The sequence below is a fragment of the Triticum aestivum genome, chromosome 4B (assembly GCF_018294505.1).
Source record: "Triticum aestivum cultivar Chinese Spring chromosome 4B, IWGSC CS RefSeq v2.1, whole genome shotgun sequence".
Taxonomy (NCBI): Eukaryota; Viridiplantae; Streptophyta; class Magnoliopsida; order Poales; family Poaceae; genus Triticum; species Triticum aestivum.
In genome coordinates this window covers 514,125,746-514,195,837 of record NC_057804.1, presented here as the reverse complement: position 1 = coordinate 514,195,837, position 70,092 = coordinate 514,125,746, and the positions used below count along the sequence as shown (strand labels likewise).

General features: G+C 48.9%; 5 protein-coding genes, 1 non-coding gene and 1 pseudogene across 8 annotated transcripts; 5 read left to right on the top strand and 2 right to left on the bottom strand.

Moving 5' to 3' along the window:
- Positions 1-21,692: 21,692 nt before the first annotated feature.
- LOC123092998 (UDP-glucose flavonoid 3-O-glucosyltransferase 7) lies at positions 21,693-23,634 on the top strand. The gene has a single exon (XM_044514873.1). The coding sequence runs from the start codon at positions 21,818-21,820 to the stop codon at positions 23,279-23,281; it is 1,464 nt and encodes a 487-aa protein (XP_044370808.1). The 5' UTR covers positions 21,693-21,817; the 3' UTR covers positions 23,282-23,634.
- Positions 23,635-26,974: 3,340 nt separating this feature from the next.
- On the top strand, positions 26,975-27,583 carry LOC123095072 (trypsin/alpha-amylase inhibitor CMX1/CMX3-like). The gene has a single exon (XM_044516901.1). It carries the CDS (start codon positions 27,022-27,024, stop codon positions 27,454-27,456), a length of 435 nt encoding a protein of 144 aa, XP_044372836.1. The 5' UTR covers positions 26,975-27,021; the 3' UTR covers positions 27,457-27,583.
- A 2,059-nt stretch (positions 27,584-29,642) lies between these two features.
- LOC123092996 (tyrosine-specific transport protein 2) lies at positions 29,643-34,926 on the top strand. 2 transcript variants are annotated; one of them, XM_044514868.1, is made up of 3 exons: positions 29,643-31,123; positions 32,474-32,570; positions 34,589-34,926. In XM_044514868.1, the coding sequence occupies exons 1-2, from the start codon at positions 29,757-29,759 to the stop codon at positions 32,565-32,567; spliced, it is 1,461 nt and encodes a 486-aa protein (XP_044370803.1). In that variant the 5' UTR covers positions 29,643-29,756; the 3' UTR covers positions 32,568-32,570; positions 34,589-34,926. The 2 variants fall into 2 exon arrangements, with proteins under 2 accessions (XP_044370803.1, XP_044370804.1); XM_044514869.1 differs by lacking the exon at positions 34,589-34,926 and adding an exon at positions 33,146-34,577.
- Positions 34,927-35,700: 774 nt separating this feature from the next.
- On the top strand, positions 35,701-40,631 carry LOC123092997 (plant intracellular Ras-group-related LRR protein 7). 2 transcript variants are annotated; one of them, XM_044514872.1, is made up of 9 exons: positions 35,701-36,003; positions 37,575-37,644; positions 38,026-38,072; positions 38,199-38,208; positions 38,527-38,612; positions 38,946-39,036; positions 39,927-40,012; positions 40,149-40,235; positions 40,336-40,631. In XM_044514872.1, the coding sequence occupies exons 1-9, from the start codon at positions 35,905-35,907 to the stop codon at positions 40,447-40,449; spliced, it is 690 nt and encodes a 229-aa protein (XP_044370807.1). In that variant the 5' UTR covers positions 35,701-35,904; the 3' UTR covers positions 40,450-40,631. The 2 variants fall into 2 exon arrangements, with proteins under 2 accessions (XP_044370807.1, XP_044370806.1); XM_044514871.1 differs by having other exon boundaries at positions 35,702-36,003; positions 38,199-38,307.
- Positions 40,632-41,239: 608 nt separating this feature from the next.
- On the top strand, positions 41,240-42,134 carry LOC123090183 (B3 domain-containing protein Os03g0212300-like; annotated as a pseudogene).
- Positions 42,135-46,092: 3,958 nt separating this feature from the next.
- On the bottom strand, positions 46,093-51,366 carry LOC123092995 (uncharacterized). The gene is made up of 2 exons (XM_044514867.1): positions 46,925-51,366; positions 46,093-46,817 (listed from the first exon to the last, which is right to left on the bottom strand). The coding sequence occupies exon 1, from the start codon at positions 51,364-51,366 to the stop codon at positions 50,407-50,409; it is 960 nt and encodes a 319-aa protein (XP_044370802.1). The 3' UTR covers positions 46,093-46,817; positions 46,925-50,406.
- Positions 51,367-54,495: 3,129 nt separating this feature from the next.
- On the bottom strand, positions 54,496-54,569 carry TRNAR-ACG (transfer RNA arginine (anticodon ACG)). Its single transcript has one exon. It is a non-coding gene; the product is annotated as a tRNA-Arg (tRNA).
- Between the last annotated feature and the right edge of the window lie 15,523 nt (positions 54,570-70,092).

Here is a 70,092-nt window from a genome sequence, read left to right as displayed (position 1 = left end):
ATGTGAACTAGATTATTGACTCTAGTAAACCCTTTGGGTGTTGGTTACATGACGATGTGAACTATGGGTGTTAATCATATACAGATATGAATATTAGTGTTAAATCACATGGCGATGTGAACTAGATTATTGACTCTAGTGCAAGTGGGAGACTGAAGGAAATATGCCCTAGAGGCAATAATAAAGTTATTATTTATTTTCTTATATCATGATAAATGTTTATTATTCATGCTAGAATTGTATTAACCGGAAACATAATACTTGTGTGAATACGTAGACAAACATAGTGTCACTAGTATGCCTCTACTTGACTAGCTCGTTGAATCAAAGATGGTTAAGTTTCCTAGCCATGTACAAAAGAGTTGTCATTTGATTAACGGGATCACATCATTAGGAGAATGATGTGATTGACATGACCCATTCCGTTAGCCTAGCACTTGATCGTTTAGTATGTTGCTATTGCTTTCTTCATGACTTATACATGTTCCTGTAACTATGAGATTATGCAACTCCCGTTTACCGGAGGAACACTTTGGGTACTACCAAACGTCACAACGTAACTGGGTGATTGTAAAGGAGTACTACAGGTGTCTCCGAAGGTATATGTTGAGTTGGCGTATTTCGAGATTAGGTTTTGTCACTCCGATTGTCGGAGAGGTATCTCTGGGCCCTCTCGGTAATGCACATCACTATAAGCCTTGCAAGCAATGTGACCAACGAGTTGGTTACGGGATGATGCATTACGTAATGAGTAAAGAGACTTGCCGGTAATGAGATTGAACTAGGTATTGGATACTGACGATCAAATCTCGGGCAAGTAACATACCAATGACAAAGGGAACAACGTATGTTGTTATGCGGTTTGACCGATAAAGATCTTCGTAGAATATGTGGGAGCCAATATGGGCATCCAGGTCCCGCTATTGGTTATTGATCGGAAACGTGTTTCGGTCATGTCTACATAGTTCTCGAACCCGTAGGGTCCGCACGCTTAAGGTTTCGATGACAGTTTTATTATGAGTTTATGAGTTTTGATGTACCGAAGGAGTTCGGAGTCCCGGATGAGATCGGGGACATGAAGAGGAGTCTTGAAATGGTCGAGACGTAAAGATCGATATATTGGACGACTATATTCGGAGTTCGAAAAGGTTCCGAGTGATTCGGGTATTTTTCGGAGTACCGGAGAGTTACGGGAATTCGCCGGCGAGTATATGGGCCTTATTGGGCCATACGGGAATAGAGGAGAGAGGCCGAAAGGAAGGAGGCGCGCAGCCCCCCTCTGGTCCGAATTGGACAAGGGGTGCGCCCTGATGGGGTTATGTACCTAGGGTAGGGTCATGGACCTGATCTAAGTACCTTACCCAAGGACACCCTTAGAAGAAGTCGCCTTCCAGTCGACCAACGAGGGACACACTCGACTGTCTTGAAGGACTCGACCACGAAGACTCACTCGACCACCAGAAGGTCAAGAGGCACTCTGCACTGCAACGGCCTGTAATCAAGTAGACTTTATGATAGTAAAGGCACTTTATGTGGGGCGTTACCAGTAACGCCCCAGACTTAACTCACCTTAAACCCTCTCCTACGTGGGCTGGCTGAGGTCCTGGCGCACTCTATATAAGCCACCCCCCTCCACAGGCAGAAGGGTTCGGCACCTTGTAATTCATATACTCATAATCCACTCGACCGCCTCCGGGCTCCGAGACGTAGGGCTGTTACTTCTTCCGAGAAGGGCCTGAACTCGTACATCCCTTGTGTTTACAACCTCTCCATAGCTAGGACCTTGCCTCTCCATACCTAACCCCCACTCTACTGTCAGGCTTAGAACCACGACAGTTGGCGCTCACCGTGGGGCAGGTGTTTTAGCGATTTTGTGGAGAAGTTGCGATTCTTCCGAGTACTTTCATCATGGTGTCTGCTGGAGTTTTGGTCGGGGGTCAAGAGATCCGTCTCGGCACTCTCACCTTCATCGCCGACGACTCCGCGTGGCTCCATGAGGCTCCACTCAACGTTGATGCGCTCCCCGTCCGCGGTGTGACGCTTTTTCGCGCATGTGTCCGCGGCATTCTGCTGCGGCAACCGTCGACCCAGTATCGGTCGGCTCCTCCATCGTCCACCCTCCCGGTCTCCCGCCAGCGCAAGCGCTCAGGCCGGTCGAGGCTTCAGCGATGGGTGAGGCACGCGGTGGATCGTCAATCGGCCACCACCCAAGTTGCGGCAATCGAGCCCGACGAATCTCTCTACGGCTTGTTCGATCTGTCGACTGGCTCCGTAGAGACTACATCCGAGTGCGGTAGCAGTGATCCAGCGGCGGAAATCTTGATGGTCGACGGGCCCCACAGTCCTCCTGGCTTCGCCCGTGATGGTGGAGCAGGTGACGGCGGCGACCCTGCACGAGGCTACGAAGAGTACCAGCCCGAGCCACTCGACTCTCTGCAAAGAGAGGAACTTCGCCACAGGAACGTGGATCCCCTGCGTACTCCCATCGCAGGAGAAACCCCCGAGGCTCGTGCCTTGGAGGAGGCACGTCTGGCCAATTTGGCCGAACGCACTCGACTGGAGAATCTTCAGCGAGCACTCGACGAGCGCGCGCGGCAACGAGTTCCCGACACCAATCGACGTCAACTCTTCTCGCCGACTCAGGTATATCGAACCCCAATCCAGAATTTAGCAGCTGCGACCCGTATAGCAGAGTCCATCCAGCCTTCGCAGTCGGAAGCTGGCAGAGGTTTGCTGCAGATCAGGGATCTGCTCCGGGCAGCAGGAGATCAGAATTCAGCCGTGTCTCAGTCGCACAACAGAATTCACAGTCGATCCGTCACTGCGAATACGGTTCGGTCGGCTCACAGCCCCAGATCACCTCCGCGGCGTGAAGGGCGCGAGAACCGGCGAGATCAATATGGCGACCGACTCGACCGAGATGATAGGCGTCGAGTGCCCAATTCCCCTCCGAGGGGTGGGTCTTACGCTCCTTGGCAACAAGATGACAGGCGTCAGTACAGTACAGGGCGAAGGGCTCCAGTTGACCCCAGAGAACCAGGCTTCGACGCGCGATCCATTATCGTGCAAGGGTTGGTCGACCGGAACAGAGCCCATCGAGGTGGACTCGACAGAGATGTACCCACAAGCAGTCGAGTGCATGTTTCTGGTCCTGAATGTTTCAGCAGAGCTATCAGAGCCGCAGTTATCCCTCCCAATTTCAGGTTGGCAACAGGAGTCAGCAAGTTCACTGGTGAGTCTAAGCCTGAAACTTGGCTTGAAGACTACCGAGTGGCAGTTCAGATTGGTGGTGGGAACGACGAGGTGGCCATGAAGCATTTGCCCCTCATGCTGGAAGGTTCTGCCAGGGCATGGTTGACTCAATTACCTCCTAGCAGCATTTACACTTGGGAGGATCTGTCCCAAGTGTTCATCAGAACGTTTGAAGGAACTTGCAAGCGACCAGCTGGATTGACAGAGTTGCAAGTCTGCGTGCAGAAAGCTAATGAGACTCTCAGAGAGTATATTCAGAGGTGGATCACTTTGCACCACACTGTGGAGAATGTGTCTGATCATCAGGCAGTCTGCGCCTTCAAAGATGGTGTCAAGAACAGAGAACTGAGTTTGAAGTTTGGTCGAACCGGTGACATGACCTTGAGTCGGATGATGGAGATTGCTACCAAGTACGCCAACGGCGAAGAAGAAGACCGACTCCGAAGCGGCAAGCACAAGCCGAGTCAGTCGGAAAAAGGAAACACCAGTCGGAAACAGAAGCGGAAGGCTGAACCGGCAGCTCCTGGAGAGGCTCTGGCCGTGACTCAAGGAAAGTTTAAGGGGAAACCAAAAGGATCCTGGAACCCCAAGAAGGTAAAGGATAAAGAAGGGAACGACGTAATGGATATGCCATGTCACATCCATACGAAGAAAGACGAAGAGGGGAATATCATCTACCCGAAGCACACCACTCGCCAATGTCGACTCCTGATCCAGCAGTTTCAGGGAAAACAGTCTAAGGACAAGGAGAAGGAGTCGGACAAGGCCGAAGACAAGGAGGACAGTGAGGAAGGATATCCGCATATCAACTCCACTCTGATGATCTTTGCAGATGTGGAAAGCAGGAGTCGACTGAAAGTCATTAACCGAGAGGTGAACATGGTTGCCCCAGCAAAAGCAAATTATCTGAAATGGTCTCAAACACCCATCACATTCGACCAATCTGATCACCCGACTCATATTGCCACCCCTGGGAGGCAAGCTTTGGTGGTCGATCCAGTTGTCGAAGGCACTCGACTGACAAAGGTGCTGATGGATGGTGGAAGCGGACTGAATTTGTTGTATGCAGACACACTGAAAGGAATGGGCATTCCGATGTCCCGACTGAGCACTAGTAACATGAGCTTTCATGGAGTTATACCAGGGAAGAAGGCCGAGTCACTCGGCCAAATAGCTTTGGAGGTGGTGTTTGGTGATTCGAAACATTTTCGCAAAGAAAAGTTGACGTTTGAGGTCGTGGATTTTCAGAGTGCATATCATGCCATTTTGGGGAGACCAGCTTACGCACGGTTCATGGCTCGACCATGCTACGTGTACCTCAAATTGAAGATGCCCGGCCCCAAAGGAGTGATCACTGTCACCGGCGATAGGAAAAAGGCAGAAGAGTGCTTTCAGAAGGGCTCCAAGATTGCCGATTCCCAAGTGACAGCGGTCGAGTTCGAGGAATACAAGCAAAACGCAGATCCGAGTGACTTGCTGCGATCAAAGAAACCCGCCACAGAGTCTGCATTCCAGTCGTCCGGTGAGACGAAGCCTGTTCACATTCACCCGACCGACCCCGATGCAGCTCCGACCCGCATCTCCACAACACTCGACCCAAAATAGGAAGAAGCGCTCATCCAGTTCCTCCGTGAGAACTGGGACATTTTTGCATGGAAGCCCGCTGACATGCCAGGTGTTCCCAGGGGACTGGCTGAGCATCGCCTAAGAGTCGACTCATCTGCAAAACCAGTCAAAGAGCATCTTCGGCGGTCCGCCGTCCAGAAGAGAAAAGCCATTGGTGAAGAAGTGGCTCGACTGTTGGCGGCAGGATTTATCCGAGAGATATACCACTCCGAGTGGCTCGCTAATGTCGTCATGGTTCCTAAGAAGGACAAGTCGCTCCGAATGTGCATTGATTTCAAGCACATCAACCGGGCCTGCCCGAAAGATCATTTTCCTCTCCCTCGCATAGATCAAATTGTTGACTCGACCGCGGGATGCGAGAGGTTATCCTTTTTAGATGCCTACTCCGGGTACCACCAGATCCGTCTGTACGGACCCGACGAGGTAAAAACAGCTTTCATCACTCCATTCGGGTGCTTCTGCTATATCACCATGCCATTCGGCCTCAAGAATGCCGGAGCCACATTTATGCGAATGATTCAGAAGTGTCTACTCACTCAAATCAGTCGGAATGTGGAAGCATATATGGATGATATCGTTGTCAAGTCACGAAAAGGTTCCGACCTGCTCGCTGATCTCGCCGAAACATTTGCCAACCTCAGAAGGTATGATATCAAGCTCAATCCATCAAAGTGCACATTTGGAGTTCCTGGTGGCAAGTTACTCGGTTTTCTCGTTTCCGAACGGGGAATCGACGCTAACCCAGAGAAGATTGGCACTATTCTCCGAATGAAACGCCCTGTGCGAGTGCACGATGTCCAGAAGCTTACTGGATGCTTGGCCGCATTAAGTCGATTCATCTCACGACTCGGTGAAAAGGCATTGCCTCTTTACCGACTGATGAAGAAGACAGACAAGTTCGAGTGGACTCCAGAAGCTGATGCAGCGTTTGCCGAGCTAAAAGCTCTGCTCTCCACCCAGCCGGTGCTTGCTGCTCCAATCAGCAAAGAGCCTCTGTTGCTCTATATCGCAGCCACAGGACAAGTCGTCAGTACTGTGCTTACGGTCGAGCGGGAAGAAGAAGGAAAAGCTCTCAAAGTTCAGCGCCCAGTGTATTATTTGTCTGAAGTCTTGACTCCATCCAAGCAGAGATATCCTCATTATCAGAAGCTTGTGTATGGAATATACATGACCACAAAGAAGGTTGCTCATTATTTCTCTGATCATTCCATCACAGTCGTCAGCGACGCTCCACTATCAGAGATTTTGCACAACAGAGATGCAACTGGTCGAGTGGCCAAATGGGCGATTGAACTTCTTCCCCTTGATATCAAGTTTGAGGCAAAGAAAGCCATTAAGTCCCAGGCAATAGCAGATTTCCTCGCCGAGTGGATTGAACAACAGCAGCCGACTGAAGTTCACTCGGAGCATTGGACCATGTTCTTTGATGGCTCTAAGATGTTGAATGGTTCCGGTGCTGGGGTTGTCCTGGTTTCCCCCAGAGGAGATAAGCTCAGATATGTGCTCCAGATTCACTTTGATTCCTCCAACAATGAGGCAGAATATGAGGCCCTCTTATATGGGTTGCGCATGGCCATTTCACTCGGCGTCCGTCGCCTGATGGTCTATGGCGACTCGGATTTAGTGGTCAATCAGGTGATGAAAGAGTGGGACGTGAGAAGCCCAGCCATGACTGGATACTGCAGTGCAGTGAGGAAGCTGGAAAAGAAGTTCGAGGGGTTGGAGCTCCATCATATACCCCGACTGAAAAATCAAGCAGCTGATGATCTAGCAAAGATAGGTTCCAAGAGAGAAGCCATTCCGAGTGGTGTGTTCTTGGAGCATATACACACTCCGTCAGTCAAAGAAGATCCTTTCACCGAAGAAACTCCACAGCCCAAGAGTGCCACAGATCCGACTGAAGTTGAAGTCCCAGCGGTGGTCGACTTGATCATGGAGGTCTTGGTGGTCATTCCCGACTGGACATTCCGTATGTCGCATATATCCTGAGAAAAGAGCTTCCGGAGGATGAGGAAGAGGCTCGACAGATCGTCCGTCGATCTAAGGCCTTTACCGTAATCAAAGGACAATTATACAGAGAAAGCGCGACTGGAGTTGGTCAGAAGTGCATAACACCAGAAGAAGGTCGACTCATCCTCAATGATATTCACTCGGGGACCTGTGGTCATCATGCGTCCTCTCGGACCATCGTGGCCAAAGCATACCGAGCCGGATTTTACTGGCCAAAGGCGAATGAGATGGCAAAAGAGATAGTGGATAAGTGCGAGGGATGTCAGTTCTACTCGAATATGTCGCACAAGCCTGCGTCGGCTCTGAAGACCATCCCACTCGTCTGGCCTTTCGCAGTATGGGGATTGGACATGGTCGGTCCTTTGAGAACAGGACGAAGTGGCTTCACGCATGTACTGGTGGCAGTCGACAAGTTCACCAAGTGGATCGAGGCTAAACCAATCAAGAGCCTTGACACCGGTACTGCTGTTAGCTTCATCAGGGAACTAATATTCAGATATGGAGTCCCGCACAGCATCATTACGGATAATGGGTCGAACTTTGACTCGGAGGAATTCAGAGATTTCTGCAACTCCCAAGGCACACGGGTCGACTACGCTTCAGTCGCCCATCCGCAGTCGAATGGACAAGCAGAGCGAGCTAATGGACTGATTCTTAAGGGATTGAAGCCTCGACTGATGCGTGATCTCAAACACGCGGCTGGAGCTTGGGTCGACGAACTTCCCTCAGTACTTTGGGGACTGCGGACCACACCTAATCGGTCGACCGGAAGAACTCCATTCTTCTTGGTCTACGGAGCTGAAGCAGTCTTGCCGAGTGATCTTCTCCACAATGCTCCTCGAGTTGAAATCTACAACGAAGCAGAGGCTGAACAAGCGCGGCAGGACGCAGTCGACCTTTTAGAGGAAGAAAGGGAGATGGCTCTGATCCGGTCGACCATCTACCAACAAGATTTGCGTCGTTTCCACGCCAGAAATGTGAGAGGTCGAGCCTTCCAGGAAGGAGATTTGGTTCTCCGAGTGGATCAGCACAAACCACACAAGCTTGCTCCTTCTTGGGAAGGCCCCTTCATCGTCACCAAGGTTCTCCACAACGGGGCGTACCGTCTTTACAACGTCGAGCATAATATCGACGAGCCCCGAGCTTGGAACGCGGAGCTACTCCGCCCATTTTACACTTAAGTTTTATCACTCGGATGAGTTGCAATAAAGTACTTCTGTAGTTCATGGACCTCAAAATAATAGTGTCATAGTTCCTCCATAATTTCTGTCACTTTTTATTTTTGTCCAATAAAATTCCCCCTCAGTGGGTGACTTAGCTGCGAATCCGTTTCGCCTAAGTTTGTAAAAATCCTACCGAGTGGTGAGCCAGACTCCCACTCGGAGGCTTAGCTGCGAATCCGTTTCGCCTAAGTTATCAAAATCCTACCGAGTGGTAAGCCAGACTTTCACTCGGAGGCTTAGCTGCAGTCCAAGCACTCGCCTAAGTTATCAAAAACCCTACCGAGTGGTAAGCCAGACTTCCACTCGGAGGCTTAGCTGCAGCCCTGTGCTCGCCTAAGTTATAAAAATCCTGCCGAGTGAAGAGCAACCCTCTCACTCGGGGGCTTAGCTGCAGTCCAAGCACTCGCCTAAGTTATAAAAATCCTACCGAGTGGTAAGCCAGACTTCCACTCGGAGGCTTAGCTGCAGTCCAAGCACTCGCCTAAGTTATCAAAAACCCTACCGAGTGGTAAGCCAGACTTCCACTCGGAGGCTTAGCTGCAGCCCTGTGCTCGCCTAAGTTATAAAAATCCTGCCGAGTGAAGAGCAAACCTCTCACTCGGGGGGCTTAGCTGCAGTCCAAGCACTCGCCTAAGTTTGTAAAAATCCTACCGAGTGAAGAGCAACCCTCTCACTCGGGGGCTTAGCTGCAGCCCTGTGCTCGCCTAAGTTACAAAAATCCTACCGAGTGAAGAGCAAACCTCTCACTCGGGGGCTTAGCTGCAGTCCAAGCACTCGCCTAAGTTATCAAAATCCTACCGAGTGAAGAACGACCCTCTCACTCGGGGGCTTAGCTGCAGTCGAAGCACTCGCCTAAGTTATCAAAATCCTACCGAGTGATAAGCCAGACTTTCACTCGGAGGCTTAGCTGCAGCCCTATGCTCGCCTAAGTTATAAAAATCCTGCCGAGTGAAGAGTAAACCTCTCACTCGGGGGCTTAGCTGCAGCCCAGTGCTCGCCTAAGTGGACTAAAGAATAAGTCGATTGCAGTAAAGGCGCCTTGCTTTGAACCTGCAAAAGACATTTCGAGCCAAAGGTAATTGTATTCAAGCTCTAAATTCAAGTTCGAATCGATATCTAAAGGAACCGAAAGTGCTCAGGCGTTAAGCCTGTTAAGGTTTATCGGTTACAATTCCACTCGGCATACCGAGGCAAATTTAAAGCGTCGAGCCAGAAGAAGTTTTTTACCCCTCCTGTGGAGGGCTGGAAGGTGCAACGAATTCATCAAGATCAATTCCGTCGGCGATCCGAGTGGCAGCTGCAAGGAAAGTTTCCATAAAGGACCTGAAGTCGTGCTTCTTGGTGTTGGCCACCCGAAGAGCCGCCAGCTTCTCTTCTCGCGCATCTTTACAGTGGACTCGGGCAAGACACAGAGCAACATCTGCACCACACCGAGCCGAGGACTTCTTCCATTCCTGCACTCGACCAGGGATCGTGTTCAACCGGGCCATCAGCGACTCAAGGTCATTCTGAAGTGTCTCCTCAGGCCAGAGCGTCGAGTCGATGCGAGATGTGGCGGCCTTCAGCCTTGCGAGATAGTCCACGACAGCTGCAACACGAGACTCCAGTCGGAAAACATCCATGGCAACTTCGTCGTTCACCGGAGAATTGACGGGGTCGAGGTTTGGCTCCAGCCGGCTAGTTTCTTCTTCAAAGTTTTGACAAAATTCTGCAAGGATGATCACTAAGTCAAGGGGATGGTCGAATGGAAAAACCACAATTGGAAATGTTTGCCAAGCATAGAGGTTTACCTTCAAGCATAAGAAACAGCTTCTTGGCAAGTCCACTCAGGAAGGCCTCCAGATCAGTTTTCTTCCCAGTCAATTTGCTGACTTGGTCGGTCAGGGCAGCTTTATCAGTTTTCAGTCGACTGACCTCCTTGTTGGCGATCCCAAGAGCAGCTTTCAGATTGGTATTGTCTTGTTCAAGCTTGGTGACTGAAGCTAACTTCTCGTCAGCAAGCTTGATCTTCTCAGCTAGTTCGAGGTCTTTCTTCTGTTGGGCCTCCCTTACCTTACCTGCAAGTTACAGCAAGATCAGATTTTGAAACAAGCAAGGGGAAAAGCAGTCGTCAGGGTCTCACCAAACATACCTTCGGTCTCCTCCTTTGCCTTCGTCAGCTTCTCCTGAACCAGCTTCAAGCTCAGCTCGAGTTGAGTGTGCTTGTGTTCCAGCTCAGAGTAGCGAGCCACAAGATCACAAGAGTTCTGCGAAGAACCAATCGACTAAATGTCAAATATAATTCACTTCCGAGTGAAAAAGGAAAAAACACACGTTTCTAAGACTACAGCCGAATACAAGCATTCGACCGTAGTCTCGGGGACTACACCCAGTGGGTGCACTCAGCGTGCCCCCACTAATCCTGTTGAAGACAAAGTCGACCAGTCGACCTCAAAAAAAAAGAGCGAGATGCATTCTCTAAGACTGTGATCAACTGCAAGCAGTCGACCACAGTCTCGGGGACTACACCCAGTGGGTGCACTCAGCGTGCCCCCACCGGTTTGTGAAATCCAGTCGACATAGTCGACTGACAGAAAAATTGACATCATAAAGCCTAAGGCCGACTGCCAGCAGTCGACCTTAGCCTTGGGGACTACACCCAGCGGGTGCACTCAGCGTGCCCCCGCTAACACGGAGTTTATTCGACACACCCAGTGGGTGACTACTATAAATTCCGGAAAGGAAAAGTTTTTGGTAGCATATCCAACAGAACAAACAGTGGTCGACTGACCTGGACATTGCTTTGGAGGGCAGAACTGGCGTCATAAGCTGCCTGGCTCGCATCCCGGATGGTCTTCAACTGCTCCATCATGATTCCCGCCTGGCGTATCGCTTCCTTCGCCGCGCCAGCTTGGTCCTCTGGGACGTGGTGCGTCGTGAAGAGGGAGGGCTGCTGAGCACTCGTCAATGGATCTGCGAAGGACACCGTGTGTCGAGTGGTGTTCTCTTCCTCCGCAATCAGAATCTCAGGCGCCGTCACATCCTGAGGCACCTTACTGGCGGACGCTTTCCTACTCCTCCTGCGCTTCAGTGGTTCTTCATCCTCATCATCATCAGGGAGATTGATAACAGTATTGGGTGGAGCTACGGAGAAGAATCAGGATCAGAGATCGCGAGTCAGTCGACTAAGAACGGCGTTAAGAATACAGTACCTGGGTTCGAAGTTGCTGCGTCCTCCATCTCGTGGTCATCAGCCCGGGCCGAGGTTTCAGAAGTAGCAGCACTGCAACTCCAAAGGATCAGTCGACTAACTTCAGCGTCGACCAGAGACAAAGTTCACACAAAATAAGAAGACTTAAGCAGCACGATTACCCTGATATGGTGGGGATGGACACCTTCATCTTCGGCAGGAGCTTGATCGGCTTCGACGAGGCCGCCCTGGGCTGCTTCGGCGCCTTTTCAGTCGGCACCGGAGAGGTGGTCCGAGGGCGCTTGGTCGACTGAGGCACGGTCGCAACCCCCTTGCCACGTTCAGTCGAAGGGTCGTGGACAAGCTTCGACCGCCTTTCTGAGCGCGGTGGTACGACCTCCTCCTCCTCTTCTTCCTCGTCCTCAACGTCATCTTCATCACCGTCATCATCATCATCGTCGTCATCATCCTCTGCAACGTCCGAGTCCCATTCCTCCTCTTCCTGGCTCTCGCCCCCACTCGCCTCACCCTCCTCAGTCGGAGCTTGGGCCCCATTGGGCATCGAGTACAGCTCGGTGAGAGCCTAGCAGATATCAAGACAAGGATCAGTCGACCAGTCGGCAGGATAAACAGAAATGAATGCGACAAGAACGCAGTGGAGAGCAGAGCAAATGTACCTTGTTTGGATCGCTGTTGTGGTCGAGTGGAGGAATCCTTCTGGCTCCGCGTGGGTTGTCCTTGTTTCCGGTAACGGCTACCATCCATCTTTCCAGAGTGACATCGTCGACTGCTTCTGGATGGACTCGAGTCTCGTCTTCGGTCCCACAGTACAACCACATGCAGTGGCTCCGGAACTGAAGGGGCTGGATGCAACGCCTAAGGAAGACCTCCAGGAGATCCATGCCCGTCACTCCCTCCCGAACCAACTGCACCACGCGCTCCATCAACATCTTCACGTCAGCTTTCTCCTCCGGAATCAACTTCAGAGGGGAGGGCTTGTTCACTCGGTCCATGGTAAACGGAGGGAGTCCACTCGACTGCCCTGGCGTCGACTGGACCTGGCAGTAGAACCAAGTCGACTGCCAGCCTCTGACGGACTCGGGAAAGGTCATGGGCGGGAAGGTGCTCTTATTCCTCACCTGGATCCCCAGACCCCCACACATTTGGACGACTCGGGTTCTCTCATCACCTGGGCTCGCCTTCTTCACGGTCTGAGAGCGACACGTGAATATATGTTTGAACAAACCCCAGTGCGGTCGACAGCCCAAGAAACCCTCACACATGGACACGAACGCGGCAAGATAGGCAATAGAGTTTGGGGTAAAGTGGTGGAGCTGCGCTCCGAAGAAATTCAAGAAGCCACGGAAGAAAACACTCGGCGGCAAGGAAAATCCACGATCAACATGGGTGGCCAAGAGCACACACTCACCCTCTTCTGGCTGGGGCTGCCACTCCTTCCCCGGAAGCCTCGCAGCTCCATGAGGGATCAAGCCCTCGTTGGCCATGTCGAGGAGGTCATTCTCTGTGATGGTCGACTGGATCCAGTCTCCTTGGACCCAGCCCTTCGGCAGGCGGGATCTGGACGAGGACCCTCCGCGGCTGGTGGATCTCCCCTTTGCCTTCTCCGACGCCGACGCCTTCTTCGCACGTTCTAGCGCCGCCGTCTTCTCCTTGGCCATGGTTGCCGGCGAGATGCGCGAAGGGAAGTGGTGCGGGGGCGAGAGCGAGCACGCTGGGCGGGGAAGAAGGAAGCAGAGAGAGAGAGAGAGAAATGACTGAGGCACAGTACAGAAATCCTCGCCGGGCGCATTTATAAGGTCCCTTCCGAGTGGATGACAGGTGGGCCCGGTCGATCTAATCATATCAGGAACAGTTATGCAGACGGGATACATGGCGAAAAAAGCAGCGCGGAGATCGAGGCGTCTATGTCCCGTCCCATCCGAACGCCGCGGTCCGCTCCACTTCGCGCGCGTCCCCAAATTTCGCATCCCGCGGAATCCGCGAACAGCAGATCAGTCTGTCAGACACGGGGTTTCCAGCGATCCGTCGCTCGGAGATCGTCGAAGCCCGAAAGATCACTCGACACAAGAATAGAATGGATCGAGTCGACTGAAGACAAGTTGCTCACTGTCGACGAAGAGATTCTTTGGTCCAGGACAACGCACGACCAGAGCGCAAAGGTTAATCGGAAACGACATCAACTCCTTCCTCACTCGAAGCCTCAATCCATTCAGGGGCTAATGATGGGGTTATGTACCTAGGGTAGGGTCATGGACCTGATCTAAGTACCTTACCCAAGGACACCCTTAGAAGAAGTCGCCTTCCAGTCGACCAACGAGGGACACACTCGACTGTCTTGAAGGACTCGACCACGAAGACTCACTCGACCACCAGAAGGTCAAGAGGCACTCTGCACTGCAACGGCCTGTAATCAAGTAGACTTTATGATAGTAAAGGCACTTTATGTGGGGCGTTACCAGTAACGCCCCAGACTTAACTCACCTTAAACCCTCTCCTACGTGGGCTGGCTGAGGTCCTGGCGCACTCTATATAAGCCACCCCCCTCCACAGGCAGAAGGGTTCGGCACCTTGTAATTCATATACTCATAATCCACTCGACCGCCTCCGGGCTCCGAGACGTAGGGCTGTTACTTCTTCCGAGAAGGGCCTGAACTCGTACATCCCTTGTGTTTACAACCTCTCCATAGCTAGGACATTGCCTCTCCATACCTACCCCCACTCTACTGTCAGGCTTAGAACCACGACACGCCCCCCCTTTCCTTCCTCCTCTCCCCCTCTTTCCCCCCTTCTCCTACTCCAACAAGGAAGGAGGGAGTCCTACTCCCGGTGGGAGTAGGACTCCCCTTGGCGTGCCCCTCCGAGGCCGACCGCCCCCTCCCCCCTTGCTCCTTTATATACGGGGGCAGGGGGGCACCTCTAGGCACGACAACACAAGTTGATCTACGGATCGTTCCTTAGCCGTGTGCGGTGCCCCCTTCCACCATATTCCACCTCGGTCATATCGTCGCAGAGTTTAGGCGAAGCCCTGCGCTGGTAGAGCATTATCATCGTCACCATGCCGTCATGCTGACGGAACTCATCCCCGAAGCTTTGCTGGATCGGAGCCCGGGGATCGTCATCGAGCTGAACGTGTGCTGAACTCGGAGGTGCCGTACGTTCGGTACTTGGATCAGTCGGATCGTGAAGACGTATGACTACATCAACCGCGTAGTCATAACGCTTCCGCTTACGGTCTACGAGGGTACATGGACAACACTCTCCCCTCTCATTGCTATGTCATCACCATGATCTTGCGTGCACGTAGGATTTTTTTTGAAATTACTACGTTCCCCAACATAGACATGACCGGAACACTTTCCGATCAATGATCAACATTGGAGCCGTGGACACCCATATTGACCCCTATACCCACAAGAATGAATATTCGAGTGAACCTCCAGTTGCTGTGTGCTATTCCTGTTGCTTCGCCATATGTTACAAATACCCGAGGTAAGACATATTGGCATTCCCGTGGATCAACAACTTGTCCACTATGCTAGTTACCTCGTTACCGGTATTGTTCTCTTTTCTCGTTACCGTGTTCCGGCATCCCCGTGATCAAATCACAAAGTGTCTGGCCAGACGATGATGGATACCGTAACACCGAGAGGGCCCAGAGATATCTCTCCATCGTCGGAGGAGCAAATCCCAATCTTGGGCTATTAAGTAACTTGACATACTTTTCCATGAACCCATAAGCCACCGTAATAGCCACCCATTTACGGATGACGTTTAACAAACCCCAAAGTTCATGAAGCAAGCATGAAGAAACTCGATACTCTCATGGTCTAAGGAATCATGCAAACGTTAACCATCTCTGTGTTATTTACCATTAACTTGTGACGAATGAATCTCATAGCATAACATCAAACCGGGTCGATTCAACACAAATGTTCTCTTAACATTATGCCCTCAAAGTTGCTGGCGTAGACATGCCCATGATCAGGAAAACGGAACCATCATGCAACACTTGAGCTAGTCTTAGATGCCAAACTAGGAATACTTCTTACCGTTTATTATTCCTCACGTGCATATGAGTCTTCCTCCGAGCCTCGTGGATATTGCAGACTCGAGAATCATTGCAGTTATAGCATGGAACATAAACATAATTATGAACTCGGAGATAAATAATATCATTCATTATTGCCTCTAGGGAATATCTCCTACAATCTTTTGGTAGGTTCAGAATTGTACCTCGCAAGCAAACTGATGGCGAACGCAAAGTCTGGCTGTGTACAGTTTGCGAGATACATGAGTGCTCCCACTGCACTCAGGTAAGGAAATTCTGGTTCCAGAGTTTCCTCCCCCTCTTCCTTTGGCCTGAACGGGTCCTTGTCTGGCTGTAAAGACCTCCCGACCATCGGGGTCTCAGAAGGATATGCCTTATCAAATCCAAATCTTTCCAACACCTTCTGGGTGTAGGCCGACTGGTGCACTAGAATCCCATCAGGGGAATGTTCAAGTTGCAGACCTAGACATAACTTGGTTTTACCCAAATCCTTCATCTCGAATTCCGACATCAGGTAGGAACTCGCTTCCTCAATATCCTCAGGTGTACCGATTATATTTAAATCGTCCACGTACACCGAGATTATACAGAATCCATCTTGGGATCGCCGTATAAAAACACATGGGCAATCTTTATTGCTCGTGTAGCCCTTCTCATGAAGGAAATCGCTTAAGCAATTGTACCACATTCTACCAGATTGTCTGAGTCTGTACAGTGCGTTTTGAAGTTGAACACTGTATAGACCCCTGTTTTCTCTATCATGGTTCGGAACAGGGATACCTTCTGGAACCTTCATGTATATGTTCGAATCCAAGTTACCATACAAGTAAGCAGTGACAACATCCATTAGTTTCATTTTCAAGCCCATGTTTACTGCCATCGAGAACACGTATCTAAAGGTAACTCCATCCATGACCGGGGAATAAGTCTCCTCAAAATCGACACCTGGTCGTTGAGTGAACCCTTGAGCGACGAGCCTTGCTTTGTACCATACTACCTTATTATTTTCATCTCTCTTTCGAACAAAAACCCACCTATGGCCAACAGGGCGAATGTGGGGAGGAGTTCGACAAACTGGTCCGAACACCTTCCTTTTGTTGAGAGATAATAATTCGGCAGTAATTGCCTGCTGCCAATCTTTCCAATCCAACCTTTTCTTGCAATCAGCGAGCGTGTTAGGCTCAGGGTCAAGATCTATGATTGAGGCAATTTTTGTAGCAAAGTTGATGTCGACAATCACCATTGCTCGGTTCAGGGACTCCCCCGTATAAATATAATTTATGGCCATTTCGTCATGGAGCGCATCCGGCACAAACACTTGCTCTACCAAATTCCCATTATGGGAGCAAGGTCCTTTAGATTTCCCGCGCCGATGTGTGCGCTCGCATCTCCGCTGGGTATTTCTCCTATGGGAAAGTTTAAGTCCGGAATTTCGTGCACTGAATTTTCCGTGCTTGTGCCAGGTCTCGACTGGCTCCCCGTTTCAATTTGGGGTACTTTGGCGACATGCTGTGATAAATCTCTCTTATCCTTTTTCGTCAGGCGTCCCCGAGTACTTCGGATTTGAGAAGCCGGATTTCTCGTCCTTTTAGGCCTTTGGACGGGAGTGGGTATACCATCATTTTTCTTCGGTATTTCAACCCTTTCCGGTGCATTGCGCGCGTGCACATGCGATTTTGTCACAGTCTTTAAGTCACTAAAGTGGTTGGGCAGTTGATTTGCTAAAGACTGCAAATCTATTATCTTTTGGACTTCTCTCTTAGTCTCAGCAGTGCGCGGGTCATGAGCGTGGATCCCCGTGGCTTGCCACGTGATTTCTCGACTTTTAGCATCAAGGGGTTGATTCTCTCCCCCTAAAGTCTGGAAAAGATCCTCGTTAAAAATGCAATCAGCAAAACGAGCCGTGTGACAGTCACCTGTCATGGGGTCCAGACACCTGATTATGGACACAGTCTCATAACCAACGTATATCCCCGACTTACGGAGCGGGCCCATCGCCAGTCGCTGAGGGGGTGGTATTGGTACATATACCTGACAACCGAACCTACGAAGGTGGGAAATTTTCGGTGCCGACCCTTGCGCAAGTTGAACAGGAGAGTGGATGTTGTAGGCCGACGGTCGAAAGTTGATGAGATTAGCTGTGTGTAACACCGCGTGGCCCCAACATGTAGTTGGTAAATTACAACCCTGAAGGAGCGGTCGGGCAATGAACTTGATTCTTTTAATCAATGCCTCGGCAAGTCCATTTTGTGTATGAACATGTGGTACCGAGTGCTCAACTTTGATTCCCATTGCCATGCAATAATCATCGAACGCCTTTGAAGTAACTTCTCCGGTGTTGTCCATTCGAATAGACTTTATACGATAATCTGGGAAATTATTCCGCATTTGTATGATCTGAGAGATCAACTTTGCAAAGGCATGGTTCCGTGTTGACAGCAGGCAAACATTGGACCATTTAGAGGAAGCATCAATGAGCACCATGAAGTACCGAAACGGCCCCGTGAGGAGCTGAATTGGACCGCATATGTCCCCTTGGATACGTTCCAAGAACGTGGGGATTTCATCCCTCACCTTGAGGGGCGATGGCCTAATGACTAACTTCCACTTAGCGCATGCGGAGCACACGAAATCATCGGGATTCGGGAAGTTCTTCACGTTAACATTATGGCCATGCGAGTTGTTAATTATATTTCTTATCATCCTAAGTCCGGGGTGGCCTAACCTATCATGCCAGAGGTAGAAGAGTTCAGAGCTTCTAAAGACGGTCTTGAGGGTAGTGTACACGGGCGGTGCTACTATCTTAGTGTAGTATAACCCTGTGTCAAATGAAGGAAGCCTTTCGATAACATGTTTACCACCGACATCCCGCTTTGTGATGAGTAGGCACTCCTTGCCGTTTTCATCATCGGTCTCAGCATGGAAACCATTAGCGCGGATGTCTCTAAAGCTCAAAAGAGTACGAGTCGACTCCGAGTACAACAACGCATCATTAATGATCAAAGTTGTTCCCATGGGGAGTATAATAGTGGCTCGTCCGGAGCCAACTATGTGAGAACCGCAGCCGGCGATTGTCATAATACTTCCCGGAGATTTTTTTAATGGACTCAAAGTACTTAGTTTCTCGTAAAATGGTATGAGTGGTGGCGCTATCGGCAAGGCACGTTTCCTCCATTCGGGCGCCACACGCGTTCTAAAATATGACATCTAATTAATGTAATGAGGAAGAAAATACATTAAAAATAAATGCACACATCTCAGAACATAACATGCTATCATGTATAAATAATGGAATAAATGAATAAATGTCATCCAATCGCCAAAGTAAAGAATAAGTTTATGCTCTCATAGAGCTTACAACCAAATCGAATTTATTCAATTTTATTGTATCAAATCACGGAATCGTGAGAAACAAAGAGGTATGCTAAGTGGACTCGGTGAAGAAGCCATTCACTTCAGCCGCAATCTCCATACTAGTGAGTTGATCCTCCTTAGAAATCATCTTGGAGGCAGCATCAATGTCTAGTGGCGGCGCCGCCGCCGAGGCGACCATGTGGTCAACCTCCATGGAGACGTGGGCGTCGGTAGAGACCGCCAAAGCTGCCGCGATGGGCACCACGGGGGTCGCCTCTATGGGCGCAGCAGGGGGCGTAGCGATCATCACGGGTGCCGCCATGGGTGCCGGTGGTGCTCCCTCCTGAACCAAGGCGAGGTGCGTCTCACGCGCCTTCTGAGCCTTGTATGCTTCAACGACCTCCAGTGGTGCGCGGCACTGGCGGGAGAAATGCTCCACCGAGCCACAACGAAAGCAGTCCTGAGGCCTCTGCCCTCCCTTGCCCAGCTTGTTCTGCTTAGCCGGGGCAGGAGGGGGAGGGCCCTTCTTCTTGCCCTTGTGGCCCCTCTTTTTCTGTTGAGGCTTGCGGACTTTGAGAGCGTTCACCTCCTGGCGAGAACTCCCCCCAAGTGATTGCGCGACAAAGTTCTTTTTGAGAACCTCATCCTGCGCCTCCGCCACCTAGAGGACGTCAATCAACTCTGAATACCTCGTGTAGTTCCCCTGGCGGTAGTTCCGTGAGGACTAGACCGCGTCGGGGTGGAAAGTGGATAGGGTTTTCTCAATCTTTTGGGAGTCGGTAATCTCAGTACCACACAACCGAAGAGTCGTACAAATCTGGTGTAGAGCCGAATTGTACTCCCCAACCATCTTGAAGTCCGCAAACCTCAGACGGATCCACTCTGCCTCTGCACGTGGCTTCACAGTGTACTTCAGCCGCTCAAACCGCTGCTTAAGAGCGGTCCAGAGGCCAGAAGCACTGCGTTCAGCCATATACTCATCTTTCAGAGTAGGTGACAGGTGATGACGGAGAAAGTGCAGAGCCTGCGCATTCTCAGTTTTGAACTTGGGATCAGTGGCGGCCAGCTGGGCCCCCTTACCGATCGCCCTCAGGAGGGTTCTGCCCTGGAGAAAGATCTCGCAGTCCGAGGACCATGACAGGTAGTTCAGCCCTGTCTGGGCCAACTCAGCAAACTCCTTGTGGACAATTCCGGCCATCTGCGATTTATGCAAAAATCATGAGATTACAGCAGGTAATCTTTTGCACAAAGCGATGTTGATAAACTTATTCAATAAAAAGACGTTTCAATATTTAGAACATGCTATTATATGACTTACTAAATGATTAAGAGTGCTAAACAATTAATCTACAGCAGTAAAATCATACAATAATTTCATGTTACAAAAGATAGCATGTTAAGGGCATCTTGTATGTGAAAACTAGGCCAAAAATTGAATTTCCGAGGCATTTTTAAGTCCAAATACGTGTTTTCAGCGAAAACAGACAGTTCCAGGGGCTTCTACGCGAAATATTACAGCAGGAATATAATGCGCGTAAAAATAGAAAACTACAGGGGCTAAAATGCAAAGAACCCCGCGCACGCGTGCAGTCCAGCTCGGTCCGGTTCGGCTACAGGCCAAAAACAATGGGCCGTTGGCCCGTTTAGTGCGCAGTTGCCGGCCCCTTCCTCTCTTTTTTATATGGAGGAACCCCCACGGCCACGGCCCATCCGGCCCAGGAGCCAGCGGGCCGGCCCAGCCGCCAAGCGGCCTGGCGCGTAGCGACGCTAGGGTTTCCCCTAGCGCCCGCATCGGGGTGCGGCGGCGACCAACGGGCTCGTGCGGCGGCGGCCGGGGCTGGCTAGGGCGCGGGGCGGCGCAGCCAGCGGGCTCGCGCGGCGACGGCCAGGGCGCGGGGCGGCGCAGCCAGCGGCGCGACCAGCGAGGCGCGCGGCCACGGCACGGCGCCGCCAACGAGGCGCGCGGCCCGCGAGGACGCGAGGCGTGGCCACGGCGCGACCAGGGCGCGGCGGGGCGTGCGGCCACGGCCACGGCGCGGCCGGCGGGGCTCGCGGCCAGCAGGGCTCGGCGGCGACGACGGCGTCAGCAGGACGCGGTGCTTCGGAAGCGACCAGCGGGATAGTGGACAGCACGGCGTCATCTGGACGCCGGCCTCGGGATGCGTATCTTCGTCGCGTTCATCCAGAAAAACGACGGCACATGGCACATCTGGTGCTTTTGCGGCGGTACCGCGATCATCTGGATCGCGATCTGTACCGACTCTCTATAGTGCAGTCAACAAGTTCCTCTTAGTCCAAGAACATCAACATTGGTCGGCGACGTGTTCGTCCGCTCGGTTCTTGGGAGGAAAATCCGCACCATAGGTAGATCAAATCCGAAAAATAATCTAATCGCAAAAACGGAATCGCAGTAACGAGAGGAATCCATTTTTGCAAAAAGGGGGATCGGATCTTATACCTCCGCGGGATCGACGAAAGCCTGCGTGATGCAGGCTTGACGAAGGCTTGATGGAGAGTTGATGGAGCGAAGCGTGCTGATAACGTGTTCCGCAACTCCGCCGGCGAGTCCGGTCCGAGGTTGCGGAGCAAGAGCGAGCAGCGTCGTAGACGAAGTAGTCGAACGCGAAAGTAAAAGACACTGAAAGATATGGAGGAGACCAGCTTTATTAATCAATGATCAGGTATTACAATGATGGGCTTCTCGTTGCTTTATATAGGGACTAGGGGGTTAAGGAATAAGTACCCACTTAACGTAAAGAGGGGAAGGAGAGGGGCTAGCCGGTGCGTTTTGCACGCGGCCGCCGCCACCCTCCCGGGTCACCCGGTTTCCCAACAGTTTCAACCGAACGACGTTGCTGCAACACAGCAAACGTGCAACCTTTGTACCGGACCAGTAATCTCAGCGCAGCGCAGCTCGCGTGGAATCGAATTTCCCGCGCTCTCCTGTCGGCATCATCTTTGTGTTTCATTCATGGCGCCTATGTATACACTCGCTCCAAAGCACTAGCTTGTCCGTGTGACGGCAGCATCCACCTTGCGTCCTGTTCAAGTGCTCGATCGCGCGTCCACCGTTCTCCGTCATCACCACTCCCCGGCGCCGATCGAGCTTGCGGGATGCGGCAGTCGGCGGCATCACCGGCGGGCGACGCGCCGCCGCGCATGTACTTCATCCCGTTCCCGACGCCGGGCCACGCGCTGCCGATGTCCGACCTGGCCCGCCTCTTCGCATCGCGCGGCGCCGACGCCACCCTCGTCCTCACGCACGCCAACGCCGCCAGGCTCGGCGGCCCCGTGGCCCGCGCGGCCGCCGCGGGTCTCCGCATCCGCGTCCACGCGTTGCCCTTGCCCGCCGAGGCCGCGGGGCTCACGGGCGGGCACGAGAGCGCCGACGACCTCCCCACCCGCGAGGACGCGGGCCCGTTCGCCGTCGCGGTTGACCTCCTCGCGCCTCTCTTCGCCGACCTCCTGCGTTACCACCCCGCCGACGCTGTCGTCTTCGACGGCGTCCTCCCGTGGGCCGCCACCGCCGCCGCCGAGCTCGGCATCCCGCGGTACGCGTTCACCGGCACGGGCTGCTTCGCGCTCTCGGTGCAGCGGTCCCTACTCCTCCACACCCCGCAGGAGACGGTCGCGTCGCCAACGGAGCCGTTCCTCGTGCCGGGCCTCCCGGACGCGGTGCGGCTCACCAGGTCGAGGCTCGCCGAGGCGACGCTCCCCGGCGCGGACTCGCGGGAGTTCTTGAACCGCATGTTCGACATCGAGCGCGCCACGGCCGGCTGGGTCGTCAACTCGTTCGCCGACCTCGAGGCGAGGTACATGGAGCATTACGAGAAGGACACCGGGAAGCCGGTGTTCGCCGTTGGGCCGGTCTGCCTCGTTAACAGGGACGGCGACGACGTCCTGGAGCGCGGCCGCGGCGGGGAGCCGGGTGCCGCCGCGGAGGCCGCACGCGTCCTGAGCTGGCTCGACACGAAGCCCGCGCGGTCGGTGGTGTACGTCTGCTTCGGCAGCCTCACCCGCTTCCCGCGCGAGCAGGTGACGGAGCTCGGCATGGGCCTCGCGGACTCCGGCGCGAACTTCGTGTGGGTCGTCGGGGACAAGAACGCTCCGCCGCTCCGCGACGTGGACGCCGCGGCGGGTGGCCGCGGGCTGGTGGTCAGGGGGTGGGCACCGCAGGTGGCGGTGCTGAGGCACGCGGCTGTTGGCGCGTTCGTGACGCACTGCGGGTGGGGCGCGGTGACCGAGGCGGCGGCGGCTGGTGTCCCGGTGGTGACATGGCCGGTTTTCGCGGAGCAGTTCTACAACGAGGCGCTGGTGGTGGGCATCGCCGGCACGGGCGTCGGCGCCGGCGCGGAGAGGGGGTACGTGTGGGGAGGCGAGGAGCTGGGCGGGGTGGTGGTGGGCAGGGAGAAGGTGGCGGAAAGGGTCCGCGCGGCGATGGCCGACGAGGGACTGCGACGGAAGGCAGGGGAGGTCGGGGAGAGCGCGCGGCGGGCCGTGGCGGTGGGAGGTTCTTCGTACGTGGCCGTTGGGGCGCTGCTGGATGATGTGCGGCGCCGGCGCCGGCACGGGGGTTGACGGCGGGACCCGGGCGAGCAGCTGCACCGCCCTGTTCCATTACCAACTCATTCCTCCTCAGTTCGCGTCGTGTCCGCAGTATATACTTATACAAAACAAAAGGCACAAAAATTTGAAGTACCAGAAATCGTTTGCGGTTTGGTTTTATGAGCTTCCTATAAGGCTTTGTTCGCTTAATCCTCTCCTCAAGAGGATTGGAGGGGATTGGCAAGAATTGGTTCGTATTTTGACTTAGAAGAGGTTTAAATCCCCCTCAAACCCCTTCAATCCACTCGGATTCACACGCAACCGAACAAGGCCTAAGCGGGGCCCCTACATGATTATCAGTTTTATTTATCAGATGGTCAAATTCATTCGGTGTCTCTACAATGTGAGATAATCAGACACTTTGGGTTTTTTGGATTAGAAGCTTGGTCTATGGATATTTTTTTTAGGGGTGGTGTATGGATAGGTGGGGAATGCAGAATGTGGAGGGCCATTTTGGCTCCGGGAAGTATATGCTTATGGATGAACAGTAAATTCAAAATAAATAGTATTTTTTTTTAAAAGATCATTTTTTATGTTCACGTTAGACTAACAAGTGTGCTTGGCAAAACGGGATAGCAGTGCTTCGTCGGTGAAAAAATAAAATAAAATGCAACATTTGGCGTTTAATTTTTTTGTACAGGTCAAATAGCTTAAGTTTTCCAGCTAAAAAATTGCAGGTAACATTTGGCATATACTAAAAACTTGAATGGCTACCGACTTGGATTTTCCTTCCAGAGAAGATCATATTTACTGTTAAGTGTTAACACCTTTACTTGATCAATGTGAAAAGATTTGTATTTATATTTGCTGAAACTCCACACTGTCTTTATGGTGTATCATATATTTGCTGAAACAATTACACCTTATATAAAGGAACGGAGGGAGTATCTATATTAAGGTGCACATTGTCCATATAAGCTGCAATAACCATATGATCACAATAGATGACGTGCTGGTACGGTGGTGATTCTAGGACTGTCATGTACTTGTGCAGTTGCAGCAAAAACACCTGTCCATTTTTATCTCTATTCTCTATTTCGTGTTTTCTTAATTCATGTACAAGACGCTGGTAAAACGTAATAGTGATCAATGGAGATTGAAGCAAAAGCTTCCCTATTTTTGATCTTTATGATCTCGAGAAAATAATGGTTTGTTCATGCGTATGTTGCATCCAAATGCACCATGTTTTATGTTCCCATTAATTTTCTTCTTCTAAAATTGCTATTGCGTTAAAATAATCAGGCAAATGAATTAATTATGTTCCTAATCGTTACAGGTTTTGTATTGGCGACGTATGTACAGATTCCGGTTTGTCCGCAAACTTTCCAGATTTAAGTTTCTATGTAGATCTTATTCATTGTCTTGTAAAGGGTCATAGTATATTTCAGCATGTTAGGTTTAAATTACAAAATACCTGTGTGTAATTTTCATTATACTTCTTGTACAACACTGTTGTTTTCAATGGGCTTGACATGATTTCCACGTCCAGATATTTCTATTACCATGTTCTGAAGTGGAAATTCTACTTTGGTCGAGCCAATTATGTTGTAATGTTAGCATTTTAGAAGTTATTAGGTGTAACAGTCCATTGCATACAAGATTTTTCTCTCTCAAAACTTTGCCACCTACTTGGTCATCTGAAGCCTTAAGAATGGTTAGTGAAGATGATGCAGTGGTGTGCTGAAACGACAGACATAACGTTTGTGCATTATGTATGTAAAGCATAAAGTAAAAACAAATAATGGCAATTTATGTAGATTTTTTTTGGGCAATTACGATATGGAAGATTCTAGAACAAAGGAGAAGTGCTTGTGTTTTGAGGTTTGTGCATCATGCTTAAGTTCAACCATGGAGTCTTCTAGATTGTACATGTGGCAAAATCTAGTGGAATGTAGATGATATCCAACGGCCAGTAGTGCTCGGATTTATCATCTCTGCATCGTCGGATTGACTTCATCCAACGACCATCTTTCAAATTTAATTACACACTATATAGGGGTATATGTGTGAGCCCGAGCTCACATGATCTTGAATGAACAGTAAAACCTGATTTAAAAAAATCTCAAAAAGAAAATCTGATTTTTTTAAAGAAACATTGATGTTTTTTCTACAGCATGCATGCAAAGTTTCATGACGAGATCACATTTGTGGAGTTGTGTGCAAAAATAAAAGCGATGCTCGAAGAAGAGTGTTTTGGAACCATTTTGGAGCATCATATTTTGTTTTTCTGCCCACCCCTCCACAAATGTTATTATGTCTCAAAATTTTGCATGTGTATAGAAAAAATATCAATGTTTCTTGCCAAAACATTTAATTTTTTGATTTTTTTTGGATTTTACTGTTTATTCGAGATCATCTGAGCTCGAGCTCACAATAGCACTTTTGACACTTTGTGTGTTCAGTATAATTATGTACACTAAGCTCCTTGGAAATGCAGTGATGCACGATCGTTGCGGAGTGATGCTTTGGCCCCACACATAAGTTGATGGACTGGTTGGGGAGGCTGTCAGGCCCACACTCAAGGATCATGGCATTGCTATAGTCCAGTGCAGCTTGCGATGCTTATAGAACACCATCACGCCCAAACAACAACACTTGACGAGAGTAAATACAAACGTCATCAAAGACTCCCACGACACCTTGCAACCAAGATTGGAATGTGTAAGACCATGAGAGTTGCACACCGAACAACACCCTTCTCCTCATGCCTTTCTATTTTTTCTAAGATTGCCCCTCATGTTTACATACTGCATTGAATGCAAGCGAATGACGCAACAAATGCAAAGGAAAATAAGAACTCATCCAACCTAACTAAAGCCTAGCTCAGCACAACTAACCCCATAACACAACACCAAAAAACATTACTCCTGGGGAAGTGAAAAATGTGAATGCCACCACAAAAGAACGTCACAGTGAAGTGCGTGTTAGCCTCTAGTTATTTCTGATGTTCTCTAATATGTGGACGGCTTTTAGGATCCATCCCATGAAGATGACTTCTACAATATTGACTTATAAACATTGATTACATCCATATATTGGGTTCCCGTTATGTTAGCTAATCCAGGTGTATAATTTTTTTTCTCACTGATCTCCACACACGAACCAAATGAAAGTTCACACGAAGTGTTAGTGTTGGATCACATAAGAAGTAAATGTAGAAGAAAATAATGCCATATAGACCATAGATACAACTATTGACCACATGTGATAAGATAACTCATGCCTTGCACGCTGAGAAAGTTAGGAACCCAGTGGCAGCAAATCTGGCCATTCTTCCACTCAACCCCCAACCCGCATTTTCCTCCAAATTATGTTGCCATAAGCTCCAAATTCTACTAGGTTTTTCCCCATCTTCTCACATGATTGCTGACTGCAAATAAAAACAACATTTGGTTGGTTTAACAAGCATGATCTCGATCCACACGTAAACGAAATAAAGGTTTACTTGAAGTGCTAGTGTTAGATCACATGAGTCTTTTATCGTACATGAACAAATTCTGTTGTCGAAAAGATTAATTAGTTAGCCTTTTATCGTACATGACATCCAAGTTTCCATTACGCGGGATTCCAACGTAAAAGCAAAAAGGGCAAAAGACACATGAGTACCCACTAAGCAAAGATCATCGATCTTCCTTTCTCCTAGTATATATACATGCAATACATCTAGCCAAGATCCAACAACACCCCATCCATTTGAAAAGGAGGAGTTGAGAATGGCGTTCAAGCACCAGCTCATCCTCTCGACCGCCATCCTGCTCGCCGTACTTGCCGCGGCGTCGGCCAGCTTCAGGGACCGATGCGTCCCAGGGCGGGAGATCCCATACGAGTCGCTTAACGCCTGCCGCGAGTACGCGGTCAGACAAACATGCGGCTACTACCTCTCCGCCGAGAGGCTGAAGAGGCAGTGCTGCGACGAACTGTCCAAGGTCCCGGAGTTGTGCCGGTGCGAGGTGCTGCACATCCTCATGGATGGGAGAGTGACTAAGGAGGGTGTGGTTAAGGGCAGCCTCCTCAAGGACATGTCCGGATGCAAAAAGTTGACGAGGGAGTTCATCGCGGGCATCGTCGGGCGGGAGGAGTGCAACTTAGAGACTGTCTTCGGGCGGTACCATTATTGCCCGACCCAATATCCTGAAGTGGTCGTGTAACTTTATAAATAGCTCGAGCGTGAATAAGCTTGTTGCTCGATCGATGGACTAATCGCATATGTGTATCTATGCGCATGTGCGGAAAATATGGCAACAAAGAGCATCCGAGAGGATGATGTTTATCTTCTGTTAAGATGTGCGGCAGTTATACTAGTGCAGAAAAGCTTATATATGGTGTGTTTGATTGCCGTGCTATTTTTTGTGTTTCCCTGGAGTGTGCCTCGGTGTGTGTATGGGGTGATATAATACAATCTCTAGTCCATGTTGTGCACGAGTCGTTTGGTTGCCCACAAAGTCACGAGTTACATGAGAGAAGAAACACAAGCACCGCGTTTGGTTAATGTTTGTGCTGCCTAGATGCAACATTTGGTTGTTTGGTTATGTGTACACTGATACTCTCACCTCTTGTCCATATGTTGAACTTCTTACTTTACCGAAAAAGATTTTCGCCTCGCTTTCTTTGTAGATAAAGCAACGGCCGAACAGCTTACAAAGATAGCTCACACCCACACCAACCCCATTGGGGATTCTAGGTTTACAATATAAGTACAAAGGGTCCAAGCAGGAAACCTAGTAAACAAAAAGCAAGCAATGTTAAACTAAAGAAAAATAACTAAAGGAGCCCACTTGATCTTGACAATGAGCTCAAATTTTCGAAGAGCTCGGGGCACCGCTCCCAAGGAGAACACGAAGCGACGTTCCAGGTTGTACAAGGAAGTAGTAGTTTAAAGGAGGAGAGGCAGATAAAACGATGTCTCCAAGGAGAAGAACAGTGTCCACAAACATCGTTATCGACAAGAAAAAGATCCAGCTAGGCTTTCGCCGATGCTCCAACCTCCAACGCTGGAGACGATTGTAGACAACCACTGATCACACTTGATGGAACCTGGCAAGTGGGTGATACCTCAGCGACCCATGTGGCATGGCAACGATCCTAGCAAACCCCCAGATCCCGAGATGACCTTCCCAATCAAGAAGCACGCTGTCTAAAAGAAGCAAACCCCCAGATCCCGAGATGGCCTTCCCAACCAAGAAGCACGCTGTCTAAGAGAAGCCAAGAACACAACGAGAAAAACCGGCGTCATCACGAGGGCCCTAGAGTGAACCTTGGCATCGCTGCACGCACAAGGGCACCGCACATGTGGACGTCGAGGGAGGGCTACCATAGCAAAAACGAGGTTGTCGGAAGACTTAGAGATGATGGGCATGAAAGCAACGCCTCTGAGGAGGAGAACGACGTCCACAGACTCGTCGTTCCCTGCAACGACGAATGCATTGCACAATTTTCGTTGAAGTCACACACCTCCGCGTAGAAAGCATGCCACTTCTAGAAAACACCAGTCCCTGCAAGCCCATGGACCAAACCTCGCAAGCGAGGAGCATGCTACGGGAGCACGAAGCTCCTCTCCACCAACCCAACAATCGCGCCCCACTTGCCATTTGCCATTGGAGAGGTTTTAGATCTGCCCCGTCATATTTAAATCGAAGGGAGTCCCAAACATGACGTGCATTGCACGTACAACAGGGAGAGGTTTTTGAGAGAATTGCTCTTATAAAAAAAAAAGAAAATGCTTGGCTTCAGCTGGCGAATTGCACGCAAGCATCCGCCGTCTCTTCCGTGCGACAGGTGTCACTGATCCGCTATAGTGAGTTTCTTTTCTTAGAACACAGTACAGACGCCGACGCTCATATATACGCACATACATTCATCCCTATGAATACACACGCAAGTCCTACACCTATGAGCACCTTCGAGAGACTGAGCCGACATATCATCTTGAGATTAACAAAGTCATTGCAAATGCCTCGTAGTCGACAGAAATATCTTCTCCCACTAAACGCGCATCGCTGAAAATCGTGAAAAAATCCAAGAATAATCCCGATTCTATAGTGAGTTGCTGCAGCAATATCTTTGTTGCAAAAGAGTTGTAACAAGACCTCTGTTACAGAAATAAAAATAAAAAATTACAACGAGATCTCTGTTGTCAAAAAAATTGCAATAAGACCTCTGTTGCAAAAAAATGCAAAATAAATTTTGTTGTAAAAAAGATATATGTTACAGATTTTTTTGCAACACGTCCTGTGTTGCAATTGCAATGGTGACTCTCGGCGGCTCAGTCAATCAGATCCGACCCACGCGTCCCAGCGCCAAATAAAAAATAAAAATCACCTGCCTACCCAATCCCTCTCTGAGGGACTCTCTGAGTGTCTTCAGCAGTCAAAGAAGAACTCCAAGCCACAGTGTTTCACCTTGCAATTGCGGAAAAAACCTACCTTTGACCTGCCAAATTGCAGCAGCCATGTTCCTCTGCTGCCGCCGCCACCTCACCTTCTCACCGCTCACCGCCGTGCCCTCTCCCAGTGGACACCGCCCTCTCAAGCCAAGAACGCTCAGAGCCCCAATCCTAGCATCCAAGAACCCCCCACCACGGCCATGGCCACTGCCAAGGCGGCAATGGCGGTGGCGGTGCAGCAACACCGATGCCGCCCAACCGCCACCCGTCGTCGAGGCCAGTGTGTCCGGCGACGGCGAGAAGAAGAGCTTCTGGGCGGCGGTGAGCCTCATCATCGGCACGGCGGTCGGGCCAGGCATGCTGGCGCTGCCGTCGGCCACCATCCGCTCCGGTACGGTCCCCTCCACCGTGGCCATCCTGCTCTCCTGGGCCTACGTCGTGTCTTCCATCGTCCTCGTCGCCGAGCTCAGCTTCGCGGCCATGGAGAGTGGGGGCGTGGACGAGGTCAGCTTCACAGGACTTGCGTCGAGCACCTTGGGGGCAACCTTTGGCGGTGTCGTTGCCGTCGTCTACGCTGCGCTGAGCTTCTCCCTGATGGTCGCCTGCGTAGCCGGCATCGGCTCGCTGGTCTCCCAGCTCTTCCCCGCGGTGAATCCGGTCTTGGCGAACGCGCTCTTCCCGTGCTTCGCCGGGGTGCTCATCGCGTTCTTCCCGTTCAAGGCTGTCGATGGCGTCAACCGCGTCCTGTGCGGCCTGATGCTCGTCTCGATCACGTCGCTTGTGGTGACAGGCGTCTCCGTCGGCCGGAGCAGCATGCTGAATTCGCTTGGCTACGCGTGCTGGAGCCCTGGTGCCATCTTGCCGGCCATTCCGGTCACCGTGCTCACGCTTGGGTTCCACGTGATCACGCCATTCATCTGCAAGATTGTAGGTGACTCGGTGTATGATGCACGCAGGGCAATTCTCATTGGGGGTGCTGTACCATTGGTCATGGTTTTGTCATGGAATGCTGTCATTCTAGGATTGGCAGGTGCGACCGGCAGTGCAAGGTTCGATGACCCTATTAAGCTTCTTCTCTCGGTGAATCCAGCAGCATTGGCTCCTGTTCGAGGCTTTGCGTTTGCTGCATTGGCGACGAGCTTGATAGGATATGCAGTCAGCTTCCCGAAGCAGTTGGAAGACACTTTGCAGTTGATTGTTAACAGATTTTCTCCGAAGCAAGGAAGTGTGGAGTTGTCCAATGCTGGTGGTGGTCATGGCAGGAACGAGGTGGTTCTTACGTTGGCAGTGCTGATCATTCCCATATTTATTGTATCATTCTTCTCAACAGCGTTTGCCAAGGCATTAGATTTTGCCGGGATTTATGCAAACTGCTTCTTGTTTGGGATCCTGCCTCCTGCAATGGCCTGGATTCATCGGTCACGGAAGAAGAGGTAATGTTCACTAGGCCATATTTCTTTTAAAGAATATACATACTACTGTATATAGTTAGCAGCATTGGTAAAAAATATAAAATCCAAACCAACCACCAATGGTCATATATACATGCTGAAATAATGGGAAAATGAAGTGTAGAGTACTTAAATATGTAATCAGGGGTGCTAATTCATGCTCAATGCCTTGGCTAATATCCGTCGGCATTGCTGAATGGGGACTAAGTAACTTAATTAAGTATTTCTTGAAGTGCTCACAACTGTCTGATGTTCAACAGTTCCGTGTTTGTTTAACTGACTCAAATGGCTCCAATTCTTATCAGTAAATATAAAATGTTGATTGGTGCTAGTCCCCTTTTATACTTCACGTTTTGAGACCTTCTGCTTTGTGCCATCCTTGTTTCCACAGGAAAATCCTGATAACTGATGTGTTCCTTCTGCATTAATTAGATGAGTTTAGCATGTTTTCTAGCAACATTTATGTATAAAGTTCGAAGTGGCTGGTTCTATAACTTGCAAACAAAGTATGAATACTCTGGACCTGTTGAGTTTCCACACAGCTACAGTTACTTCTTTTCATGATATAGCTTTATATGTTCAACTCAACATAGAGTAAATAGGTCTGCAGCTCTTTGAATGTCAAGAAGACCACCAAAATTTATTGTAACGTAGAAACTTTCTGGCTATAGTATCCGAGTTTGCATTCAGTATATGTGATTTGGGAAGATAAAGTTATGGAGATAGTAAAAGTATAAGGCTGTAAATAGGGAAATTGTCTGAATGTCTGTGCCCAGACCCTCCAGCTTGACCAGCAAACAATGTAGTTCAACACTGCTACACTTTTTTTGTCTGAAACCATGCTGCCCCTTTAAAATTTTCTACAGGACATTTAGTACTACTCAGATTAGCCTGACAATAAGACATCTCAGGTTCTTGCATAATGCAATCACACACTTCTCCGGCCCTTTCCTCTACCTCTTTTCTGGATGTGAACATGTCATTCTTCTAAACAGACGCTGTATAGTTTGTGGAACCACTAACGATTTATCAGTTTCAGTTATGCAATCGTTTGTCTTTGTTCGTTCTGTAGTCAAACTGTCGATTTTTTGCCTCCAGCTTTCAGAGCACACGATGGCCTTTTTGTCATTACGTGTGTGAGTAGAATCATGTAATATACTAATTTATGTGATAGCGGTCATTTTATGTGCAAGAAATATTTAATCTTGTGAAGGATGATATAATTTATTATATAAGAACCTCAAAAGAGTAGGTTAGCATCAATATTTTGAGTATCTAAACTGTAAACTTCCATTTTGTTCAACATTTTTGTTTTGCTTCTTCATCCTCCAGGTCACCTGGTTCATGTGAAGATATTTTGCCTGGTGGGAATGCTGCTCTCTTGGTACTTTTCATCGTTGCGGTTATCCTAGCATTCCGGCATTAAAAGGTAAGCATATGAGGTACACATTTTTTTCTTATCATACAGCTCATGAGTGCTGAGCAAGTCACAAATATAATTCTTCAGAGTTTGACCAACTGAAGTTTCTGTTTCATAATTTCCATGGGTGTGCAAATTAAAACCGTGAAGTTATCATTGCAATTGTCTGCAGAACTAACCAGTGTAATCAAAAGACTTCTTCCAGTAAAATTAGATTGGAAAACATGCGCAGTACAAATGAAAAAGTAAATTCAATATTGTTGAGCTTGGATGGTAAAATTCCCACTTACCGAATTATCCACAAGCCAGAGAAACTTTTTTTGACGGATTCTCTTGTGACTCCTTACCGCCAAGGCTACTTCATGCAGTGTTTAGAGCAACATTCGGTCAGACCAATTTTTTAGGAACCCTTGTGTCTGGTGTTCTCTCTTACCATTGTTCTGACAACTTTGATTCATTTAGGACTTCAAGGTCACTAGCTATGTTATTTGTACTGGTGATTACTATATCAGTAAACTGGGTGTCTTTATATATGTCTATTACATCAAGTACATACTCAGTACATCTCTGTAATGTTGATCCAGGCCTGACCATCGTTCCATCAAATGAGCGAAAGAAGTCTGTTTTGGGAGAGCAATTAACCATCTTGTAGTTGATTGGTGCTTGAAAGCTCGACTATATTGTCCTCACCATTAATGGGTTTATTTTTATTATGTACTCCCTTCGTAAACTAATATAAGAGCGTTTAGGTCACCAATTTAGTAATCTAAACGCTCTTATATTAGTTTACAGAGGGAGTAACTATTATTTGAAATAAAAATGATGCTGTATCACCAAACTTTTGTCGATAAACTAACCATTTTGGCCATGTTGATGGACAGTGGCAGAGGACGGTATGAAATTTTGGTAGGGTGAAATCATGATCGTTGTTTTATACATACTAATAAGAGTATTTGATGTTAGATTTATGACAACAAATCCGTGTAGAAACATATTGAAATGAAATTAGCACATGCAAAAATACCTCACCAAGCTTGTACTACATTTTTTGACATTTCATCGATTTTTAACTATATGAAAGCTTCGTTGATGTTTAAGCGTAAAGGAATGTAAGTAAAGCCTAGCCTGATTAACTCTCATGTGCCTTAAATGTGTAAAGCCCAGCTGCTCAGGCCCTGATATTTCGCTCATCGGTCGTCTATCTTGTGTCCTGGTGACTTTTGAGTCAGCAAAGTTGCCATCCTGAGCTCAAGCTGGCCTGTGGCCATGGCATAGAAGCAGAATAGTAGGGAATATTTACTACACCTGTTAGGTCGGGCGGCTGCCCTACCCCGCCCTATGTGTCCCTCCACCACTGCTAATGGGTTTGGATGGCCAGAAAGCTTGGTAGCTACTACCTCTGTATCTAAATATAAAACGTTTTTTTATGCATCGACCCAGGTCTAAACTCATGGTGCAGTAGTTTTTCTTGTGCAACATAAGACTAGCCACAGTGGGAGTAACTTCAGCAGTAACATCGAGTCCAACTCAGCAAATTTGCTTATGTGGCAGTGAGTTAATGAGGAGAGAGGTAGTTATAGTAACTTAGCTAGTTACTGTAACATCACATGCCCCGATGCAATATGAGTCTATAACCTAATAAATGAAGCTTTGCATGTCACCACACTTATGTTACTACCCACTATGAAGGTAGTAACATAGTCTAGGGATATGTGTATGTTACTAGTGTATGTTACTCACCATTGTGACTAGTCTAAGACCATTTTGTGTAGCTAGAAAGGCTATGTCTGCAAATATGCTTGGTAAGGGTCTAATAATTTTTAAATGATTATTTAGTTAATTTTTTCCAGATAAGCTTGTATGCATTTTGACTCCTGGAGAAGTATTGAACAATTCTGAGGTCACATTCTAATTAGCTAGTTTGCTCAAGTGTGCTGTACCCGTAAGCATGAATTAAATGCGCTAGTCCTTTGATATGATTGTTGCCTAACCCAAAATCGCGTGCCTTATCTCATATCTTGTTCTAGGTGACTACCCTGAATGTCCATGTTTCCAACCCTACTGGACCTCGTTCAGCTGCATACGGATGAGTGGTGCAATTTCACTTTGGTCAAGAATGGTGGTGCGCCATTGCTAACGATAGAACATCACCTTCATAACCGGACCGGAGAAGATGGCACTCGTGATTTCTAGCTGCCATGGATGGAGGGAGAAATGGTAGCCGAGCCGATCATCCCCTATCGCAAAAGGCAAGGGTGCCCAAATGAATGGACGTCTTAATTGATTTTTCATATTAGATATTTTCCTTGTACAATGGGCAAGTATTCAAAGATAATTTGACAATTAAGATGACCATACAAAACTACAAGATGATTTTGTTTTACAGTTGGTAATCCTATTGTTAATTCACAAAACACACCCAAGAGTTTTTGTTTAATCAAAACTAGCTGGTTACAATTTTCAAAGCATTCTAGAGACATTTAAAAAATAAAATCAGATGAAACGGTAAGAGCAATGGAGTCAATGAAGATGCCCGCACTGTTTGGCTCATGCCGAAGATGGCATACTCTTTTCAGTTGTTGCCGCGTAAAAGAAGTGTGATCAGCTGGGATTTTCGGACACTCTACAGAGAGCAATTGCAAATGACAGATCAGGATCAGTCACCATGGAGTTTTTAATAAAACTCAGTGATGTTGTTGATGGGCTCCCGATGGCACAACTGGCGGTAGTTGCAACATGGTTCCTCTTGTGGCAGCGCCGTCAGCTGGTAAAAAGGCCTTGTGATCCAAACTCTGGAGAAAACATCGATGCCCTTAAAAGTTTTTGTAAGCCAATTAGGTACCGGATGAATTAGCCAGACAATCCTTTAGCTCGAAATCTTCTGGTTCTTGGGATGTTGTGATCCTTGACTTTATTTGTCATCTTTTGATATACGATATGGCATATATGGGAAATAAAGTCTAGTTACTGTAAAAAAAAACTGGAAGTGTAGAATTGCAAATTTACAAAGAGGCAATCTTGTCTGTTCATAATAATAAAAAATAATCAAAAATTGGTCTGTTGCCTGCCACTGTCAGTCTCATAGATAACCGTTTGACAAGATCGAGATGCCAGGTAAGCAGCACGGGGACCCGCAGCCCTGCGGGGAGAGGCACCCAGCGGTGGTCCCAGCTGACAGCGAGTGGACGAGGTCAAGGCAGATCCCGCCGGCCGCCCCCAACTGCCTCCTCGCCGAAGTCGTCGCCCGCCCCTCCCCCTGAAACAAAATCTCTTCCACAATCGGAGGGGAAAGCATCTGCGAGTTTCGCCCTCGCGCGGGCGACGGGCGGCGGCGGCGGCGGAGATGGGCTGCTGCAGCAGCCGGAGCTCGGACTCGCCGGCCACCCGCGTCACGCGCTGGCGCTCCACCGGGATCGTCGCCCTCCGGGACGCCAAACTGAAGGTTATCCTCGCCCACAGCCCCCCCTCCCCTTTCCTGTAAATTGACATTTTGGGGGCGTCCACCGCATCAGCTCCCCTGAATGTCGGATGATTATACGTTGAGAGTACGAGCGACGATGCTTTTCTGAGTGATGGTACATCGCCCGTTTGATTAACTGGTTGAGTATCCATGGAGGATTCCTAGGTGGAAGGAAAGCGCAATTTTGCCGATATAAAAGTTAAAAGTATGCCATCCTATGTGGTGATGCACTAACTTGGAACTGTGTTGCTTTTCTTTTGGCTGAAATAACCTTTTAGCTGACACGATAAACAGATAAGCATTTAACTTGCCACCTTTAATGGCTGGTTTTAGTCATTATATTATAAGAAATGCAACCTTAGGAAGATTATCATACTTGGCACTCCAAAATTGAGCATTCTGGGAACTCTAGAGTACTGCTAAAGGTATGCCTAAAATGTACCCATGTGTACCGATGTTACTGCTGCAAGCCTGCAACGATGTACTTCTAAGTTAACATTTTTTTAAATCAAAAGGCTATCTGACAGTTTCATTGATAGATGATGAGAAAAATACAAAGTTACAAACTGCAGGTAAGCACCTGTAGCTTGAAAGCGGATGAAAACCAAAATGATGAGTATCCTTGAAAACCAAAATGGTGAGGCTAATGAGGTAAGCACTAGTTGTTTCACCCAGCCACACAGAGGCCCCAATTGTGTTGGCAGGTGTCGTGCCCTGGCCAACAGCCAGGCGTTTGCCTCGTCTTTTTTATTTTTAATTCTCGGAAAACGCATTGATGGAAGCTTCTTTTGTCTGAATCATACGCCTGCTTCTCTGCTCGAAGCTTCCCAAACTACAAGCATTAACAGGACCGAGAGCGCTTACTGCCAGTTGAATGTAGCTCGTCAATTAGGGAGGCAAACCTCCAGTATACCAAGTAATTTTCCCTGAAGGAGTGAAGCCGTCATAGCAGCAGCTTGTCCCATAACTGCCACACGAATTGGTTTCTAGCACATAGGTGGGTGAACAGTTTTCGATGCATAGAGGGCATATATAGGTGCTGGGCTATTGGCTTGCTAGCAGCGGTCTGCTGTCAGTATTCAATTTTCTAACCACACATGAAGACGCCACTCTGCTGTTGATGCCCAGACCTTCGAAATCTCAGCTTCACATTAAGCCTAGGAACTGAATCCTGTATGCCTAAGATGATGAGCAATACCCGCATGTGCGTGAAGTGTGAACTTCCAACAGAAGGTGGTGTCTGTGTTGAGCGCTACCTTCTGTACCGCTGTCCATGGCCTTCTGAAATCCAGCAAGGAGCCAGAAAACACATGGCTCCTCAGGTCAGCAGCACAAGGGCTTGATATCGGTACTGGTTCACTAAATGAAATCCATATGGTGCTTACTCAGTTGTTTTTCCTCGTATAAATATTTCCTATTAGATTGTTCTCATATTTCAAATATTTAGCTTATAAGTGAACTTATTATGTCTACATGAAAAAGGGTGCTTTTCTGCACTTCTTACTGTAACATTGCACTTCTCTTCCAGAGTTGCTTAATATCATTCCATGCAGGTGGTACCACATGAAGTTCTGCAAGTGGGAAATTCCCTTAGAACTCTGGATTTGACAAATAACAAGATAGGTAATCAGAAATTTCAAGTAGTTATCTCCATTCAGGGTGATAGACATTAATGCTTGGTATTGTCTCACTTTCTTGTACTTAGTCAGAAAGAAACTGGTTGGAAGTTATATGCACATTTATTTTTCACTTCACAATGTGAGCAATTGCTTTATTTCAAGCCAACTTGCTACAATTGGACCCTTTATTTTCTTGCATTTCTTTTTCTACCAGTTTGTGGATACAACTTATCCAAAACCCGTGCTGGGCAATTTGCATCTTACTGGCTGAATTCCTGTTCTGAATAAGCTGTCTTGCCTGAAACTGCATAAGCTGTTTTCACATCTTTGATGTTTGTAATTGTATTTTCTTGAGCAACGACAATTCGTTCTTTTGATTTTGCAGTTGAGGTTCCCCAGGAAGTTGGTACCATTGTGAATATGCAAAGGCTGGTAAGCATTCTTAGTAAAAACCGTCCTGGATTTTTTTAGAGATGTGTATTTGCAAGCAACGATTCTTCCATTTGTTTATTCTCAGTAATGGCGGCTTGATAGTGATGTTTTCTCTTGTTCCTGTAGGTTTTGGCTGGTAATTTGATTGAAAACATTCCAGCTAATATTGGATACCTGCGGAACCTTAAAATCCTCACGCTTGACAGAAATAGGATCACTGTCTTGCCTGAAGAATGTTAGTTCATACATCTTATCTATATTATTTGTAAGAATGGAAATGAAACAAGCAAAGTATTACCTAGGTTTATTATTTTATTAGTACATAACAAAGGTGGCCTAGGCTCTAGTCTAAAACCTTGCCCTAACAAGGAGTTAGTACAGAGTTATGACTTTCATACCATTATTCTACTAACTTTTGTTTCCGTTTTCTCACATGATCTTTTTTTCGATTCAGTGGGTTCTCTATCAAATCTTCAGCAGCTTACAGTTTCTCAGAATTCTTTGCTGTGCCTACCTAAAAGTGTTGGAGATTTGTGCAATGTAAGTTTTTTATTTGGTTCAATATGCCAAACTTAGCCTATCTCCGCAAAAGACTTGTTTTCAAGCATGTCTCATTTCCGAAAATCATAAAGATGCAGTCAGTATTGAGTTTTGTTTCACAACAGAAGTATTCTTTGTTTTCTGTCTAGTCAAATAAGTTAATTTTATGAAATGATTCAGTCTGCATTTCATCATTTTGTATCACCATTAAATATTCAAAAGCGTATTTTTTTTGTAATGGTCAATGCCCTAGTGTTATCCTTTTTTGGTATTGTGGATCTATGTCGTGTTGTTGTCAATAGCTTACCATCATTTTGTGTTTGACTGATGCAGATGCTGCTACTCAATGTATCTGATAACAAACTAAATGCCCTTCCCGAATCAATAGGAGGCTGCAAGTCCCTGGAAGAATTGCAGGCTAATGGTAAAACCCGCTTGTTTCTGTAATACTACTAGTCCTATATAATTTGAGTTTCCTGTTCTCCGCTTTTTTGCTTGCACTAGTAATCGTGGCCACTGGCCAGGCAAGGTACGTTCCGACTAATAAATAGCACAAGAAACATGGAAATGGTAGAGCTTCCATAATTTGTCAATACGGGATATAAGAAACATAAAGGTGATACAATTTCGATAATTGTCCATACAAAATCAACAAAGTACATCTGTACCTAGTAATTTCAACACTTCGCAATATATACAAAGAAGAAAAATATAGAACTGGAGAAGGCAAGGCACCAATCACAGCAGAGAAATCAATACTAAATCAACATTTGGCACAGTGATCATCGACATTACCTTGACATTTGGCGCAGAGATCATTGATATTACCTTCTCAGAGCCTGAAAGTGGTATGGATCAGCTCAACTAGCTGTGCTCTGGATGAATGAAGGAACCGGTTAATCAACTTAAGATTTGCTTACTATCATTATTTTCATGTTAATGGATGTATGTTTTTGATGAACTTTTCTTTCATAAAATTAAGAACTTGTACCATTTATATAAATGAGATGTCTAGAAATGTAAATGTTGATTTACTAATGATTACCATGCTGTGAATGTTATCTTGCCTTCTTGCCTACAAATGTTCAGGACGTTAAATGTCGATCTAGTAATGATTACTTTGCTATGAATGTTATCTTGCCTTAGCGTCTACAAATATCCAGAAGTTTAAATGTCGATTAAGTAGTGATTACCATTTGCTAGTCTGCAAATAATTTACGGTTGTCAAATCACTGCCTCTTAGGATAATGCTGTTCGGCTTTATGTGTTGAGCAAAGCTACCTCTGGCTAACCTTCATGCTAAATAATATTCAGGAAATACAATCGAAGATGTGCCCTCATCAATTTGCAACCTTGCTTGCCTCAAATCTGTATCATTGAATGGAAACAAAATTCGTCAGGTATGTGCCAGTGAATTTATTTGGCATCTTTGACTATCTTGTGCACTTTATGTACATATTGTCCATGCCATTATGAAAGAAGAAGCAATTAAGGAGCCATCCATGATCCATCCTCAAACTCCTTTTTTGGCTGCAGCTTCCCCCAAACTTGCTGAAGGATTGCAAGGCTCTTCAGAACTTGTCACTGCACAGCAACCCAATCTCGATGGACCAGTTTCAGCAAGTTAGTGACATGAGGACGCTACAGATTCCTGCAACTGAATCAACACTATTTTAATTTTAATTTTAATTTTAATCCTAATTCCCTTTCTCATCTGTTGCAGATGGATGGATTCGGGGAGTTTGAAGCACGCAGAAGGAAGAAGTTTGACAAGCAGATTGATTCAAATGTGATGATGGGCTCCACAGCCCTGGATGAAGGCATTGATTTACGCTAGTTTTGCGAGTGAACTTATTTTTTCCTCATTAGTCGGAAGTAATTGTAATCTTTGTATATATCAGTCTCCCCACAATCTGATTCGGTAAAGAAGTCAATAAATACAAAACATACAAAAATGAGTAGACTGTCTCTTTCATGTGGATCTACAGTCATTGACTATCAGCATATTATGTACTCTCCTGTCTAAGCCTACACCATCTTATTTCTATTGGCCGAGCACTTTCGGTGGCAGCAAGATTTGTCTGCAATCCTATGATGGTAAAGAAACATTTGTCTTCCTATCGCTGGCCTTTGAAGTTCTGGTATAGTATTCCCTATATGGGCAATGAGACAGTAGGCCTGATTGCACATGAGATTGCTGAGTTTATTTTCAGTTTAAAATCTGTTGGTTTCTTATTCGGGTATGTCCCGCCATGTGACTGCCTGTATTGCGGATGATTATACAAATACGTTATTTCATTTCCTGTATATGGTGGGGTTGAAAGGTGTTTGGTACCGCCTCTGATGTTTGATTATGCCCTTGTTGCTAGGCCAGTTAATTAGGAGCTCACAATACATAGGCAGCCCACCACTGGAGCTCGACACGTAATGGCTGGAGATGTTCCTGAAGTAGCCCCAACAAGCCGTATTGCTGCCGTCTTTCTACACACGTGAATAAAGCAGGAGGAATCTGTTGTTACATCGCTGCTTTTCCTTCCCTATATGATTGCTTCACACTATTGAGAGGAGAGGGCAGAGGCAAGGAGGAGGAGGAAGAAGAAGAAGCAGAGGGTTTTGCTACGACTACGATGGAAGAGGAGAAGGCCTTTCCCATTGACTCGTCAGGTTTCGAGTTCTTCATCATCATGCTCTCCAAGTCCTTGAAGAAACTGGTACGTACGTTTCTGGGTTCTACACCGTGATGCTTGGTCATTGGGCTCTGGGTTTGGTACTTTGGTTTGGTTGGTTCAACACTTGTTCAATTCCAACTGCTGCTTGACCCACGCCACGTCGCAGAGGATGCCAGACAAGTTCGCCAAGGTGCTCGCCGGACGTGAGCCCCGGGAAGTGAAGCTGCGGGAGGCCGGCAGCGGGCGCCGCAGCCTGTGGGACGTGAAGGTGGTGCTGGACGCCGACGGCCACATGTACCTAGGGCGCGGCTGGGAGCAGTTCGCCCGCGCGCACGACCTGCGGCTCGGCTACTTCCTCGTGTTCAGCTTCGACGGCGACGCCGTGCTCACCGTCAAGGTGTTCGACATGAGCATGTGCCGCAGGCACTACCAGCGCGACGACGATGCCAGTACGGGTGGCACCAGTTCCTGGTGGACAACCGCCTCACCGTCGGCGACACCTGCTTCTTCCGCGCGCTCCGCGGGAGCGACGGCGAGGACCACGAGCTCAAGGTGCAGGTCCGCAAGCTGGACGGCTCCTTCGTGGAGTGATCGGTGCGGGCGATCAAGTGTATCAGCCGTACGGCGTTGGCGTGCTCATCACCGGCATGCATGGCACAACGATGAGGAGAATGGAGTTGTTTACTTTTTCCAGTAGTTGTTTGAAGCTTTCGGTTCGTATGTTCTGAATCCTGGATCAGTGCCTTCTGATGCTAGTAGCAGCAGAGTAACTCTATAGAGAATAAACCGCCTGACTATGTGCCCCCTCGTGTGCAAAAATGATGAGATTGTCCGCTTAATTTCTTGTCTGAAATTGTCATCTTTGTACAAGTGTAAGAATTTCAGTTTCACGTTTACACATGCATGGCTTGCTTTGCCTACACAAGGACCTCATGCTCTAAACTGAGGCCATCTTACTCTTACGATATGGGTTTACAAGAGATGGACAATAATCTGAATTTCGTCGTGCAACGAAGAAGAAGAAGAAACCGGCCTCCTCGCTAGCTCACATCCGCGTTCAAATCAGGAATCAGGATCCACTTTTAGTGAAGTGAACTGACGCAAACGGCGACACGACGGCGCCACTTTCAGTAAAGAGGTATGGCTACGGCCAGCTCCTGTAGCTCTCTCGGCCCCTCACGCTTGATCTGATGCCTCAACCTGCATGCAATGCGTTGTCGACCCGTCACCGCCCCTCTCGGGCAGCATGAATCCTTCTCTTTTTCTGTATTGTTATTACAAGCAAATTACTACTGCTCGATCCTTGAATCAGCGGGTGGATTTTTGGTGCTCCCCAGGCTCAAAGGAAATATTCAGATGGCACTGCAGCCGTAAAAACAGCGCTATGACAGGTGTCAGTCAGGTGAGTTTACCCGCAACAAAAGAAAATAGGTGTCAGTGCTAAGGTGATTTAACCACCGTGTAAAAAATGATCTAACATTGTAAAATGGAATCCCCACCTCCAAGTAACATTTTTTTCAGCTCACATAGAACATCACTGCAGTGTTTTTCCGTTGTCTGTAAAAGAGGTGCAAAATACTGCAACATTTTAGACAAACAATGACTCAATGCATGCCACAATTCCTTGTTGGCTCCGTCAGGTCATTGAGATATAACCGCAAAAAAAAAAAAAGATCATTGAGATAAACTCGTCATAAAATATGTAACAATGCAAAAAAAAACCACTCAACTCGATTGGACATATGTCACAATGCTAGTCGCCTCCAACACTGGATGACATCACATTAAGACCCAACAATAGATGCCAACACATAAAGAATACTTTAGGAGACTTGATTACTGTGGCCAAGGCCAGGGGCGAGGGGACCCCAGATCTCTTTAGGAGACGGTTACATCCTCGACTTGCTAATCAATGGGAAGAGGTGAAAAAGATGGTGAATTCCTGGGTGATCTCTGATGAACCTGATCAGGTCGTTTGGAATCTTGGTAAAAACAAACGCTTCACCCCCAAATCCATGTATAAGCACCTGGAAAGCCGCCTTGCTGGATGTAATTATAGGTGGATCTGGAAGGCTAAGCTACCTCTCAAGATCCAAATTTTCCTCTGGCAATTATTTCAAAATGCGGTGCTGACTCGAGATGTCATGAAAAAACGTAATTGGGCTGGCAACCCGAAGTGTTCCTTCTGCCAGAACAGGGAAACTTCCCAACATCTCTTCTTCACCTGTCCGGTTGCGAGGGTGGTTTGGAGAACGGTTGGTTGCGTGTTCGGCACAGATTTGTGCCCTAACAATCTTTGGCAGTATTTCTCTTGGTGCTATGTGTATTGGCCTGATGGGGCTAGGTTTTATACCTTTGGCTTGACTGCGATCTGCTGGGCCATGTGGTTATGTCGTAACAGGGCCACCTTCGAGGGCAAAATTTTGAGAACTCCTTTTGATGTAGTCTTCTCTGCTTGTGGTTACATGAATTACTGGGCAGGTCTTATGGTGGGAGCCGAACGAGAAGCGATGGAGCGCGGTGCCAAGATGCTCAAGACTAATGCAGCTGCCATGATGAGGATTTGTGCAGCTCCAGCGGGATCAGCAATGGACTGATGGGGATGCAGCCGTCACTTCCACCTGCTTTCTCCCTCCTCCCTCTACTATGGCTGTTAGTGTCTTGATACTTGTTTTCTTTTGGTACTCTCGCCCCTGCGTGGGTCTTTGCCTGGTGCTCAAGTGTGAGCCGTTCCTCCTGTGTATGTGGAGACTACTTTCGACCCCCTCGTTTGGCTCTGGTTAGGATAGGTGGTTTTAGATGGCACTGGGTTTTCGCCCCATGATGAGCTGCTCGATGACGAGTGCTTGCAGTGGGTTTCCCAGTGGTGTCTCGAACTCGCTTTCCCCTTTCCGGTCTCCTTATGACGCTGAACTATGTATTTCTGTTATGTCATAGTAATGGAAAGGGGTAATGCCCGGTTTAAAAAAAAACAATAGATGCCAACACATAAAGAATACCACCTTGGTATGCATAATGAAAAGCGCCATATGTGGTAAATGGTTATGTTATGTCAAGTAGGATTCAGTGACGATAGTAAATATGGCGCCGATTATTATAAAATGTTCATGAATTTTACAACATGGAATTTAAATGTTCGTTGTGGCGGTCTTGTACATTATTTTAAAATGTTCATGAATTTAAATAAACTTCACAGGTTAAAAATTGTTCACAACATGGAAATTATATTAATGAATTATAAAAAATGTTTAAGAGTTTTGGAAAAACATGAATTTTAAAAAATGTTTAAAATGGCCGCGGATTAAAAAAATCATGAATATGTTTTTTCATGAATTTTTAAAATATTAACAAAGTAGAACAAATGTTCACAAACTTAAATATGTTCGCAAATTAAAAAAAATCATAAATATGGAAAATGAATAGAGGCCTAGGAGGGCTCCATAGTTTTTTTTTCTTTCAAACTGGACCTCATCTGTAACGGTCTGATGGGGTCATTCGTAGAAGCAAAACCAACACGCCGCGGTCTATGTAGTGCATATTATATTGGTGATTCTTTTCTTGGCCGATTTGTCATCCGACTTTATATTCTGGCCGATTTTTCTATTAAAATGATTCCTATTATTTTAGAAAAATAAAATTGCAAGCAAACGCGCAGGTCCGCACCCCTTATTGCATAGGCGAATCTTTTATCGGTTTGGAGCCAATTTTTCTTGTTTCATCCATTTTTTCTACTGAAATACTTTGATGTTTTCTAAAAAATATTCAGGATTTTTTAAATTTCAAAAAATAATCACCGGTTTTAAGAGACATTCACAAATTGAAATATTCTTTGTTAATGTAAAAATTGATCATGAATATGAAAAATATATTAACGAATTCTGAAGAATGTTCATGAGTATTCAAAATTGGTCAAAAGAATTTAAAAATGTTCATGGATTAAAAGGCATTTGTGATTTTTTTTCATGAATATGAAAATATATTCACAAATTTGAAATTTTTCTTAAAATATAAAAAAATCGTCAATTTGAATATGTTCCATAATTTCAAAAAATATTCAGAAAATTTATAGATGATTTAAAATGTGAAACGAAAAACTCCATAAATATAAAATAATAATTGATGAAGAAAAAAGAAGAAAAGAAAGGAAACTGGTAGAGGAAAAAGAAAAGAAAGAAATAGAATGGAACCTTCGCAAACAAGAAGGATCGTCCTATGACCGGCTCAATAGCGCAAGTGGGGTTCCGTGCTTGCTCGACGGACTGTGCCTATGCACGGAATATGAATTTCTATAATAATTTTTAAAAGAACAAAAAATAATTAATTTCATAAGTAAAAAATGGCGCGGTAAAACATGTGTTGCCCTCTAGTATAAGTTGAAACTAGCAGCGCTGGCCCACGCCCCCTAACCATCTGCTTATGCCTCACAGTGATAAAAAAGGCATTACTTAACAATTCCTATAGGGAGGGTAATGGAAAGCAAATGAGGGCATGTAAGGATGCTTCTTAACTACTCCCTTTGTTTATTTTTATAAGGCCTTGAAGACAATTAAGACAATGTACAAAACAGTTCATTTTTAGCTGTCTAAAATGACTTACAAAAGTGAACGGAGGAAGTAGTAAGTTTCTATTTTTGAAAAACTGGAAGAGATCAGCATAACTAGTCGATTGCAGACTGTAGCCTCCTGACAGCTTGTGTGCATTAACCAATTGCAGAGAAGAAGTACATCACCACAGGCGTGAGGGCAACCCCTATTCATTAGTCAGGATAACATGCATGAGCCTATCTATGCACTATACAATATTAAAGCTAGTTTTATTCCCCTCAAACTACAGTGTGATAAAAAATAAAGTCTTGTTCACATTCAGAAACAGCGTCACAGCAGCTGATAAAAATGTGAGCTCGTGTGCGCACCTTAAACCCTAGACGTGATGCCGCTGACGCAGCTGCCCGGAGCTTCATTGCGAGGCTTGAGCCATGATATGTTGCGAGCGAGGCAGGAAAGGCGTGCAGGCGAGTGCCGCCTCGGCCGGACGTGCTGCTGGTGCTGATACGCTGGTTGTCAGCGCCATCTAGGCATACCCTGTAAGGGTAGTGAGAGTGGTGGAACGATCTATTGACTGTATGCTGTCACTCAGGTTCGATTACAAGTTTGGATACACAAATTTGAGGGAAGGAAGGAGAAGTAGTAGGGAGACTAGGTTTCGTGCCGCCACCAGGTTCGTGATCCACCGGATGCCGATCCACTCGATGCTGCGGCTTAAGTACAGACATGGGCTGGGCTCACTGGGTCCACTCTGGCCCAGTGTTGCGCCAGTTGGGCTTCTTGGTGCGTGACGGCCTTTGGGCAGCCGACGAGCGTAGCGAGTCGCTGCTGACCGGGCCTTGCTTGTCAGTGACGGAAGGTGCGCTGACATCCCCTCCTCCTTGGGACGAGGCTTGCCCCCAAGCCTCAGCTCATGGAAACCGCGCTTGCAGCGCGAGCTTGTCCTCCCAAGTGTCTCCGAGAGCAGCTTGATTCGACCAACGGACTAGGACCTGCTCGATCATTGAGTCATTCTTCTTGCGTCAACGGTGCTGTTGGATGGCCACATGCACGACAGGAATATCAGTAAGGTGTGGAAGGTCAGGCGAAGGGTGCGTACCCGGGCGTAGGCACTAGCGCAGTTGAGACACATGGAAGACTGGATGGATTTGAGAGCCCGCTGGGAGCTCTAGTTTATAAGTTGCTTCGCTGACCTTGGTGATCACTTGAAACGGCCCATAATATTTGAAGGATAGCTTGTGGTTTGCCCTCCTGGCCACTGACGTTTGTACGTAGGGTTGGAGTTTGAGGTAAACTTTGGTCCCCCACCGAGAAGGTTCTTGGCGAGCGACGTTTGTCTGCCCGTGTCTTCATGTGCTGCTGCACCCGATGCAAATGTTGTTGTAGGAGGTCTTGAATCACCGCTCGCTCCTCCAGCCAAGACTGGAGGGCAGGGACTTGACACCCATCAGTAGGCGAGATTCCCCAAATCCGAGGTTCATGACCGAACATAGCTCGGAATGGCGACATGCCGATGCTTGAATGATGCGAGGAGTTGTACCAAAACTGTGCGAGGGGAAGCCAATGACTCCAGCGATTGGGGCATGCGTGGACGAAGCAGCGCAGATAAGTTTCCAGGCACTGACTGACTCTTTCGGTTTGGTCGTCCGTCTGGGGGTGGTTAGCAGAACTCATACGCAGGTCTGTGCCCGCGTACTTGAACAACTCACGCCAGAAGTGGCTTGTGAAAACCGGGTCGCGATCAGAGACAATGGAGCGCGGGAACCCGTGGATCCTGTAGATGCTCGACATGCAGAGGAGTGCCACCTTAGCCGCTGTGTACGGGTGAGCTAGGGGTAGGAAGTGGGCAAATTTTGTGCGCTTGTCCACGATTACCCAGATGCAATTGGCTTTTCCCGACTGAGGCAAACCGTTGATGAAGTCCATGGTGATCATGTCCCATGGCTGTTGAGGAATTGGCAGGGATTCCAACAAGCTCGGAGACGCTGACCTGTCGGGTTTAGCTTGCTGGCAGACAGAGCAGCAGCGCACATACTGCAGAACGTGTGCTTTCATCTTGGGCCACGCAAAAAGACGCCTGATCTGCCTGAAGGTGGCCGGAAACCCACTGTGCCCTCCCATGAGGCTGTCATGCAAAGCAGAGATAATCTTTTGCTGCATCACTGCAGTGCCGCCCAGCCAAATCCTCCTGCAGAATCGCAAAATCCCTTGCTCTAGAGTGAATCTTTGTTTGGGGTCTTCTTTGATGGCTAACTGTTCCAGAAAGTTTCTGAGATTGAGGATTGTTGTGATAGCTGGCAGCCACATCCTCGAGCCAGCTGGGGCAGCATGTGATGATGTCAAACAGGAGATCGGTGATTGCGCACTGGACAAAGCGTCTGCGACTGTGTTTTCCAAGCCTTTTTTGTAGCGGATGACATATCAGAGCCCGAGCAGTTTGGTGAAAGCTCGCTGTTGCCATGGGGTAGTCAACCGTTGCTCTTCAAGGTGGATGAGACTCTTCTGATCCGTATAGATAACGAACTCATTGTGTTGCTGGTAGGGTCGCCACTGGTCCACGGCCACCACAATGGCCAGGTATTCTTTTTCATAGGTAGAAAGCTCGTGGTAACGCGGGCTGAGTCCCTTGCTCATGAATGCAATAGGGTGTCCTTCTTGTTGCAGAACTGCCCCAAAGCCTCGGTCGCAATCATCTGTCTCAATTGCAAATTGCTTACTGAAATCCGGCAACGCTAACACTGGTGTGGACACCAACTGTTGTTTCAGGAGAAGAAAAGCCTGTTTGGTGTTATCGGTCCACACGAACGGCACGCCTTTCTTGAGCAAGTTGAAAAGAGGCCGGGCAATGATGCCGAATCCACGCACAAATCTGCGGTAGTACCCAGCCAATCCCAGAAACCGGCGCACCTTCTTAACACCCCCCGGTGTTTGCCACAATTGGACTGTTTGGATCTTACTAGGGTCAGTGGACACCCCCTGACAGCTGATGACGTGCCCCAGATATGACAGTTGCTACTGTCCGAACTCGCACTTGGATTTCTTAACCTTCCATTGGTCACGAGCAGCAAGGTGAGGACCTGGCGCACGTGGTCCAAGTGTTCTTCCCAAGTTTTACTGAACACAAGTATGTCGTCGAAGAACACCAGCATGCAGAATCGCAGGAGGGGATGCAGGGTGTCTGTCATCGCTCCATTAAAAGTTCCGACCCTCTCGCGAGGCCATACGACATCACTTTAAATTCATAATGGCCTGAGTGAGTTTGGAAAGCTGTTTTGAACTCCTCGCCCTCGGCCAATCTGATTTGGTGGTACCCCACGCGTAGGTCCAATTTGGAGAACCAACGCGCCGTGCAGCTCATCCAGAAGTTCTTCGATGATAGGCGCTGGGAATTTGCTGAATCGAGTCATCGCGTTGAGGTGGTGATAGTCGATGCACATCCTCCATGTGCCGTCCTTCTTTTTAACGAGGATGACATGTGATGAAAAGCTGCTTTGGCTGCGTTGGATCACACCAGACTGTAGTAGTTCCTGCACTTGCTGCTCAATTTCAGACTTCAGTTCAGGTTTATGGCGATAAGCTCGGATATTGACTGGTTGTGCCCTCGGCATCAATGGTATTGTGTGATCACAAGCACGCCGAGGGGGAAGCCCGTGCGGCTCACCGAAGACATCGTCAAATTCAGCCAGTAAATGCTTCAGCTCCCGTGGTTCTGTTTGCGTGTTCCTCTACTCCTCACTGATTGGGTACAACAAACAGATGTGCATGAGCGACCCCTGGCGATGCAGTTGCTATAGTTGAGCACTATTGATCACATGACAAGTGGTTGAATTTGATTCATGACCAAATAAGTGAGCCGGACCCTTAGGTGTAGGGATTTGCAGGTGCTTGTTCTTCCAGTCGACTGTCATGGGGCTGTGTTGCTCTAACCAATCCATCCCAAGTATAGCATCATAGACTCCCAGCGGTAGGATTTTCATATCAATGACGGAATCGAGCCCTTGCGATGACCACTGACAGAACGGTATGGACTCTGTGCAGAGGAGTTCGCCACCATCAGCCACCTTAACCCGTGAGGGTCGAGGCAACGGAGCCGAACCCGTCAGTTGATCAGCCAGCTTCTTGTTGATGAAAGATGTCGAACTACCACTGTCCACCAAGATCAGCACCTCTCTATCATGCATGGTGGCCAATAGCTGGAAAGCTTTGGGCGAAACGCCACCGTCGAGAGCTGGTCGAGAGATGGCATGGACTTGTTGAATGTCCCCCTCACTGTCGTTGATTGAATCTGCCCCTAGGAGCACGAGCATCTCTTTGACCACATGCAGCTGGATTGTGCTTGGGCAGATGTGCTCGGCCCCCCATCGCTCGCCGCATTTGAAGCATAATTCATGGGCGCGCCGGTAGTCCCGGTGAGCTTTGACCTTGGATGTGTCCGCTAGCGCAGCGTCAGTGCCGCGGCGGTCTGCAGCTGTTGTGGGCACCGTCGCCGGTTCGGGGTGGGCTGGTGGTGGAGGCAGGGGAAGCGCCAGCCCTGCACGCGCCGGCACGTCATGTGGCCGCCGGCTGGTGGATGTCGCACCATCAGCCACTTCTTCCTGGAGCAGCGCCAGGGCACAAGCAGTGTCCGGGTCCGGTGGCCTTTGAACTAACACCACAGCTCGGATGTCCTTCCGGAGTCCCTCCACAAAACGAGTGAGGAAATAAATTGAGATGATTAATAATGGACTCAAATTGCTCAATGTAATCTCCGATTGTAGTTGTTTGTCGAACAGTGTAAAACTGACGGATCAACGTTTGATGTCGATCACGGCCAAAGCGTGTGCACAAAAGGGCAGTGAATGACTCCCAATCGAATTCTGCAGGCCGTTTCTGAATGGATTGTAGCCAAATTGACGCGGAACCAGAGAAGTTCAGCGTGGCCATGGGTACCCAAAACGACGGCAGAATAGCAAACATGGTGAAATACTGCTCGCAAAGGGTTTTCCATAGTTTCGGGTTGTCGCCCGTGAACTGTGGGAACTGGACGGAGGGGTGCGCTTGGCCGAGGCCGCTGAGCAGCTGGCTAGCGTGCGCGAATGGGGAAAGAGCAGGAGGTGAGGGGGCGGGGGCGTCGTACTGACCGTTTGCCGGGGGCGGTGGCGGCGTCTGGAAGGACACCGCCGGTGGCCCCCGTTGGATGTTGTAGACGCCGTGGCCTTCGGGCCCTTGCAAAGTTGCTGCCGTGCCAGACGCGGCCCTGGTGTGGATGCCGGCTGTCGCAGGCGATTGTAGGCTCGACGAAGGCGCCTGGTGGAGCGCCATCTCCGGAGGCGGCGGCGACAGCGAGGTACGTTGGAGGACCGCCACCGCTTCGGACAGATCGGTGACGCGCCGCTCAAGATCCGGGCGCCACGCCACGAGGTCGTCGATCTTGGAGTTGGAGGCATGAATCGCGGCGGTATGCTCCTTGAGAGTGGTCTCTAGGCGCTCCAGAAACGACTGGACGGATGGATCCATGGCGATGAGGCGGATTCGCGCTTGGCGCAGGGATCTGGTTTCCATAAACTGTGCCAGATCGACACGGGGAAGACGTGAGATTGGTCTCTGATACCAGATGTAAAGGTAGTGAGAGTGGTGGAACGATCTATTGACTGTATGTTGTCACTCAGATTCGATTACAAGCTCAGATACACGAATTTAGGGGAAGGAAGGAGGAGCAGTAGGGAGACTAGGGTTCGTGCCACTGCCAGGTTTGTGATCCACCGGATGCCGATCCACTCAAGGCTGCGGCTTAAGTACAGACGCGGGCTGGGCTCACTGGGTCCACTCTGGCTCAGTGTTGCACCAGTTGGGCTTCTTGATGCGTGACGGCCTTTGGGCAGCCGACGAGCGTAGCGAGTCGCAGCTGACGACCGGGCCTTGCTTGTCAGTGACGGAAGGTGCGCTGACATACCCACTGTCGGCCTGTTCGTCGAGGGCGACGGACACCAGCGTGTCGGCAGCCCCGTGCAGGAGAGGAGATCGATGTGGCTCGCCGGCGATACTACTGCCGCCATGTAACGGTGGTCGATGGGGAACAGGAACTTGGGCGGTTTTGAGCAGTAACTGGGTGGACATAAACAGGCCCTGGATCGTTACGTATCCACCGTCCACTGGTCCTGGATATGAGTCCCTCCCTTCCCGATCTCGATCGCTGTCCCTTTGTCGAACGGGATCAAGGGTTTCCATCCTTTATTATGAGTCGCGGCTTGCCTCTTTCGCCTACTAAACCTAGATCGCCTTCTTGGTTTCTCGACACAACCCTAGCTACCATGGCTGCCATCGAGGGTTCCCCAACCAACAGCTGGGTGTTGCTCAAGCGCAGGATTTACATCGAGCACGAGGCGAGCGAAACAGGAGGGGAGTCGTCGATCGTCGCCGCGAAAAGGGGAGTACGAAGCCGCCAGGACATAGCAGAGGCCAACCTCGCCTACCTGCGGATCCTGAAACCAGATGCCCGCTTCGCCGATCCGCCGGAGCTGTCCTCCCTCCGCATACTGCGCCCGACAGAATCCATCCCGGGGCTATGCGGGAACATCACATCCGCCTATGTCGCCAGCGCGGACAGGAACCTGGTCGCCCTCTTCGCCGGCCCTTACCGCCCCGGCTCCAATTTGCAAGGAGGCTATCTCATCTACGACGCCAGCAGGAACTCCCTCTCGACGATCCCCCAGCCCCCCTACGACCACGACCGTCTCGGCGTCGGGGGAGGAGCCGTCGTCATGTGCCTCGAGGACGGCGGCTACGTTCTTGCCGAGCTCGCCAAGGTAAGGGCCCCCAACCCTACCGAAGCCGTGCTCTGCACGTGGCAGTCTTCCACCTCGAACTGGGTCGTCACCAAGGCCGCGGGCTTTCCCTCCGAGCTTTGCTATCCCTACCGCCTCTTCCAGGTAGACACGTGCTTCGCGTTTCGAGGCTCCAGCCTCTGCTGGGTGGATCTGTCCAAAGGCATGGTGGTCTGTGATCTGCGCGCGGTGATCCAGCATGGCGCCGTCCCAGAGTTCCGCTTCGTTCCGTTGCCTGGAGAGTGCCCGGCCTATGACTTTGTCCAAATGCACGAACGGCTACTAAAGCCATGGGAGTTCTGTTCCATGGCCTGCATCGGTGGCAGCATCAAGTTCGTTACCATGGACGGCTACGGCGAGCGGCCAGGCAGCGAAGTGACCATGACCGTCTGGACGCTGTCGCCGGACCTCTGCAGTTGGAAGAAAGGAGTGATGTACCATGTCAGGGACATCTGGGCAAGCGAGAGCCACCTCTCCCGGGGCTTGGTGCAGGCCTTGCCGTCGTTCCCGGTGCTGAGCGTGGACGAAGACGACGTCGTCTACCTGTCCTTCACTGATCTGGACGTGACAGTCGAAGGTCGAGTGGAGTTGAAAGGCCAGTATTTGCTTCGCGTCGACATGCAGCACAACAAGGTCTCTCACCATCCCAAAAGTAGAGAGGAGATGCCTTCTCAACCCTTCCAAAGTGTAATTCTCGCCAGTGAGTGCAGTGCGTACCTGCTACAAAGCTAGCTGCTTAGAGCACCGTCCGGTACTAGATAAGCTTGTATACTACGGCAAATCGATTAAATTAAGGAACGCATTACCGAAGTAGTAGTAGAGAATCGTGTAATAGTGTCAACAAGCTGCAATGCAACTCAATTATGTAGTCCGTACGTACGTAGTAGTACTGAATATAGGATCCAAAGCATTTGATGTTCATTGCAAGATGTTCAGAACTTTTGAGTGTGATTGCATTTCTTCAAAATCAATATGCCTCACTACAATAACTTGGCAACAGATTATAAAAACGACAATCAAACCTGCACTCTGTAAGTAGTACATAGTACGGAATATAAGATCAAAAACATCATTCAACAAATATAGAAGATAAAAAAAGTTGGAGCCATGGACGGTTATTGCAAGATGTTTCAGAACTTTCAGTGTGACTTCATTTCTCCAAATTTTATATAATATATTTTGATCAAATGTTGGAACTTCAAATTTTTTTTATTGAAAACTATTTTGAACTTTTAAAGTCATAGATTATCTTTGGGGGTTTTCCATTATGATTTTTTAAATATTTCTTGAGATTTAGTTTTTATTTTGTACACTCTCAGTTCCTAAATGTATGTCTTTTTAGAGATTCCACTACGAACCACATACGGAGTAAAATCGATGAATATACACTCTAATGTATGTCTATTTATATCTGTATGTAGTTCATATTAAAATCTCTAATAAAAAGACTTATATTTACAAACAGAGGAAGTACTATTTACTAGTGGTGTCCAGCATATCAATACCGAAACATCTGGTATATGCATAATATTGCTAAAATAGCTCACCAACCTCAAAGCATCTATGGTTGTCTGGTTCTGATCTGCTACTTTTTTTATGAAGGGTGGATTTTATATATTGACTCAATATGAAGCATCAAAAGAATACAAACACAATAAGCACACACCCGGCCACTAGTAGAAAAAGGACCTATTGTCCCGGTTGGTGAGGGCCTTTTGTCCCGGTTCTTGAACCGGTACTAAAGGGTCGTTACTAATGCCCTAGACCTTTAGTTCCGATTCTAACACGAACCGGGACAGATGGGCCTCCACGTGGCCGGTGCGCCGAGCCCAGGCAGGAGGGCCTTACTTTCCCCTTTGGAAGGCTGTGGGCGAGGAGGGATTCGAACCCCCGACACCGTGGTTCGTAGCCACGTGCTCTAATCCTCTGAGCTACAGGCCCAGATGTCTCCACTAGATCTCTTCCCGGGGGTACCCCTTCATTTCAGGTTAAGAAGATGGGAAAGCGCCTTTCTCTCTATAAGAACAGTGCGTTCCGAGGTGTGAAGTGGGAGAGAGGGGATGTGATGATTGAGGTTTTGAATAAGACGACCTTTGCATTTTAGATTTGGATCTTTTTCTTATTTCAAAATAGTGAAAAAGTCAAATAAGAGGTGTTAAGCTTTTTATCATTCTGACATCGAGCTATTTTGCTGCAGGACCTCCCCTACAGTATCGTCATCGCAGTAGAGTTTAGCCACCAAATTCGGGACCAAAAGGCATCCACGCGTCAGCATTTCAGGGGCTGGGGGTTTTATTTTTTTTGAAGGGGGGGGGGTTGGGGGTTTTGGGGGGTTAATTTAGGTGTTTCATATATTGTGTTAGCTAGCTAATTAATAGAGAGAAGTGTCCTCTCTAATGTCCATGCTTGGTCGACGCTACGTACTATACATAGAGAGGCCCTCGACACGCTAGCTAGTAAGAAAATGAAGGAAACCATTAAGTACAGAAGTTCGTCATGCATACCGAGAGAAGTGATCGATCGACCTCTCCTTCTCCGAGAGATTGGTCGAACAACAAGTTTTCGTATTATCTATCCGATGCTACTGGCTACATACATATACAATATGTAAGATCTCTTACAATCCCCTAGCATTTGAAATCAACTTCCACATGGTATTCTCTGGCTTTATTGATGACGTGGTCAAGAAAGAATCCCGCCAATTTCTCTTGAATTGCTTTCATGCGATCTTGTGGTAGGAGTTCATTCCGCATCTACCACGTCTAATTTGAAGAAGGGGGTTAATACATATATATATGAATGAAACTCAACAGAAATGATGGTGTAATAAAATGAAATTGTGAATATTATTGCTTACGCACTTCATATTGTCTTTTAGAGTAGCCCCGCTTATTTTTCAAAGTCGCGTTGTAGATGAACTCGCACACGTAGTATCCACAGTAATCATTCCCTTGTTCCTGCCACAAGCACTTTACGAGAAATAAAGGTCAATCAAACTGATAATGAAGCATTATAAATGACATTGATGAAAGTATAGCTATAGAATCAACGGGAGATGCGCGCAACTAGCTAGCTACTAGTACTTACTTTCGGGTATGTATATCGCAGCTCCTTCGACAGTCCCGGAGCTTCTGCGGTGAACTGTTTCCAAATCCTGCAAGACAAAGAAAATAATTATTATTACTTGAGATATCAGGAAATGAACAAAAAGTTGTCGATGTGGTGCGATAATGATCGATTGAACTTACTTGTTGAGAATTTTAGTCATGTCCGCATAGGTTTCGGGATCTTTTCGTCTCGAGTCTAAGACGGTTACTAGTCCCCGCTCAAGCTTAATCTCCAGAAGAACATAGTGGAAGCTGCGTACGCATGCATAACTCATCAATTACATTACTATAACCTCGCTTGAGTAAAGGGAAACCGAATATGCACACGACAGTAACACTCACTCGAAGTTGTAAGGAAAGAGTATTAAATCTTTGTTTTGATTTTTGATCAACGATTGTAAGTTGGCCTCGGCCTCTTCGGCGTTCTTTGTAACCAGAAATTCATCTATGATATTTGTGTTAATGAACCCAATATCATACATTTCTTGTTTTTTGCACTCAACGATCTTCAATCTGCATAATATAGTGAGGATAATTAATTATAAATACATGCAATGAAAGAGCTGAGCTATATATAGAGACTTAATGACAGAAATAGTACTTACAGACAGTAGCAAAAGACCGTTTATTTATAGAGGGTCTTTTGATTGAAGAACTCGAAGAAGTCCTCAAATGGAACATGCAACAGATCAGTTCCAATGAGGTCGTGCTCCTCTTTAATTATCAGATACAAAGTATTCGCCCCCCCAGACTCTCTGCAGGTTTTCATGTACCAATTATGGAATCTTCGCATCATCGTTGTTAGAGATTTTTCATCTTTGACGAGAGGCTTCCCGTACTCGTATCTGTGTTCGTCCACCTCCAAGAAATCAAAATGTACATCGTTAGGCAGGTAATCTCTAAGATTGCTATAACCGGGCACCATCCACGGAGCATTAGCGATGATGTCGCTAGACACATTGAGTGGGGGGCACGATTGCTTTGCTTGTTCGCCGAGCTGGGCAATTTTTCCCAGCTACTCGTTCTTTTAACCTTTGATCACTGACAGTACTTCCCGACCGCTCCGCTTCGAGATATGCCTGTTCAGTAATGCGCTCATAGTTGGTTCTCGGTGGAGACTTTGGTGGTTTCCTCAGGGCATCGATAGTGTGCTTTGCTTTCACCGGATCTACCTTCTCCTCTGGAGGTGGATGTCTCTTTGCTTTCAACCCTTCAAAGAAGTCCTTCACTTCAGTCTGCACGATCTTCGCTTTTTCCTCCTCGGTCCTCTCGTACGGTAACTTCTCTAGAGGCTTGAGAGGTGGACCATATCTGTATTACCTCCCGCCTCTGGCTGTACTGCTAGACACCGGAGCAGACGTAGCGGCTGCGGCTGTCTTCTTTCGTGCTTGCTTACGAGGCGGAGGAGAAGGACTACGACGCGCCGGAGCAGCCGAGGCGGCGGCGGGTCTCTTCCGCCCTTGCTGGCGAGGCGGAGAAGGAGGAGGCTGCTGGCTGCTTGGGCACGCCGGCGCAGGCAGAGAAGGAGGCGGAGTGCCGCCACGCGCCGGAGAAGGAGGCTGAGTGCCCTGATCGTCACTCGCCGGAGGAGGAGGCAGAGTGCCCTGACTCGCCGGAGGAGGAGGAAGAGGCAGAGGCGTCCAGTTCGGAAGGTTGATGAACTCCTTGCGCCATAGGCATGGAGTCTTCATAGCAGAACCCAGCCGAGTCTCCCCTTCACCGGTAGGGTGGTCAAGCTGGAGGTCCTCAAATCCCTCCGTTATTTCGTCCACCGTCACCCTAGCATATCCTTCTAGAATCGGACGACAGTGAAAAGTTGCGCCGGGTTCAGAAGGTCGAACAGAGCCAACAGCCGCCTTGACTTTTAAGTTCTGCCATTGCGTCATAAGGTGGCAATTTTGAGACTCCGTGATAGCATCCACGAGGTAGCTAGCAGGAGCCGTCAAGACATGCTCCGGCTGAAGTAGCTCGGTGGAATCCACGCTGCTTCTCCACTGAGATGGCGGGGTAGCTTCGGGGGAAGCTTCGGCAGTTCGTTTGCTGTGATTTGCTTTTCGTTCCTCTATCGCTTGTACCCTTGTGTGCAACGCCTACAATTCGGTCTGCTGCACTTCCTTCCTCCTCTCCTGGCATTTGTAACCACCTGCGTCCGGAAACCCAACCTTCCATGGAACGGAGCCTGGCATGCCTCGTGTCCGTCCAGGGTGCTCAGGATTCCCGAGGGCCATTGTGAGCTCGTCGTTCTCTCTGTCTGGAACGAACGTCCCTTCCCGTGCTGCATCGATATAGTGCTGAAGCCTCTTGACTGGTATTTTCATTTGCTCGTTTGTCCAAAGGCACTTCCCTGATACAGGGTCCAAGGTTCCACCAGCCTCAAAGAACCAAGTCCGGCAACGGTCTGGCCAGTTCATTGTCTCTGGTTTGATCCCTTTATCAAGCAGATCATTCTCAGCCTTGGCCCACTTAGGCCGAGCTTTGAGGTAGCCACCTGACCCCGTGCGATGGTGAAGCTTCTTGTTCGTAGCATTTTTCTTGTTTGTAGCCAACATCTTCTTACTCTTTTCTGATGTCTTGTGGGCCACAAATGTGGGCCAGTGATCTCTGATCTTCTCATATTTGCCGATGAATTCTGGTGTCTCTTCTTTGTCGACAAACCATTTCAGCTCATTCTTCCACCTCCTGAATAGGCCTGCCATCTTCTTAAGAGCATGAAACTTGATTAATTGCTCTTTAACTGGCTTCTCCGGATCCTCCTCTGGCGATAGGGTGAAATTTGCCTTCAGCTCAGTCCAAAGATCATCTTTCTGCATATCATTGACATAAGACACCTCAGGGTCTTCGTTCTTAGGCTTATACCATTGGTGGATGCTGATCAGGATCTTGTCCCTAACAAGAACCCCACACTGAGCAGCAAATGCTTCCTTTGTCCGGATGGGTTCAATCGGTTCGCCGTCGCGCGCGATTCCTGTGATCTCAAACCTTTCATCCGAGCGCAACTTTTTCTTCGGGCCTCGTCTCTTTACCGAAGTTGTGCTCGGTCTGGAGGGCTAGAAAAAAGAAGAAATACGAGAGTTAATTAAAATGTGTACATATACCAAAACAATGAATGCATCAATTAGCTAGTCAGCATAGGCTTAACTAATATATATACCTGGCCGGACTTGGTTCGGTCACCGAAGCCGTCATCACGGTCTACTTCTTGCACCGTCATTGGGTGATCACTAGAGCCATCATAATCATGTCTTTCCTCCTCCATTCTTCGATCACCGTAGCCTGCTTCTTCACACTATTCTTCCAGACCATCATTGTCGTTAAGATACGACAAGATATCACCTTCGGCTAAGATTATGTCCCCCAACACCTCTTCTGCTTCCTCGTCTCGTATGTGCTCCATTGTTTCTGCAAATATTACAACATGGCAATTATTACACAAACATGAAAGCAGGTGGATATATTAGTGGCAAACGTAGACCGAGCTTATTCCGGGTTTGGGGTGGCCTCGGCAACGCTTCAAGGGTAGGGGCGCGGCGGGAGGGGTAGGAGACCGACATCGTTATTTTTCTAGGGTTTGGGTGTCCTCGAGAGTTTTGGTCGAGCGAGAGGGGGTGGCCTCGAGAGATTTTGTCGGGTAAGGGCGCGACGGGAGGGGGTAGGAGGCCGACATCGTTTTTTCTAGGGTTTGGGTGTCCTCGAGAGTTTTGGTATAACTTATCACAGTCGAGAGGGGGTAATATCAACAACAACGACATACATACACGGGAAAATAATGCTATCGGGGAGGGTGTCGTGATTCTAAGTATGACAGTAGAATGGGGGGTAGGTATGGAGAGGCAAGATCCTAGCTATGGAGTAGTTATACACATGAGTGTTTAGCGAGTTCAGGCCCTTCTCGGAGGAAGTAACAACCCTACATCTCGGAGCCCGGAGGCGGTCGACTGATTTCTGTGTATATGAGTTATAGGGGTGCGAACCCTTCTACCAGTGGAGGGGGGTGGCTTATATAGAGGACGCCAGGACCCCAGCCATCCCACGTAGCAGAGGATTAAAGTACATTAAGGCCGGGCGTTACTGGTAACGCCCTACTTAAAGTGTCATCATGACCATTAAGACTACTTCATTACAGACCGTTTGGATGCAGAGTAGATCCTGAACTCCTGATGGTCGAGTGGGTCTTGATGGTCGAGTGTCTTCAGGTTTGTCGAGTGTCTTCTAGCCGGTCGAGTGGAGTCTCTCTTGGTCGACTAGAAGGTAGCTTCGTCTAAGGATGTCCTTGGGCATGGTATCCTAGATAGGTCTATGACCCTACCCTAGGTACATATCCTCATCATTAGCCCTCGAATGGATCGAGGTTCGAGTGAGGAAGGAGTTGATGATTTTCTCCGACTCATTTCTTGCGCTTTGATTGTGTCGTATCTTGGATTGGCGATTTTTCTTTCGGTGTTGGCGTCAACTTTTACTTCAGTCGCCTTGATCCATTCTTATCTTCTGTCGAGTGAACTTTTGAACTTTGGAGAACTCCCGAGCGACGGATCGCGGGAAAGATATTGTCTGACAGATTGATCTGCTGCTAGCGGATTTTGCGGGATCCGAAATTTGGGAAGCGCGCGAAGCGGGGCGGTCCGCGGCAATCGGACGGGATAAGGCATGGACGCCTCAATTTCTGCGCCACCTTTTTCGCCACATATCGTGCGTGCGCGACTGTTTCGGGATGTGACAGGATCGCTCGGACCCACTCGTCAGCCACTCAGAAACGCCCTTATATAAAGCATCGGGGGAGGGTTTTTTGAACAGTGCCTTCACATTCTTCTCTCTTCCCTTTCTGCCTTCGCCCACTGCGCCTACTCCCGGCTCCGCCTATCCACCTCTCGCACGCTTCGCCGGCGACAATGGTGAAGGAGAAGACGGCGGCCCTAGAGCGCGTGAAGAAGGCGACGGCGACAGGGCAAGCGAAGGGGAGACCGTCCAGTCGGGGCGGATCTTCGTCGAGGTCCCGCCTGCTGAAGGGTTGGGTCCAAGGGGATTGGATCCGCTCGACCATCAGTGAGAAAGATCTCAACGACCTGGCCAATGAGGGACTGATCCCCCACGGGTCAGCGAGGCTCCCGGGGTCCGAGTGTCAACCGCAGCCGCAGGAGGGTGAGTGCGTTCTCTTAGCCACTCACGTAGATCGTGGTTTTTCTCTGCCGCCGAGTGTGTTCTTCCGTGGGTTTCTGAATTTCTTTGGGGCGCAACTCCACCATTTCAATCCCAATTCCATCGCCTATCTTGCTGCCTTTGTGTCCATGTGCGAGAACTTCCTGGGTTGTCAACCGCACTGGGGTCTCTTCAAGCACATATTCACCTGTCGCTCACAGACAGTAAAAAAGGCGAGTCCGGATGATGAGAGGACCAAGGTTATTCAGATGTGCGGGGGTCTTGGGATTCAGTTGAGGAATAAGAGCACTTTCCCGGCCATGACCCTTCCTGAGTCGGTCAGAGGGTGGCAGTCGACTTGGTTCTACTGCCAAGACGAGTCGACGCCGGGGCAGTCGACTGGTCTCCCTCCGTTCTCCATGGACCGAGTGGACAAACCGTCTTCTCTGAAGGTGCTTCCTGAGGAGAAAGCCGAGGTAAAAATGTTGATGGAGCGCGTGGTCCAACTCATTCGGGACGGAGTGACGGGCATGGATCTTCTGGAAGTCTTCCTTAGGCGGCGCATCCAACCGCTCCAGTACCGAGGCCACCCGATATGGCTGCACTGCGGTACCGAAGACACCACTCGGGTCCATCCAGAAGCAGTCGACGACGCCACGCTGGAGAGGTGGGTGGCCGCCATCACAGGGAACAAGGACAACCCTCGAGGGGCTAGGAGGATCCCGCCACTCGACTGTACTTATACGCCGGACACGGTATGGCCACTTATTCCCGATTGTGATCTTGCTTTATCCATTCTGCTTTGCCGCAAATTGGTCGATTGATCTTTGTTTTGCTTTGTTGTCTGACGGGCCACCACTGAATTGTACTCGATGCCCAATGGGGCGCAGACACCGACTGAGGAGGAGGAAGGAAGCGGAGGCGAAAGCCCGGAGGAGTGGGATTCGGATGCTGACGACGACGACGAGGGTGATGACTCTGGTGAGGAGGAAGAAGAGGAGGATAAGGAGGAAGTTGCACCTCCCCGCTCGGAAAAACGCTCGAAGCTTGCCCATGATCCCGCGACTAAGCGGGGTAAGGGGGTCGCAACTGCTTCCCAGTCGACCAAGCGCCCTCGGACTACTTCTCCGGCACCGACTGAGAAGGCTCCGAAGCAATCTCGAGTGGCACCGTCGAAGCCTGCAAAGGTCTTGCCGAAGATGAAGATGGTGATCCCCACTATCTCAGGGTAATGGTAGTTTTGAGCTTTCCCTGTTTCATGAACTTGTTCTTGGTCGACTCATGGGCCAATCGACTGACTTTTGGAACTGCAGCGCTGCTACTTTCGACACTTCGGCGAGGGCCGAAGACCACGAGATGGAGGATGCTGCAACCTCGAAACCTGGTATGACTCCTGTGCTGCCGTTTTCAGTCGACTGACTTATTGTCTCTAATTTTGATTCTTTCTGCAGTTTCATCTAACATTGTTATTGAACTTCCTGACGACAATGACGAAGAACCACCACGGCCGAGGAGAAGCAAGAAAACGTCTGCTGGCAAGGCGACTCAGGATGTGCCGGCACCCGAGACGTTGGTCGTGGAGGGAGACAATGTCACTCGACCCACCGTAACCTTCGCGGTGCCGTTGACGAGTGCTCGCCCTTCGTCGTCGAGTGCTGCTCAACCCTCGCTTTTCTCCACCTACCCCGTTCCAGAAGACCAAGCCAGTGCTGCTTGAGAAGCGATACGCCAAGCGGGGGTCATGATGGAGCAAGTGAAGGCGATACGAGAAGCTAGCCAGGCAGCCTATGACGCCAGTTCAGCTCTTCAGAGTAATCTTCAGGTCAGTCGGTCACTGCCTGTTCTGTTAGGCTATGATATCTGTAAACTCTTCTTTCTGCAATTCTTAGAGTTTGTCCTGCACCCACTGGGTGTGTCGATTGAAATTCCGGACTAGTGGGGGCACGCTGAGTGCACCCACTAGGTGTAGTCCCCAAGGCTATGGTCAATTGCTGGCAGTCGACTATAGTCTTTATGTCTTAAGTTTTTTCCTTACTCGACTAGGTCGAATAGATTCATAGACCGGTGGGGGCACGCTGAGTGCACCCACTGGGTGTAGTCCCCGAGACTGTGGTCGACTGCTTGCAGTCGATTATAGTCTAAAGAACACCTCCGGTTTTTTTTGTGTGTTGTTGGTCGACTGGTCGACTCTAACTGATGAAACTAGTGGGGGCACGCTGAGTGCACCCACTGGGTGTAGTCCCCGAGACTATGGTCGAATGTTTGCATTCGGCCGTAGTCTTAGAAATGCTATGATTTTTCCTTACTCACTCAGAAGTGAATTGTCTTTGACATCTGTCGATTGGTTCTTCGTAGAAATCCTGTGACCTTGCGGCTCGTTATACTGAGTTGGAGAACAAACACATTCAGCTCGAGCTCGATCTGAAACTGGCCCAAGAGAACTTGACGAAGGCGAAGGAGGAAGCTAAAGGTATGCTTGGTGAGGCCTTTGACGACTGCTTTTGCCTCTCACTTATTTCTGAATCTAATCTCACTGTAACTTTGCAGGCAAAGTGAGGGATGCCCTGAAGAAACAAGAGCTTGACTTGGCTGAGATGCAAAAAACTGCTTTAGAGAAGACCAGGCTTGCGGATGAGAAGCTGGCTTCAGTGACTAAGCTTGAAGAAGAAAACACCAATCTGAAAGCTGCTCTTGATGCTGCCAACCAGGAGGTCAGTCGACTAAAAAGCGACAAGACCACCCTGAATGACAAGGCCAGTGAGTTGAAGAGAAAGAAGAATGATCTAGAGGCTTATCTGGGTGGACTCACCAAGAAGTTGTTCCTCATGCTTGAAGGTAATCCTTTGTATCAAACAAATATTTTAATTGTAACCTCCGACTGTTTGTCTTGACTCGGTGGTTGTGCTTGCAGAATTTTGTCAGAACTTTGAAGAGGAGACTGGTCGACTGGAAGTAAACCTGGACCCCATCAACTCTCCTGTGAAAGATGAAGTCGCCATGAACGTGCTCCGACTTGAATCTCGTGTTGCTGCCGTCAACGATTATCTCGCAAGGCTGAAGGTCGCAACTTCCCGCATCGACACAACACTCTGGCCAAGAGAGACACTCCAGAACGACCTCGAGTCTCTGATGACTCGACTGAACGAGGTCCCAAGTTGAGTGCAGGAGTGGAAGAAGTCTTCAGCCAGGTGCGGCGCGGATGTTGCTCTGTCTCTGGTCCGCGTTCACTGCAAGGATGCACGAGAGGAAAAGCTGGTGGCTCTTAGGGTGGCCAACACCAATAAGCACGATTTCAGATCTTTCATGGAGACCTTCATTGCCGCTGCCACTCGGATTGCAGATGGAATTGATCTGGACGAGTTTGTGGCACCTTCCATCCCTCCACAGGAGGGGTAAAAAACTTCTGAGCTTGATACTTTAAATTTGCCTCGGTATGCCGAGTGAGTTTTGTAACCGACAAACCTTAACAGGCCTAGCGCCTGAGCACTTTCGGTTCCGTTAGGTGTTATCCGAACTTGGGTTCGTCGCTGAATATGTTTGCATTTGGTTTGAGGCGTCTTTTGCAGGTTAAAGCGAAGCGCTTATTGCCATCGACTTGTCCCCCAATTCACTTAGGCGAGCACTGGGCTGTAGCTAAGTCCCCGAGTGAGAGGTTTGCCCTCCACTCGGTAGGATTTTTAGATACTTAGGCGAGCACTGGGCTGCAGCTAAGCCCCCGAGTGGGAGGTCTGCTCTCCACTCGGTAGGATTTCAGACACTTAGGCGAGCACTGGGCTGCAGCTAAGCCCCCGAGTGGGAGGTCTGCTCTCCACTCGGTAGGATTTCAGATACTTAGGCGAGCACTGGGCTGCAGCTAAGCCCCCGAGTGGGAGGTCTGCTCTCCACTCGGTAGGATTTCAGATACTTAGGCGAGCACTGGGCTGCAGCTAAGCCCCCGAGTGGGAGGTCTGCTCTCCACTCGGTAGGATTTCAGATACTTAGGCGAGCACTGGGCTGCAGCTAAGCCCCCGAGTGGGAGGTCTGCTCTCCACTCGGTAGGATTTCAGACACTTAGGCGAGCACTGGGCAGCAGCTAAGCCCCCCGAGTGGGAGGTCTGCTCTCCACTCGGTAGGATTTCAGATACTTAGGTGAGCACTGGGCTGCAGCTAAGCCCCCGAGTGGGAGGTCTGCTCTCCACTCGGTAGGATTTCAGAGACTTAGGCGAGCACTGGGCTGCAGCTAAGCCCCCGAGTGGGAGGTCTGCTCTCCACTCGGTAGGATTTCAGACACTTAGGCGAGCACTGGGCTGCAGCTAAGCCCCCGAGTGGGAGGTCTGCTCTCCACTCGGTAGGATTTCAGACACTTAGGCGAGCACTGGGCTGCAGTTAAGCCCCCGAGTGGGAGGTCTGCTCTCCACTCGGTAGGATTTCAGACACTTAGGCGAGCACTGGGCTGCAGCTAAGCCCCCGAGTGGGAGGTCTGCTCTCCACTCGGTAGGATTTCAGACACTTAGGCGAGCACTGGGCTGCAGCTAAGCCCCCGAGTGGGAGGTCTGCTCTCCACTCGGTAGGATTTCAGACACTTAGGCGAGCACTGGGCTGCAGCTAAGCCCCCGAGTGGGAGGTCTGCTCTCCACTCGGTAGGATTTCAGATACTTAGGCGAGCACTGGGCTGCAGCTAAGCCCCCCGAGTGGGAGGTCTACTCTCCACTCGGTAGGATTTCAGATACTTAGGCGAGCACTGGGCTGCAGCTAAGCCCCCCGAGTGGGAGGTCTGCTCTCCACTCGGTAGGATTTTTGAATTGGTGGCGCAACTCGGAAGGAGAGGGTAGCAGTCGACCTGCACCTCGTCCTCCTTGCAGAACGCATGTTGTACTTGTACTTAGGCGAGTTCTTGGACTGCAGCTAAGCCTCCAAGTGGAAGGCTGGCTTACCACTCGGTAGGATTTTATTTATCTTAGGCGAGTACTTGGACTGCAGCTAAGCCTCCGAGTGGAAGGCTGGCTTACCACTTGGTAGGATTTTGTTTATCTTAGGCGAGTACTTTGTCACACCCTAGTTAGCCATGCATTAGAGTGTTGCATCATGTTTACTCTTTCATTAGAAACCTGAAATGGGGATGACAGAACCCCCAGTCCCCTCTGAAACCAATTAGGGTTTACTAAAAACTTTTTCAATGAACCTGAAATGCCCTTCTAAAATGCCCATCATTTTTGTCTTGGTTCAGAACCTCTGCCAAAAGTGATGCACATTTTCCTAGGCCATCTTAGGGTTTTTGAATTAAATCATAAATATTTGAATTTGGGCATTTAAAATTATATAAAATATTTAAATGCTCAAATATCTCCAAACTAAAATGTTTCATGTTGGAAATAATCCAACTATGGACCAGGAGTAGTTTGGTGATTTTAGGAGTTGCCTAAGTATTTTTAATAAATCAACAAAGTTGCAGAAGTATTAAAAAACAGAAAACAGAAAGAAAATGGAAAAACTTACCTGACGCCAGCTCCCGGCCCACCTGCCGGCCCAGCCCAGCGCCGCTCCAGCGAGCTGCTTGCCGGCCAGGCAGGCAGGTAGGTGCCCGACGGCGACCGCAGCGCGCGCCATGCACCTGCTCGCCGCCTCGCCGCTCCCCTCGCCCGGTGACGTCGTGGATCGCCCTCCCTCTCTCCCCCGAACCCCCCAGACACCCCCTCTCCTCTCCAGCTCCTCCCCCTCGCGCGCCCCAGCCATGGCCGACGCTACCTCCGCCGTGCCTGCGTCGTAGCCGCGCTCCCCGCCGCCCGTGCGCCCTCTCGTCGTGTCCAGGAGCTCCGCCGCTGTCCACTTCATCGAGCAAGCCGAGCCCCGAGCGCTCGCAATGCCCGAGTCCACCGCACCGACCTCGCCCGAGTCCGCCGTCGCCGGAGATCCCCTTCAACGCCGTCGTTGCTCCGGTCCATCCCCGGCCGCACCAAGGGCTTCGTCGCACTCACTGTGAGCTTAGCCATCTTCCCCCCTTCTTTTCTTGCTCCCGAGCCGTGTAGCGACCTCCCGGAGCTCAACCGCACCCACCGTCGTGGAGCTCGTCGCCGACGTGCTCCCGGTCACCCTCCGGCCACTCCACAGTGTCCATCATGCTCACCGCGTCACGTAGCACCTAACTAGCTACTCCCCGCACCTCACCGACCCCCCTAGCGACAAGTTCGACTTCGGCCGAACCCCGGTGGCCGCCAAAGTCGTCGCCGGCGCCAACTCCGGCCACCCCGACCCCAACGGACTCCACCAAGAGCTGCGGCTCGACCCCAGCTCCTCTCCGGTGGCCTCCGCGGCTCGTTTGGTTGCCGGAACGGCAAAAATCACTTCCGCCGCCGCGTCGGGCTCGCCGGCGGCTAAACGCCGGTGCAGCCGACCCGGGTTTGACCACGGGTGGGCCCTGGTTGACTCCCCTGAGTCAATGACAGGTGGGGCCCAGCCCTGTTAATTAAACAGGTTTAGTTTTAATTAAACCTTAATTAATCTAATCACACTGACACGCGGGACCCACTGTCAGGTTTGACCCGGACGTGTCCCGTTGACCTGCTGACGTCACACTGACGTCAGGCTGACGCAATAATTGATTTTCTGGATTTAATCTAATATAGGAAATTCCAGAATATAATTTAAATTTCAAAAATTCATAACTTTTATTCTGTAACTCCAAATCAGACAAATTATATATGAAAAATGATCAGAAAAATCCAATCTATCCATCTGTACTATTCTCATGCATGATTAAACAAGTTAACTTGATGATTATTGCAGAACAAGGTAAAACACTTTAAAGGGCCATGTTTGAGTTTGAAATTTGAATCTTTGATTCAAATTGGTTCAAACCCTTCTGGTCTTAGTTGCATTAGCCCAACACACTCATATTGCTATGTTTCATGCATGCATCATATTGTTGCACATTGTTTGGTGATGGTTGTGTATCGGTGTTCTTTGCGGCAGGTTCTGCCTCCGAGGAGTACCGTGATTACCCTAACGAAGAACCGTATCAGTGCATCGAACCATCAGGCAAGCAACCAACCATTTGATCATATCGATACAATCCCATGTTCCCGCTCCTGCTCTCTTTTACTGCATTAAGACAACGCGTTTCAAACTGCTGTGTGCTACGGTAGTTGAACCCACTTCCTCTGCATGACCTGTCATTGCCACAGTAACTAGATGAAACCCACTAGCATGTGTAGGAGTTGATTGAGCCATATGTATGTGTTGTTCCTACCTTGCTATGCCTGCTATGCTTAGAGTCGTGTCAGGTCTGGTTCATCTGGGTGATGGGCTAGAGTGAAATGATTATGTCGGTAATGAGAGTGGTGTGGTGAACATGATTTGGTAAAGGTATCGATGAGAGGCCATGTAGGAGTACATGGTGGGTTGTTTCATTGAAGCCGACCTTAAGCACTGAGATCTGTATGTGTGATTTAAGAATCAGCTACTACCATGCATTGGGCCCGAAACCAATGGACCCTCTCGGCTTCTTATTCACCCTAGTTCTCCGTCCAGGAGTTGCAAGTAGTTTCTGGTGTTTGTAGCCTACTGGAGGCCGTGGACAGCGCTGACCGTAGGGGTGGGCTGTGATGCGGTAGGTACGTGGCCGGGTGTACCGAATACCCGTTAGGTATCTCGGGAACCCTGTTCACATCGTTCGGGGCCGTATGGGAAACCTCGGCCGGACTCCCTGCGGATGGAACCTGGATAGGCGATAAACCTGGACTGGAGGCTTAGGTGATTAGGTAGGTCGTGGCCGACACCCACGTTGGGCTTCCGCTTGAAGGTTGCCGAGTACATGTCGTGTAAACGACGGTAAGTGGTGAGAGCGTGTATGAAGAAGTACACCCCTGCAGGGTTATCATGATCTATTCGAATAGCCGCGTCCGCGGTAAAGGACTACTTGGTTGCCTATACAGTTCATAGACAAGTAAATGGAAACTACTAAAAGCCTCAAGATAAGTGTGAGTGCCGAGGATGGCTCTTCCGTAGGAAGACGGAGGTGGATCCTCGGTAGTGTATTGAAGTGGTGAGTAGTGGACTCGTGTGCGCAAAACCATTTCAAGTTGGAGTCTCGTAGGATAGCCTAGCCAAGAGTCAAAGCTGGCTTGCTGCAACAACTCCACCAACCCTTCTTGATAATGTGCATGTATGTAGGATCTGATGTAAGTCTTGCTGAGTACCTTTGTACTCATGTTGCTATAATTTACATTTTTACAGAAGACGCTGCAACCCTTTCTGATGGGTTCTACATAGATGTTGACATCAATGAGTAGGCTGAGGCCCAGGTGGTGATCTTGAGCTTGTGAGGGACCACGTAGTATAGCTAGGCTTTCCAAGCCTCTTTTATTTTACTAGTTGTCTGTACCCAGACAAGCTACTTCCGCTGCTGGTTTGTATGACTGTATGACTTGAATGCTGGGTCGTGTGACCCGTACCTATGTGTATGTTATGTATGGCTCCCTGAGCCTTAAATAAAGTACTTGTGTCGTAGAGTCATGTTGTGATGCCTTGTTGTATTTGCACATATCGAGCATATTGTGTGTATGATTGAAATGCTTGGTATGTGTGGGATCTGACTATCCAGTTGTTTATCCTTAGTAGCCTCTCTTACCGGGAAATGTCTCCTAGTGTTGCCACTGAGCCATGGTAGCTTGCTACTGCTTCGGAACACTTAGGCTGGCCGGCATGTGTCCTTCTTCGTTCCTGTGTCTGTCCCTTCGGGGAAATGTCACGCATTGAGTACCGGAGTCCTGTTAGCCCGCTACAGCCCGGTTTACCGGAGTCCTGCTAGCCCAGTGCTACAGCCCGGACCCACTTGCTGATGACCGACACGTTCGAAGCTGGGTCATGGATGCCTGTCCCTGTAAGTCTGTGCCACTTTGGGTTTACGACTAGTCATGTCAGCCCGGGCTCCTTATCATATGGATGCTAGCGACACTATCATATACGTGAGCCAAAAGGAGCAAACGGTCCCGGGAAAAGGTAAGACGACACCCGTGGGGATACCGTGCGTGAGGCCGCAAAGTGATATGAGGTGTTACAAGCTAGATCAATGTGACATCGAGTCGGGGTCCTGACAGCGTTGGCATCAGAGCCGGACTGCCTATAGGTTCTCCAAGCCAAACTGGTCGATGTTGAGTCTAGAAATTCTTTAGTTATATGTAGGGGAATTGTTTGTGGGTGGAACGTAAGGCTCTTTTTACTCCTTTATCTTATGACATTCTGATCTG

Bases quoted from the DNA above. Each gene is read 5' to 3' on its own strand.
- LOC123092998 (XM_044514873.1), top strand. From the start codon at position 21,818: ATGCGGCAGTCGGCGGCATCACCGGCGGGCGACGCGCCGCCGCGCATG.
- LOC123095072 (XM_044516901.1), top strand. From the start codon at position 27,022: ATGGCGTTCAAGCACCAGCTCATCCTCTCGACCGCCATCCTGCTCGCC.
- LOC123092996 (XM_044514868.1), top strand. From the start codon at position 29,757: ATGTTCCTCTGCTGCCGCCGCCACCTCACCTTCTCACCGCTCACCGCC. The intron at 31,124-32,473 runs GTAATGTTCACT...TTCATCCTCCAG, and splicing joins CATCGGTCACGGAAGAAGAG to GTCACCTGGTTCATGTGAAG.
- LOC123092997 (XM_044514871.1), top strand. From the start codon at position 35,905: ATGGGCTGCTGCAGCAGCCGGAGCTCGGACTCGCCGGCCACCCGCGTC. The intron at 37,645-38,025 runs GTAATCAGAAAT...TTGATTTTGCAG, and splicing joins TTTGACAAATAACAAGATAG to TTGAGGTTCCCCAGGAAGTT. The intron at 38,073-38,198 runs GTAAGCATTCTT...TTGTTCCTGTAG, and splicing joins TTGTGAATATGCAAAGGCTG to GTTTTGGCTGGTAATTTGAT.
- LOC123092995 (XM_044514867.1), bottom strand. From the start codon at position 51,366: ATGGAAACCAGATCCCTGCGCCAAGCGCGAATCCGCCTCATCGCCATG.